Source organism: Brachyhypopomus gauderio, chromosome 17 (genome assembly GCF_052324685.1).
Source record: "Brachyhypopomus gauderio isolate BG-103 chromosome 17, BGAUD_0.2, whole genome shotgun sequence".
Classification (NCBI taxonomy): Eukaryota; Metazoa; Chordata; class Actinopteri; order Gymnotiformes; family Hypopomidae; genus Brachyhypopomus; species Brachyhypopomus gauderio.
In genome coordinates, this window is record NC_135227.1 from 18,840,456 (window position 1) to 18,912,046 (window position 71,591).

General features: G+C 41.5%; 3 protein-coding genes, 1 long non-coding RNA gene and 1 pseudogene across 13 annotated transcripts in view; 2 read left to right on the top strand and 3 right to left on the bottom strand.

Annotated features, from left to right (window-relative positions):
- Window positions 1–12,319: 12,319 nt before the first annotated feature.
- b3gnt2b (UDP-GlcNAc:betaGal beta-1,3-N-acetylglucosaminyltransferase 2b) lies at window positions 12,320–32,990 on the top strand. 9 transcript variants are annotated; one of them, XM_076977581.1, is made up of 4 exons: window positions 18,715–18,889; window positions 20,986–21,059; window positions 25,899–26,020; window positions 29,230–32,990. In XM_076977581.1, the coding sequence occupies exon 4, from the start codon at window positions 29,248–29,250 to the stop codon at window positions 30,448–30,450; it is 1,203 nt and encodes a 400-aa protein (XP_076833696.1). In that variant the 5' UTR covers window positions 18,715–18,889; window positions 20,986–21,059; window positions 25,899–26,020; window positions 29,230–29,247; the 3' UTR covers window positions 30,451–32,990. The 9 variants fall into 9 exon arrangements, with proteins under 9 accessions (XP_076833697.1, XP_076833701.1, XP_076833694.1 ...); XM_076977582.1 differs by lacking the exons at window positions 18,715–18,889; window positions 20,986–21,059 and adding an exon at window positions 12,320–12,442; XM_076977579.1 differs by lacking the exons at window positions 18,715–18,889; window positions 20,986–21,059 and adding an exon at window positions 12,345–12,633.
- An 8,924-nt stretch (window positions 32,991–41,914) lies between these two features.
- LOC143480922 (protein kinase C delta type-like) lies at window positions 41,915–46,039 on the bottom strand. Its single transcript, XM_076978791.1, has 12 exons — window positions 45,814–46,039; window positions 45,317–45,628; window positions 44,502–44,632; window positions 44,074–44,241; window positions 43,757–43,848; window positions 43,559–43,621; window positions 43,312–43,450; window positions 43,015–43,203; window positions 42,728–42,856; window positions 42,411–42,568; window positions 42,185–42,293; window positions 41,915–42,049 (listed from the first exon to the last, which is right to left on the bottom strand). The coding sequence occupies exons 1-11, from the start codon at window positions 46,007–46,009 to the stop codon at window positions 42,290–42,292; spliced, it is 1,581 nt and encodes a 526-aa protein (XP_076834906.1). The 5' UTR covers window positions 46,010–46,039; the 3' UTR covers window positions 41,915–42,049; window positions 42,185–42,289.
- A 4,250-nt stretch (window positions 46,040–50,289) lies between these two features.
- On the bottom strand, window positions 50,290–54,254 carry LOC143481077 (uncharacterized). The gene is made up of 3 exons (XR_013121956.1): window positions 52,750–54,254; window positions 51,895–51,974; window positions 50,290–51,598 (listed from the first exon to the last, which is right to left on the bottom strand). It is a non-coding gene; the product is annotated as an uncharacterized LOC143481077 (long non-coding RNA).
- Window positions 54,255–57,357: 3,103 nt separating this feature from the next.
- Window positions 57,358–59,091, top strand: LOC143481076 (uncharacterized; annotated as a pseudogene). The gene is made up of 5 exons (XR_013121955.1): window positions 57,358–57,487; window positions 57,610–57,703; window positions 57,954–58,276; window positions 58,377–58,551; window positions 58,730–59,091. The product of XR_013121955.1 is annotated as an uncharacterized LOC143481076 (transcript).
- Window positions 59,092–67,356: 8,265 nt separating this feature from the next.
- The window catches only part of LOC143480283 (protein kinase C delta type-like), a 4,822-nt gene continuing 587 nt past the window's right edge, over window positions 67,357–71,591 (bottom strand). Inside the window, exons 2-13 of the mRNA XM_076977870.1 lie at window positions 71,252–71,431; window positions 70,755–71,066; window positions 69,940–70,070; window positions 69,512–69,679; window positions 69,195–69,286; window positions 68,997–69,059; window positions 68,750–68,888; window positions 68,453–68,641; window positions 68,166–68,294; window positions 67,850–68,007; window positions 67,623–67,731; window positions 67,357–67,487 (exon numbers count right to left, since the gene is read on the bottom strand). Coding sequence (XP_076833985.1) covers window positions 67,728–67,731; window positions 67,850–68,007; window positions 68,166–68,294; window positions 68,453–68,641; window positions 68,750–68,888; window positions 68,997–69,059; window positions 69,195–69,286; window positions 69,512–69,679; window positions 69,940–70,070; window positions 70,755–71,066; window positions 71,252–71,431 — 1,565 coding nt within the window. The 3' untranslated portion in view covers window positions 67,357–67,487; window positions 67,623–67,727. The remainder of the gene's footprint in view (window positions 67,488–67,622; window positions 67,732–67,849; window positions 68,008–68,165; window positions 68,295–68,452; window positions 68,642–68,749; window positions 68,889–68,996; window positions 69,060–69,194; window positions 69,287–69,511; window positions 69,680–69,939; window positions 70,071–70,754; window positions 71,067–71,251; window positions 71,432–71,591) is intronic.

A 71,591-nucleotide genomic window follows, 5' to 3' on the forward strand; every position in this document is an offset into this window, starting at 1 on the left:
TTAGTGGGTGGGTGGGTGTTGTGTGTGTGTGTGTGTGTGTGTGTGTGTGTGTGTGTGTGTGTGTGTGTTTGTATGTGAGTGTTTTAGTGGGTGGGTGGGTGTATGTGTGCCCTCTCCTGGTGGAAAAGGCAACTCTAAGGTTTCTTGTTCAGACATGAATACAGTCTGTGTTCTTTGGAGTAAACAGGCATTGCTCTGTCAGCTTCTACTACTGCTGCGAAGTGTGTGTGTGTGTGTGTGTGTGTGTGTGTGTGTGTGTGTGTGTGTGTGTGTGTGTGTGTGTAATCTTGTTAGTGTTACTGTGGTTAAATATATATTTTGTGTGTGTGTTTCTGTGTATGTGTGTGTGTGTGTGTGCTCAGTCATAACATTTTTCTAGGGGGGGTTCAGTGTGGCACATTAATAGGAACTTCTGGGAAGTCAGGAGTTGGGAATATACAGGAAAACCACACCACACATACACACACATGCAGACAGAGCAGGAACAGGAAGTGTGATCTAAGAGCGCACATATTTTCTATTGTGCTAAAGGTCCTATAGTAATGTTGTAGTGTGTTTTCTTCTACGTTAACAGTTTTGAGGTCAGTCAGATTGGCCTGTTGTATTAATAATAGTTTAGCTTTATATGGTCAAAACATTATAGGCACTATGACATTTATGCAAATGAGAACCTGAGCAGAAATGTCATTGTCAGTTTTTACTTAGAAATTTGGAATGCAAATTTTTTTCTTGTGAATTTATTCTTGAATTGAAAAACAAAACAATAACACAACCCTTCTGGTGCCTGGAGGCTTTGTAGAAACCGTCCACGAGTTCAGGCCTTAGTGACCAGAGACCGGAGATATGCTGTCTAACATCATGGCTTAAACTAGAAGAGTGATCTCTTATTTCAGTGCATTGTCTTTGTGTGTCTGTCCAGAACACAGACACATTCTCTTCAGGATCTTAATCAGTGTCCTAAATCTCAATACATCAGAGGACTTTGTACACACGCTCTCTCTCTCTCTCTCTCTCTCTCTCTCTCATTCTCTCACTCTCTCACTCTCTATTATTATTATTATTATTATACTAAAGCACTATCATAAACAACTAATGAAACATTAACAAGATATAATTACATCATATGTAAACATTTAGCAAGGAGTACTGTGTATAGGGGTTAGTATGTGTGTGTGTGTGTGTGTGTGTGTGTGGGGGGGGGGGGGGTTGAGTTGTGGGAGGAAGTGATTATATGTTGCTCTGTATTCTACCGACAGGACTGATGTGTGCTCTGTATTCTACCGACAGGACTGATGTGTGCTCTGTATTCTACCGACAGGACTGATGTGTGCTCTGCTACAAGAACCATTTGTCATTGTTCCTGTTGTCTTATTATTGAAATTTCAGATTAGATTTTGTATTTTTAATTTTAAAATATCTCACTGAATTTAAAGTGTATGGCAATAAAGGAGAAAGTACACGTGAAAATACACGTGCATTTTTAAGAAACTTATATATATATATATATCTCAAGACATACATATATATATATATATATATATATATATATATATATATATATATATATATATATATATATATATATATATATAAACCCTGTGCTTGGTTAGGATCTGTCTCTGTTTTGTATCTCTGACAGTAAGGAGATACTCTGATAATTCTCTCTCTCTCTCTGTCTCTCTCTCTCACTGTTTCTTTCTCTCTCATTTAAGTGATTATAATCTTCTCTTCTCTAATAAAGTACCTGGGGAAGATGGCCCTGGTTATTTCTGTACAGCTGAAAGTGGGAGCTAGCTCTGTTCTCGTCACAATACTGCAGTCAGTCCAGTCCAATCCAGTAGAATCAGCTCACACACACACACACACACACACACACACACACACACACACACACACACACACACACACACACACACACACACACACACACACACAGGCCTGTTGACAGTCTTGCTGGGGCCCGGGACAAGAAAGTTTCATTTATACATATACTCGAAATGATTCGAAATAATTCGCGTTTTTATCACATTATTTAATGGTTGTTTATTTTCCCCAATCTTAACGTCTTCACTTCTCTCATGTTTCGTCCTGGAATTACAAGAGGCTCGTATTTGTTAACGTAATACAAGAGAACTGTTCAGTCAGACAGATATTTGTTGTGAAACCAAGTAGTTACAATTTCAAGCATTTTCAAGTACTTTAGCCTAAATTCCAGCACTTTTCAAACCTGGAACACAATGCAACATTAAAATTCGTCAGGTAAATGTTTTTTCTTTCTTTTCTGCGCTCCAGATTTCTGTATTTACTTTAACTATCCACCACTGTATTTCCCGCTGTTGGGCAGGTACCAGCCGGCTACAGTCGGTGCTGGATCAAACCATTTTTCAGTGGGAGGCGGGGGTGTATGCACTTAATGGAAAATACGCAGATAGGTAAAAAACATATATATTTTAGCCATTGAGCTTATTTTGAGTACAGAATTTTATATTAATGAAACATTTCAAGATTATGTTAAAAATTATAGACTTTAAATAAAAAATAAATTGCTGGGCTCTTTGATGGGCCCCCCTGGCCCTGGGGCCCGGGACAACGGACCTGGTTGTCCCCCCGTCGACGGGGCTGCACACACACACACACACACACACACACACACACACACACGCACACGCACATATATATATACATATACACACCCCACCCCATATATTTATATACACAGCCTTAGAGATGCTGTGTTTAAATAACTCTCTCGAGCCTCTTTATAGTGTTTACATATCTAGGATATTTCTGAAAGGTCAAGTTCCATGTCTTCCTATTCAGAGCAAAGTGTATTCCAGAACTGTGTGTGTGTGTGTGTGTGTGTGTGTGTGAGAGAGAGAGAGAGAGAGAGAGAGAGAGAGACAGACAGACAGAGAGAGAGAGGAAAAGTTCCCAAGAGTTGATTTTGTGTTTATGAGAAAGCTATTCAGATTCTTCTACAAACCCCATTTCTGGAAACGTTAAGATATTTTTTATAGGTGAGGCAGGCTTATTTATACAGGAGCTTTCATACAAAACAAGTCAAAGGCGCTTAACATAAGAATAGAAGAATCATATTACAACTCGAGATCCACCAATTAAGACAAGAATGTGTGAGTTGATCATTCTCTTGTATTTAACAAAGGAACAAAGAAAGGATTTCCAATGTTTCACTGAGCAAATAAAATGTGTATGCAAAGAAAAACAAATATAGCATTTGATGTGTGAAGCACACTCCAGCAACCTGGAACAGAGGCGTGTTTACCACTGGGACAAATCTCCTCTCCCTTATTTTTTATTACATGTTAATCATTTGGGAGATTAAAATACTGATTGTAGCAGTTTTTCAAGTGGGATTATTTGCCATTCCTGCTTCATATACAGCAGCCAATCACTAGTCCATGGTCACTAGTTACCATGCGGTCCATGTCTGATTCTCCTGTCTGATTCCGTCTGCTGTCTGTCTGTCTGTCAGACACATGCACACTATGTCCTACTGAAATAACCACAGATTTCCAAGCAAAAGACGTCCCCTTAATCACCCGTAGTTGAAGGTTTGTGTCTAAGGAATTCACACAGATACGTTCTTGTCTGTTGACAGCACACCGATTATTAAGTGAACTGTCTCATTTATACTCTATATAAATTAACTTGCCTTCTGTGTCTACAACTGTGAGTCTCCACCATGAGTGGAGAGTAAGCAATGTCTTGTTTGGCTGCTTCTCAGTGATGACAGTCATATTGTTGACAATCAGGCAATGGTCTCTGAAATTGTTAGCACTCACAATAATTTCTGTTCAGTTCTAAATGTCTAAAAGACTTCTAAATCTATATAAATGTATATATATTTATAAATCTAAATAAATGTATTTACATTGTCATCATTTGGTACACACTTGTGTCCAGAGGGACTTACATACTGTAAGTGCACTGTGGTTTCTGTCAAACACACCCTCATGCTAGCAATAAAGAGCCCTATCAGGCTAAAGCTCTGGCTTTATGTGTCAGGACCAAAGACGCAAAATGTCAAGTCTCAAGACGGCAGTTCATGACCCGGCATCCATAAAGAAACAACTGCTGGGATGCAAGCAGACAGCAGAGTATCATTGAGTATTCTAAGTGGTGTGAGAAATCTTGTGAAGATACAAGTTCACGAAGAGAGTGGATATAGTGGCAGAACAGAAGAGGACTGAGCTCAGGGCCTTGAGGCACACCAAGGAACACACTGATCCGGTCCGTTTGGATCAGATGGAGGTCACTGTCTAGGCTTCAGTTTAACATTATTTGTACATTTGTGGCAGCTTCACACTACACACAGGAATTAAGCAGGTTTCATGGCCCTAGTAAAGACAGGAGGAGACGTGCTGAGAAAGAGAAGAGCAAGAGAAATCTCACGCATAGGGAGAAAGAGATGAGCAATAGAATCCTCATGAGCAACCAGGTCTTCAGATAGTGTATGTGGGTGGGGCCGTACAGTAAACATCTCCTGTGTATGTTTTCGGGGCTAGTGATCATGTTCTATTGTTCTCTGCTGAGCCAGTACTGAAAACCAGCTCAGGTGTTTGCAGCAAACCCTGTTTGCCATTATTAGCATGAACAAACTCAACATCACCCAGTCAAATGAATACAAGTGCTCACAACTCCAGCTGGCTTTAAGTGTTTGGCCCACCAAACCATAGACAAAAAACAAAATGGAAAGGAGATCCTAGAGTGGTTCCATCAGACGGTTGCACAGTCACAGTCCACCTTGAACAGGACTGAGGCTTATGAAGGACTTAGGACAGATCAGTTTCCCAATCCTGGTTATGGAGTTGTGTTTACGCTGCTCTAACACACCCTGTTTGAACCTGCATAGCACTCACAGAAGAGTTCAGTCATGTCATTGTCCTTCAGTAGACAGATTAGAAGATATAGACTATATTAAACATATCTGCTGGGCAAATTAAGGCGCTCTTTGTGTGATAAGATAACGAATGATCTCTGGGCCTCTTCATTGTTTCTGACTTAAATCTGACTCTTTTAAATCAATTTGTGTAAATATCTGCTCATCAGTGCTACCAGACAAAAAACATACATATGCACATATATATTTTTAGTTTTTGTTCCATAACAGTTCCCCTTGGTAAACTAAAACTTGGATGGCAACCATGACAACACAACAACCTGACGACCACACAGCAACTGCACCAAATCACCACAAAACCAACTACAAAATTGGTGGCCAGAGAATTTTCCTTTTGCAGTGCTACAGGTTGCAATGTTTATTTGGGCAATCATTTGCTACTTCATCATATGATGAAATATAAGTGATTGCTTGCTTGATTAGTTTCAAGAAACCATGCATGCATACCGTAGTAGAACTATGTGCTCTTTTAAAGGAAGTGATCATGGTATATTTTAGAAAGTGATATATTTTTCCGACATATCTCACATGCAACCGGTTCCTGAATCTCTCGCTCATGCTATTTTTATGGTGTTATCACTGAATGGTGTTCACGGTGCCCAACTCTGTTTTATTCTCGTTTGTGTTTATAGCATCACTGACACTATGTTATTGATGGACACGGTCCCTAACGCTTTTCAGAGCTGTTTGTCCCTACATAATGTCCTTCCCCCAGTCCCTGTTTGATTTTAACACCATGACTTCACACATTTGTCCTGTTTTCCCTCCACTTTTTTCTTCTTGAAGATTTGATGAGATTTCAGTTGAAGAGATTTGAGCTGTTTAGATTTGAGCTGATTAGATTTGAGCTGATGAATGCACTACAGCAAAGAAACTAAGAGCTGCATTATATAATTAATTTCTTTTTTATTTTATTTAACTGCTTATTTAATCATCTTTAACTGCTAACCTTAACCCATTTTAGCTTTAGCCATAAAATAACATCTGCCAGTTACTGAACCTGAACAATGTATGAACCTGAACACGTGAGTCTGTTTTCTGTAGTGGATATCTTAATAGACACACTGACCTGCACTCATGAGGAACAACTACAAATCAGGTTCCCTAATCACAAGAAATCTTTAGAACATCTTGTCTTTAACTGATGACAAAAAGTCATACGTAGGCCTCATTAATACACAGATGCTGCCAGCAGTTTTTAAACATTACTACATGGCACAACTGTCCCTGAGCACCGTAACTGTGTCAAGGGCGATGTGGTGTTAGTTCCTCAGCTGCTCTGTCTGAGGAGGTTTCTGTGGCGTGTCCTGTTCAGCAGATCCCTGTGAAGCAGCAGCACTCAAGTTTCAGTTCACTAAGCACTTCCTGTGACACCAGCAGCACAGAAGGTCGTGTCCTTCCCGTGGAAGCACCAGTTTCACAGCAGAGACGCGTCCTTCCTGTGACGCCACCAATCCCACACAGGGCCGCTTCTGGGCTTTCTATGGCACCATGCAGAAGCCAATGCTGAAATAAAGGTTGCCAGTTTTGCAATAATATTTTTACCCTATTACACTATTAATAGTGTTATTGTTATTATTGGGGAATTTTTATACTGGTTATACTGGTTTTATTATACATTGTCTTTTTTAGGTGGAATAAACACCCAACAAACTCATTAACAAAAACATCCCTATATTAGTGATGTAGCAGTATATAATCTGTAGCAGTGGTTTGTCTATAATCTGCTGAATTCAAATGTCTTTCACTTTATTTGGAGCACCAAAGGTTTATGTTTTTAGATGTGCTCAGATGCTGAAGATTTAACAGCATACTCAACTGGATTTGGATTAGGGCCAGGGTACAGGTTAGGATTAGGGCCAGGGTTAGGATAACCTATGCTAGTTACGGCACGAAAAGACAGGATGTCAAGACAAGTTTAACATCTACAAAGTAGCTTTATTAAGGTCAGCAGTGCACAAGTAGCGTTAATGAAAGTCATGCTCTTCATGCTGCCTGAACCTCAGCGTCTGGCTTCCAGTCCAGTAGTGTCTTCAGCTAGTCCAGTTTAAATGGTCTGCCACGGTCACTGGGCTTTGGGTTGTTTCTAGTAATCCTGATAAAATTATGAACATTGAAAAGGAGCAGAATATGTCCCCTTTAAGTCTACTTCACATAAAATAGCAACAATACATCAACTTAATGTGATTATGTGACAGTTCTCCGTAACAATAAACAGACGTTTATTGAATCAAACATGAACAGAAACCAAACACACACACACACCGTGTGCAGCACATAAAGAGGACTTAAATATACACGCCAACAAGGATAACTAAAGACAAGCATAACAAGTTCTTACATTAAACATTATACACTAAATAAACAAAATCGCTTTAATTACAAAAATGGGCCCCACCATCTCCAGTACACAAGAGGGTTTGTACATATACAACTTCACATACCCAGGCTAAGAGGGTGAACAAAGTGTTTGAGGGGTTAATAATCCCACGTGATGAAGATCTGGAGTACCTCTGTGTTTTTAGCCAGCTGAGGTGGTTTGGGTATTTTGTCCAGATTTCCCCTGGAAACCTCCACATGTCCAACTGGGAAGGTGACCCAGGTGAAAACCCAGGGATGGATGGACTCAGCACATAGATTGACCAGTAGATTGAGAGCTTTGCCTTTTGGCTCAGCTCCCTCTTCACCACAAACGGTCCGGTACAGCGTCCGCAACACTGCTGGCTCAAATGTAAGCCAACATCCGTCTCGGTGTCAACGTTTAAAACACATCAGAGGACAGCCGAAATACAGAAAGCATCAGTGAGATTCAGTGCACACAGTTGCTATGCGAAGAGTCATTTGCATTGTATTGCTACATTCAATCACCATGCACAGTTAACAGGAAGCCTCGGCTGGGGTGTCTGCAGGAAGTGGTTCGTGTTCGCGCCTGCTCCGTTTCTGTGGTTTTGTTTACTCCTGCAGTGACGGTCGTGATAAAATCAGACCCTTTGTCATGTCGGTGAAGAAACACTCGGGCACAGGAAAATGAAGAGAAAATGAGAAACTTTACTGCTGCCACACAGTTTAAAAAAAGGAGAACAACTGGCTGGCTCCTTATTATTCCCTTCATCCCCATCCAAACAATTAACATTGGAATTCCTTTTTTTTTTTTTTAAAGGATCTGATTGGTTCCTTGGGGTTCATCCTTTAAATTTTACTGGTTAACCTTCAATCCCCTCCATACACAGGTACATGTATATGTATAATATATATTACGCCCATCACCATATGCAGTGACATATGGGTTGGTTGCTCTTTTCCTAGAAAAACCCAAGACGTATTACCCATCATGCACTGCTACTGCTGCTCCGGTCATGTCCCTCAAAGTGGAGGCCTGAGCAAAATGTGCCTGCACCACGTGTGTCTGGGCCGTGTTAGAGCCAGGCGAAAGGTCTTTTAGGGGTTCCTACAGAATTTCTTCCACACGACCAAGATTAAAATGCCTCCTATCCTCCAGTTTCTATGAATACATACTACTGACTCCTAGATCTGTCAGAAAAGGTGGTGCTCTAGAAGTTCTGGAGTTGTGTTTTTGTGGTATGTGTCTTACAGGTATCTCCTCCCACCTAGACGGTGCTCCTCGGGCCCCACGTCTGTGTTACCAGGTGTAGCTCATCACCTAACAATCATGAATCCCTTTTCTCATTGGCTGCCTCATTTTTTCCTCCACATTTAGGGTCCACTGACATACACAGAAGATGGACGAGCCCCTGGTTCCTCTGTTGATGGTTGCTTGCATGGTTAACATGACGTATAATCACTTCCCAAATCACAATCTCCCACTTTTTCATTTCATCATCATCATCCATTGATTGTATGTCCTCCTCTATGTCCCCAGGTCCTAGTCTCAGACACTGTGTCAGCTTGCCTGCAGTTAGACCTTGAGCCCCGAGTGTCCGTGTATATTCCCCCTTCGTTTCCTGGCTCCTGACACTTTGACCCCACCTCGATCACCCCACGGTGTCTCGGAGTCATTGTTAAAGAACAGGATATAGTGCAACGCAATGCTGAGCTGAGGCTGGCAGGAGGATGCAAATTTGAAAAGTAGAAATCAGTCTCGTCTCCCTTTTCTTTCTCACAAAGAGAAAGAGAAGTAGGTCATGTGCTCTTCGTGTGACACCTTTGTCCTAACAGAGAAGTAACATCTTGTCACGTTCTGATCACGCTTGACTCTCAAGTAGAACCATGTGTTCATGCGTGTTTTGTGTTTCTCGTGATGTGACATCCGTCACATGGTCTCCGCTAACTCCAGGGACACGCTACAGTAACTCAGCATTTTCCATGCAGACAACCTACATCCCCAGATAAAGCTTTTGTTTCTTTAACCCGGGTTTTAAATTTGGCCTACAGGTATTTACAGGAAGTGGATGTGCTATTGCAAATATGCTGCTGTTCTATTCCAGAGGGGGAACAGAACATACTGTTATGTACAGTTTTTTTTCCAGCCTTTTATGTGCGCGTTCCATGATTAAAGAAACCATGAAAAAGATTTCACTCCCCTGTCCTTTGTTGGAACGGACTGTCGTTGTTTGTTTTACTCCTTATCTTCAGCAGCTTGTCCAGAATTTACTCAAGAACATTCCAGCTGGTTTAAACCCAACATCTGAGAGGATAAAATGCAGCCATGATCAGAATGTGTGATCTGCCTTAGTGTGGTAGAATTTTCCACTTTACCAACACAGCACTCTTCACAGAACAACACTAAGTGTTTGAAAAGCGTGTGCACACCATTTAGCCAGCAGGAATGTCCGTTTCTGAGAAGCATAATGACTCTTTAAGCTCACTTTGGCTGGGTTTTGTGATCACATACACATACATTTGAACAGACAAAAACATCAAGGGAAATTAGGCCCAAGTGACACTAAAGAATTAGGGATTGGGAATGGAGAGGGGAATTATGGGAAGTGTAGTCAACATGATGCAGGCTAGAGCCTAAGCTGTGACAATCTCCATACGCTGTGATTCTTCAAATATTTCATTGTACACATCAGATTCAGTAAAATGAGAGTAAACCAGTAGTTACTGGAAAATATATGCTACTGAATGACAGAAAATGGACATATTCAACATGCAAAACAAAGCCAAGAAAATCAGTTCACCCTGTGAAAAATGTGTAATGCATTCTGATATGTTTTGCTTTAAGCTTCAAATTTATTTAAGCTCTTCATGCTTACTGCTTGACAAACAGCCACAACAGTACACAATCAAAACGTGTTAACCAAATGCAACTCTGATGTCTCTGTCTTTTAAAGGCAGGTAGGAATGTTGAAAATAGTTCTGGTTAGCTGCTATAAAGTCTACAAAGTCTGAGGCTCAAATTGCCTCTTCCTCCTGTCAGTTGTGTATTGTACTGTGTGTCTAATCTTGTATTGTTCATGTGTATTATATTGTGTGTCTAATCTTGTATTGTTCATGTGTATTATATTGTGTTCCTGTATTTTATTGTGTGCTACATCATACCTTGTGTGGTCCATGATTAAGTCAAAGGTACTCATCATTACTGACAATGTGCATTCTGTGGTCTAACTCCAGACCAGAACCAGACCCCAGACAGGGACCAGAATGTTCCTAGTTCAGTGCCACCCAATTCTGATGCCACACTTAACTGTTTGCTAATTATCAAGTCATATTGGGTTAAAGTGTGATACAAACTAAAACGGTACTAGTATTTGCACAGATTATACACTGTTAAAAATTAGAAGCTCACACACACACACACACACACACACAAGAAGCTACAGCAAAGCCTCAATCTCATAACAGTCGTCTCAGAGTACAACAAATGAATCTAATCCCTCTAATGAATCTAATCCCTCTAATGAATCTAATCCTTGTAACCCCCCCCCGTCTGTTCTGCTCGCGGTGACATCTGCTGTTGTTTATTAACAATTACATGAACAGAAGAATATTCTTCAGCGTGGTTTACAGGCAAACTCACGTATACATCTGGCCCCTGAATTAGTGTGACAATCGCTATGTTCCAGTGAGTTGGCCTTTTCCAAGTGTGAAAACAAAAACTTTAGGCTATTCCTGCACTCACACATCTAAAATTAAACATTACTCATTATGCACACTGCACTACAAACCTGGGGAAGGTGAGAGTCAGAGGGAGGGAGAGATTTCTGCTGTTATTTGTGTCTCTCCAGCAGCTGTAAGCACAGGACAGATTACGCAGGCTACAGCATTACATCGTCATATTCTATCATGGGTCTCATGTTCTTAGGCTGTTTTTCTCATGATTACTATAATTTTAGGATTATTATTTTAATCTGTTTTTGTATTGTTATGCTTTATACTGGGGTAGTCATGGTCTGGTGTTTACTGACCAGAGGGTCGTGAGTTCGATTCCCAGGCCCTAGGCCATGACTTTTGTGTCATTTAAACACAACTGCTCCCCAGGTGCCGGGCTAGGGTTGTCCACCGCTTTGGGCAAGTGTTCAGCACAGCCCTCTAGTGATCACTAATGTGTGTGTGTGTGTGTGTGTGTGTGTGTGTGTGTGTGTGTGAACCACAGCTTCCTAGTGATCACTAGTGTGTGTGTGTCCCCACTGCACAGATGGGAAAATGTGAAGGACTCATTTCGATTGGGGGAAAAATCACAATTGACAATATGGCAACTTAACTATTTAAGTACTGATCTGTATCTCATTGGGGGTCAGTGTCCATTTTAATAGATGTATAACATCAACGACAACATTAAAAGACAAGCCATGAACAGATTTCATTACAGTAACAAAACTTTCAATAGCAAAACTTTACTCGGGTCATTCTTTAAGCCTGGGCCCACCAGTCTAACTAAAGTAGTGTGGGATTTCCCTCCGATATACCTCTGGCCGAAGGCATTTCACCACACGATCAGATTTCTTGTAATCCGAGTAAGACAAGAAACTGCTTTGTGGCGCTGAATTCTACTGAATGAGTCAAAGCATTGGAGCCTGGTTTACCTTTACGTTATATAAGTTACGTAGGGTACAGGAGTTCAACTTTACGCAAGGTACACGAGTTTCTTCCTAACAAAATCTCACCGTCCATGCGAGTTGTTTGCCTAATACAGTCTAAGAAAACCATGTGTAGAGGCAACAAGATTTCTCCACCGGCGTAAACGAGTTTTACTGCTTACTACCACAACAATAGAAAATAGAAATAAGGCAGAAAGATCGCTGAAAAGTTTTGGGAATCTTGGAAACCCAACAAAAATACACTCATACAATGTATTGTTATTATGATCGTTATTGTAGAAGAAAACTACTTTCTATCATTTTCACGCGAGTTTGAAACTGGAAATGTAACTTTTTGACCTGCTTCTCAGCGTCCATGACACTTTCGGGGAGGTAACTTACGTAGGCGACAAAGTCAGCAGAACCAGTCTACGTTTGTGTTATTAGAAACTTCGGTGTCGATGTGCTACAAGGTGTTTTAGGTTCTTCTCAAAGTCGGGCTACCTGAACACCAACCGGCTCGCCTCTCTCACCCAACACGGTAAGAACTGCCACGGATTCGCTCAGGAATGAAGTTCACCACCTACAGCGCTGTAGTCATGTGGCTGTAACCGCACCGACGTCGGTACCTTCACCGGCTCTCCGGTTCCGTCACCGCCACCAGTCGAGTCCGGAGTTGGCCAAGACGGTACCACAGGATGTGAAGCGTCACCTCAGCTGTCGGACTGGAAGGTAATCAGATGGAAATGTTGGGTTATATGCAAAAGATGGACTCGTAGTAGAAAAGGTCTGAGCTTTTAGTGGACCGAGACCAACGGCACCAGCACCGACGGGGTGTATCCACGTTCTCATGTTTTATCTGCGCTCAGACAGACATTACGTGGAATAGTCAAACATCTGTTCATTTACGGAGATACTGACATTAAACCAACATTACTCAGTTTTGCCGGTTACTGTCGTGCTCCTTAGATTTTATATAGTGAACAAGAGTTTCGTCCACGTTGTAGTTTATCCGGTTCGGTACGTTATTTTTTTTAAAATGTTGTATAAGTTCACAGCCATGAAGTTTCCTACATATCCGACTAACTAATTCGACTGCATTTACGTTTAGTCGGATTAGGTTGGGCAGGTTGGTCCAGGTCTGAGGTAAACTTGTTTTTTCTTTCTCAGTTAAGGCGACGTAGCTGCACATTTTCATGGCGTATGTTGGAAACGAGGTTCGTGTTATAATTCTGGGAGGGGAACGATTCACCTTTTCACTACGTGAGTGAGTTTACCGTTCGGACTACACCTGGACTAAGGTGTACGAGGTGGACACCTGGCCAGTGGACACCGTTTGGTACATAAATAATGCAACTAATATTCCAGAGCAGTTAGTTTCGTTTATTTAATTCATTCTTGGCGTGTAAACGTGTTTATTTAACACGTAACTGATTGGTTAGGTCGTTTAAAGGTGGCTAGTTTGTCTAAAGTCCATGTTCGACGGCTCCTTATTGAGCACGTTCTGCACAGTCTGTACTTTTGAATTTTTGTTCTGATTTATGTGCTTATTTTTACACTAAATGGTATTTTCAGCTTGGTCAGACTTTTGACCTTTAGCCTGTAGCCTGAGGCGTACGGCACTGGGACAGGGAGGGTCGCCCGTTTCAGTTTAATGTTACGCTGCTGACGGGTCATTTATCTTATTACATGTTCGGGTTCAGCCCAGTTTCAAACGCCGCCGAACTCCTAGCTGTGGACAGACCACGTATATTTCACCCACACATTCATGGTGTTATTTCATGGTAAAATAAGCGTTAGGGGTTTTTCTGTTCTATGTTGGTTAGTCTACTAAGTTTCGTTTTAGCCACCATGTTTTTTTGCACTGTATTTCTGCTCAGGTTAACTTTGAACTCTTTCCCCGTAACTTTTAACTCTGGTTTGGCCAAGTAAATAGCAAACCGCACATGTTGTGGTTATATTTGTCACTGGTATGGGTGAGAAGAAAACACACACCTGAAGGGAGGAACAGTACAGGAACTGGGGTTCGATCTCATATGGGGAACATCTCCTTCAGAGGTGGGAGGAGATACCACACCTCGCACGCTGCTTTGTTTCGCTCATATTTTCCAGTAACCTTTATCATGTTTCCTTGTGTAACATTCGTTTATATTACTTTTGTGATATTCCAATTTTTAAATGCAGACAAATTGTGGATTTGACCAAGTTTCACCCTGTATAGATTGTAAATTTGTTTATTTTTGCATAGGCGGGTACAATTTAATGCCCTCTCCATGGATCCTGTTTCATAAGTGGCAATTATAAAGTAATTTGATGTTTAATTTCTGTTTCGCGTCTAAATGGCGCCGCCACCGCAAACCGAGCGCGCCGCGCGTCACCGCGCCACACGTGATCTGCAAGCTCGCGTGGAGGGTCGCGTGTACACAGTAGCACGTTACAGCGTGATGGCAGTGGAGAGACCCGAGAGAAGAAGCGAAGATGAAGGCGATCCTGCCGATCTCCGTGATGAAGAGAGGAAACTTATGATGTTTAGATATCTGATCATAAGTCTGATCGAGCGCAATTAAGCCCAAAACACAAAAATATGCAGTCATGCAGTGCAAACAAAGTCCACAAACACTACTCAATAGTTACACCGTTTGAAAGAACACCACCCATCCAGTGGAGTACACAGAAAATGTAGGAGCTCCTGCAGGTGGGGTTGGTCTGCCGTCACGCAGTAACACTAGTCAGCCATGAAGCAGTTGGCGGTTCTCCTAAGCGACGCTCAATAACAGCAACTTTTACCCCCTACGAGAAGAAAAACCTTAATAGTGTTTTCATGACTCAGGACATGGATAACAATTTAATAGTAGGGACATTGTTGGAAGTCAGGTTTTTATTATTTGGTCATGGTAGTCTAAATATAAATTTTAATTGTGGATTCGAGTTATTTGCATCCTCTGCATGTATGTATTATGTCTGCCTTTTTAAAGGATATTCTTTAATACCTTTGACTGCTTTACACAGTGTTATCGTAATAATCACTGAGGTAGTTTTTGGCCAGTCACCCACTTCTACGTGAAGGTCTTTCATTCTCCCTCAGGTGCTTCTCCCCCACACCTCCCAGTTGACTCAGTGTCTTGGATCAGCAAATGCGTCTTTATTCTTTAATGTTTTGGAGTTTTAATTCATTTAAATTCCATTTTGTATTGGCTTCTTTTGCTATCAAATTATTCCATGGTACAATTTCCCAGATATGTGTTAAGACCCGTGTTGGACTGAATTGTAGTGTAATTTCACTATTGAAAATTCATGTTGAGCTTCATCTGGGCCTGTTGTAGTCTTGTGTAGGAACAGGTTCAGTCCTCACCCGTACGGTCTAGTGGACCCCTGATTTAGGGGTCATGGTTACAACCACCAAATTCAACATGGCACCAGCACCAGGGGCTTTTTTCACTTTGCAGTAGCAAGGGAAATGCCACTGACGTCTATTTTCTCTCTCTCTCTCTCTCTGTGTGTCTGTCTGTCTGTCTGTCTGTCTGTCAGTCTTTCAAGTGTGTGCACGCACACACACCAACACTGGGGAGGACTTTCATGGGGTTGACACATTTCTGTAATGGTAACTGGGCTGAAGTGAGTGTGATCTGTTCTTATCTGTGTCTTAAGTGTGTAGGTTCATAGATTTGTCAAGGCAGAACTTGCCTGTTGCACTGCACACGCCATTTGTGAGGCCGCATGCCGATGGCAAGTCGGTCTTTGTTCAACAGCAATTCCTTTGAGTAGCCTGAGCCCATTTTAGCTGTGCTATTTCAAACTGAGTGCTTGATAATGAAGCGCCGTGAACATTGCTAATCACAGCCTGAACTGCTCTAATTGCCGCTGTTGGCCTACTTGAATGTAGAGCTCAGGAATTCGTCAATGTGCTGATAAATTAGTAGGAGTAAATTGTTTTTGATGATACTTTTCATCCGAAAAAAAAGAAACGGAACGCCTGGGCAGGATGTTCAAGATATGTGCTAGTGACGAATCTCCCCAAATACAAAATGGGTTGTGCACTATAAGGATGAGCTTAATTTATTTACACTTGCCTTTCAGAAAAGTTGAACTAAAGCACAGTCCAAACGTCATTACATTGGGATCTGTTGCATTTGAATATTAGTGAGAAAAATTGAATTGGTTGACTATAAACTCTTGACTCTTAAGTTAAGAGTTAAATTAAGTAAGTTTGAGTTAAATAAGCTCCGTAAACCACTTTTGTTTTAAGTTTAGTTTATAGTTTGCAGATGTTATTGTGTGTTTAAAAAATACCTTTCCGAATAGATTGAGTTGAGATCCTCTCCCCATTTAACATGAACAAAAAACAGTCGAAATGCTAATTTAAAAGCCAAATCCTCAAATGGTGAATTTTGTCTTTGTGAAAGACACAGAGAAGGAGATCGGGTAACTCTTCTGAAGAGGTTAAGTTGAATATTTATCAAGTCAGACACTTGTGGAAGCCTGGTATAGCCTGATATTCATATTTGCCTGAAGGGTTCAAGCATCTTACCGCACTATTTACCTCTAGGTCTTTTTGACATACCGATCATTCTTGGTACCATATCCCAACCCCTTGTTTCTGTACAAATTGGTACAGAAACACCTGTGGCCAGTTCATCAACAACTGGGTGTCTGATCTTGTGGTGGCTGTAGTAAACTTAGATTTTAAGACTTTTATAAGAAAAATTTAATCAAATTTAATCAGTGAAAGATGTACATTGACTGTCCACCAATTTAGTCATGTTCTATAACAGGGGTGCTCATTACGTCGATCGCGATCAACCGGTCGATCGCGATCAACCGGTCGATCGCGATCAACCGGTCGATCGCGATCAACCGGTCGATTGCGAAGGAAGTGTCGGTCGATCGCGAAGGAATGTGCGTAGATCGTGTCACATAAAATAGTAGTAGATGAATCGCACATCTGCACTGACGGTTGTATTTTGATTGACATTCACGGTAGCCAATCTGCAATCCACTCAACAAATTACGTTCGCCACCCCCCCCCCCCCCCCTCCGCTCAACAAATTACGTTCGCCCCCCCCCCCCCCCCCCCCCCCCCCCCCCCCCCCGCTCAACAAATTGCGTTCGCCGCCACCCCGGTAGATCTTTCTGACTTGGTCATCTTATAAGTAGCTCGCAAGCTGAAAACTGTGGGCACCCCTGTTCTATAAGGACAACCACATAGCACAAAGACCTCCAAAAAATCATGACAGGAGTATCCTGTTTGTAGTGCAGTGTCCCAATAAAGATGTCCATTAGTATACTGTCCTCCTATCACCATATAAACTACTTTCTGAGATGCTTTTCTTTCAATATTGGTAAATGTTTCTCCTTCATACATTTCATTGTGGAACTAGCTATTCATACTAAACAGTATGGTTGGGCTTAGCCACTAAACGTGGTGGCTTTCAGCTCTTACCCCTTGCTTTGAGTTCACTGCTTTTGCATTTAATGTCAACTTTGCTACAATGGGGATATTGAGGCCTTGGGGATATTTTTGATTTGCTGAGGGTTTCCCAACTCTGCACCCGATGGAGTGTTAATGATTCCGGTTCTTGCGGTTGTAATTTCAGACTGCAAATAGTGCAGTTCAGTTTCATTATTGTCTTTGGAATTCCCTTCAGTGATTCTAGTGAAAACAGCATTATCCCATATACTGTGGCAGTGCAGTGCTAACATTGTTTCAGCGAAAGTCATTGTTTAATTTCTAAGCTGCTTACAGTGGCCTGTAGCTAAGTAACAACTGATTTCATGGTTTCTATTTCTGAACCTCCTCAGTTCATGGCTAAATTTGACACTTGTTTTCATCCCTTTAATATAATTTTTTTTTTTAAGCGTCCAAGTCGCATGTAGTTCGTTTCCCATGAAAAGCCCGATGAATCACACCTCACTTCAATCGTTTCTGTGCCGCTGTTATCTGAGAGAAGGGTGTTAAGTTTCTTTTTTTCTTTCCTCGATATAAGGCTCGATTGCATTGATAGTGTTGTCTAAAAGTTATTCAAGCTCTGCAACTGATTGGTCAAGAGGACACGTACAGATGTGTGATGTGCAGACCTCCGATGCCCCGAGTGAACTTTGGGCATGTCGGGCGGGCCTTGTGGACATTCTAAAATGTAGTTGGACACTTTACACAGCTTGAGTGAAACGTCGAGTCTAAGGTATTAAAACGCTGTGGAATCGCCAACCCCCCCCAGTGCTTTGAGGCTTACTCGCACCCGTTCACCTGCCATGTGGGGCTGGTTTTCAGTGAGTGCCCGTCTACTGGTTGGTTTCTGATCTAGTTCACTGCTTGGGGGCTCCATTTGAGTATGACTGTGTTGCAGGTGGTTGGTTTTTTGTCTCGGTGCAGTGTTGTGGATGGGTTTGTAATGCTGACTGCACTTCCTGCGGTTCTGGCAGTAAACTGGACTTGCGTGTGTTGTCCGAACCGTTCTGCCTCCACTGGAGCGCTGTGTGCTCATAGCCACGCAGTGTAGCTCACAGCTCTGCAGCTCCTTGCCCGAGGTCGCAGCATAGCTCACATGTCATTCCATATAGAAATTCCTTGCAGTTTTTCGACCGTCGCCACAGGCTCTCGGCGAGTGGGGCGTGTCCGCTCTACCACCCTGCTGCACGTGTGGGTGGGCCAGTTATTTCTGAGTAGAATGAAAAGAGGTTGTGGCTGCCAGCTGTAGTATTTTGTAATCCCAGCGTTGAATGGTCGCGGAGCGTGCTGGTGTGTGCAGGGCTCCTGGGAAGTTGCTCTTCTACTTTTGCGCAAGCTTTGTGGTCAGTGAGAACTAGTTCCCCACCCTACTGAAAATCCTCAGCCGCCTTCGAGTGCAGGGTGTGTGTGATTGTTGGTGCACGGTGACATTGCCGTGTCCTTTTCAGCACGAGGGAGATGTAGTTGGCCTGCAACACGTTTGCTAAAATTGTTTGTTGAATCATGCGAATGCCGTGACCTCCGGAGTTCTCTGTGTTCTCGGTAAGGCCAGTTTAACTTAATTGTTCATTGTAATAGTTTCTACCTAAATGAGGTTTCTTTCTAATTGGTACCCGCGCATCTCGTATCGTCACATATTCTTACTTTAACCTGAATAATGTTATATGCTTATCTTTGGTACCTCGGTGGGCAGACTGGCCAGTATTTGATGTTCAGGTTGTTGTAATTCTGCTCTTTGGCCAGTTTCTGCTCTTTGGCCAGTTTAGGTGTCTCTCTCTCTCGTAAGGTAATTAGCCACTGATGGCAGCAGTGAGAGGGCAGTATCGGTGTGTGAGATCTGTGTTCACGGTGATGTCTGGGTATCTTTAGCTTTTATTCCATGTAGCTTGGCTTTGTCAGAACAATACCAGGATTTGTAGTGAGTTAATAATGTCCTAAAGATTGTTGTTGTTTTTTTGTTTTTTTTTTTTACGTCTTGTTTGTTTCATCAATTCAATTTCATCGTTTTAATGTCATCACATGGCCCCTATATTTTGGCTGTGTATTTAAAACACTAAGCACACAGTAACCAAGCAGCAGACGAATGTGGTGGTTGGTCTCGTGGGTTTCTCATGGCACCAGTAGACCTTATCTGACGGGAAGTGCTATAGTCTCACTGCTTTCAAAAGAAGCCTGTGTGCTGTCTGACCTTTCACCTGGCCTTTCATTACTGCCCTTTTAATTCGTTTTTGTTTTGATCAAAAAAAACCAAAGTTTTCTTTAAGTAAGGAAGAAAATCAATAAAAGAGAATGTGATTTACTCAGGGAATGATTCTCTTTCCTGGCCCTTGTAGTGATAAGATGCCAGAAACAACGTTTCCAGCATCTAATCACCTCTGTGGACTCCGGGGATTATTTATGGCTACAGCGGTCAGACACGTGACTTAAGACAGTTGAAGTCCCCTCCAAAAATAAGGACAAGATGGTGGGATTCCAAATTTGGCAAAAGGAGGAGGGGGGGGGGGGGGGGGGGTGGAAAAAAGATGGCTCCTTAGATGAACCTCCTAAAGGAAACGCGTTGCGTAGATTATTTGTATAAATGCTGTACTGGAGAATTTAAATATTTCACACTCCAGTTGGTGGACGTGATGCGGCCGTGTAGTCAAATCAGCCGTGCTGCACACCAGAGATATTTGTAACACAAAGTAGTCATCACACAAGGTCCTATTAACGACAAAACGTGTGTATAGGCATAACTGAGAATATAGATCAGTAGGAAGGTTGAATGTAACTGCAAAAAAACAAAAACGATGCAAATGGTACCAAATTGCCCCATAGAAAATCGATGTGTGAATATTGTCCTTAGAAACATTCGTTTTTTTTTTTTTTTTTTTTTTTAATTTTTTGCGATAGTATGTAAAGGTGGGGGCGGGGTTGCTATCTTTGTGCATGATACAAAAACCTTGGGTGTACATAGATAAGATATTTTAATTCTATTCAGCTTGGATAATCATGATGATGAACGTTTTCTGTTTTTATTAATTTATATTGTTGCTTTGTCCCTGCATTTGATGCTTTGTACCCATCACAATCAGTTACAAGCTCCAAAAAAGCCTTTTCTGAGAGACACTTGTAAAATCTTCCCGTCGGTGGCCCGGATCTGAATTGTAGTATGTCCCAAACATTATTTTCAGCTTGTGAACAGTATAAATTGAGCAGTCACTCCCATCTAATTTATTTAGTTTGTTTATTATGTCATTATTTCTCATTCTGTGTGAGTCATAACTGTCATCCTTACGTCATGTAGTAAAATTACATTACTCCACCTCCCCATGTTAAACGTATGCCCTCCTAATAGGGCTGTAGCAAACCATTTATGGAGGTCACCATGGAGGACACCATCTCCTTGTGTTCTTAAAGGGAACACAAGGTCTACTGTACCTCTGTAACCTGGAAAAGTGTCACCTTTTCTTGTGGAGATCAGGACGCCAAGCAGCAGTGTGTCTGGTCAACCCTGTACTCAGTTGTCATTCTCACCTGCTCAGCATTATGGTGTCTGTCGGCTGCATTACCCTCCAGAAGGTGCTGCCCGCTAGCAAATTCAGCTCTCTTTTTACCCCACAGTGGCAATTGTAAAATAAATCTTTCACCCTCTTTAGCTCGTAAGAGAGGGGAGTGCATTGGCTGATTTGTTGGGAGATGCAGACTTGGGCGATGAATGGGCAAGACAGCGGTGAGTCTGATCTATTACTGGTTCTTCATTCAGGTGCTGCGTCTCTTGTAGCAGCTGTGAGATGAATTCGGTTCACGTCGTACCTTCTAGTCCCTCCAGAATTCCCAGAGGCAGCTTTTATTCATCTGGATGTAACCTCGAGGTCCTCGCGTTTCACCTTGAGGGTGGTCACCTGAGCGATTGGTTTTAAGACCTCCGTTGTATTGTGGTGATTCCATAAAGGAGGTGAACTCTGAGTTCTCAAGCTCTATTAACCATTAATTCTGAGAGTCTGTAGTCTGTAACCTGAAATATATGGGGGAGAGAAGCTCAAATTTGCAGCCATGAGTTAATCTCATCACGGATATCCACCTTTACTGTGATGTCTGTTTGTGAAGACTCTGATATTCATCTGTAGGCTAGCTGAGGCCTGTAGAGGTTTAGCTTAGTTTGGTGAGTGGCGGACATTTTAAAACTTCATATTATGGAGGAGGTAGTTAGGTTTTCCTTTTTGGATGACTCTTTTGGAGAGAACTTCTCATGTCTCACAGGAATTGACCTCTAGCTTTATAACCTTATATGGCAGATCCTGTTTATAAAAACTAAAATGGTGAGGCAGTGTGACTGCGTATGGTTTGGTCATCCCGTATGTGTGGTGTCTCTTATTTTGTCTGTTCTTTCGCTCTTCTTTTGATCTTGGTGGGCAGTTTTTGTTGCTCAGTTCAACATTTTTATCTTGCATCTTTGATTGGGTTAACTATTAGGAGTTAATGCTTCTAAATAACTTGGCTTTCTCCCTGTTTCTCTGTGATAAAAAAAAAAATCTCTGGCTATGAGGGGTGAGTTGAAGACCCTCAGTCTCTTCTTGGCTTGTTCACCTCGACAGTGCTCGAGTGTGGTGGAGTGTTCTCATAACAGCAGGGGTGGAGCTCAGATCTCTAGACCAGTGTTTCTCAACCTTTTTTCAGTTGTGGCACCCTTTATATGCATGCAAAATTTTAAGGCACCCCAGTTTACAATGCACCCCAGTTTACAATGCGTTAAAAACACAGGCTTTGGGGGGTGGGGGGGGGGGGGGGGGGGGGGGGGTTGGTCAACGTAAAATGGACACAAATTAAGTATTATATCGCAATCTATCGATCTATCGATCGCGGGTGGTTGGCGCCAAAGCGAACTAGTAACTCATTGAATCATAGATATGGATCAGATAAATAAACAAGATTTTTTTTCGGATGTGAGATATCGGAAGTGTGCCGTGAGAGCGTGTGAAAACGGTCAAATGCGTGTGTCTCATGCTCAATGCGTGAGCGTTGGCAACCCTGAAAACATACTCTCTGCAACCATCTCCCGGCCAACATAACACAAAAAAAGTGATTATTAAGACAGAGAGCAGATAAATGTGACTTGCAGTCAGTGGGAAACCTGCGTAATCACGTGCTGACCTTGGTCATATGCAGGTCATATGCACGCTTTGAGCGTGAGACTCATGCATATTTAGCGATTTCACACGCTCTCACGCCACACATGGAATTTCTCACGCTTGAATATTATTATTATTAATTAATTTTTTAAATAATCTAATCGCCGCACACCGCAGCATATTCAGCCAATCCATCGGTTGTATATTATAACAGGTTGAACCAATCAGAATATAGATCGCGCTGTTTCTTGGTAGACTTTAGCCAGCCCGCCAACCCCACACACACACACACACACACACACACACACACACACACACACAGCCGCTACACTAACCATCGCGACAGATTCCAATCCCCCCCGCCTGAAAAAAAGCTCACGCCCACCAAACTTGAGAGATCTGGTCATATGAAATACATTTTAATGATTTTTAAAGCATATAATAACTTCAATTTTTAAAACTATAGTTTTTAATTTCACATCAGAATATTTTGACGGCACCCCCGATGAAGACAGACGGCACCCCGGTTGAGAAACGCTGCTCTAGACCCCTGAAGGTAAATTAATGACGCTGAATTGACGGTCTGTCCACTACTCCCAGCTTCAGCTCCCCCGTGTTTCATGTTGAACCGACACCAGCACAGAATCAAGACCAGCCAAAGAGGCTGTTTGGCATCTCGCACTGCTGGCAAGGTGCTGACAAACAAATCCGTCATTTCCTGTGGATGAATCCCAACAAAACAAATCGATCGAGCGCCACCAACACACCCACCCGCCACAATTTGCTCTCACTTTTTTTTCCCTACAATTACAAGCTTGGTCTCCGTAAACAGCACCCCTCACAGTTGGAGGGTATACTCTTCCGCACGGACTTTAAAGAAGCACCGGGGGTTTCTTTTCTGTATTTATTCCCCATTGCCTGTTGGATCACTTTGAGCTTGTGCAGAACGTCACCTTTATGGCAAACGGACTACCCTCCAGACTTGGGCCCGTGCTCGGTGTGATCCATTGCCCCATGGCGTGGGTGTTGTGAGCACCTTGTGACACCTGCTCTAACACGTTGCGTCTTTTTGCTGCGTTTGGCATGGTCTCCTCCAGAATTATGGGATATTTATGGTGCGGTGGCACTAATGAAGCACTCATTTGTTAGGCAGGGTAGTTTCTTTATTCTAGTGTGTCAGCCTTTGTAGCATTTGTTATTATAAAAGACAGACAGCAATGTAAAAAAAAAAGACAATACATTTTATAAATACACAATATGAACTGGTAACACGATACTGTAAATTACACAGCCGTAAAGCCCATGACGGTAGACTGCACAGTAATTGGTGGGTAATGAGGTGTGGATTGCTACTGTACATTTTATTCATGTATAGGTGATAAAACTTAGCCGTGGGCCCAGCACGGCGTGTCCGTGGGCCCAGCACGGCGTGTCCGTGGCTGGCTCTAGTAAGCAGTGCAGTAGATGAGAGAGAGACCAGGATGATGGTTCATGTGTGTGAGTGTCTGTCTGGAAGATGATTTATTGAGCAGTCTTACTACTTGTGGAAAGAAACTGCTGGCAAGTCCCAACTTGGTCCAGATGGTTGGTGGGTCTACATCTGGATGGAGGGGACGTAAACATTCCGTGTAAGCGTTGTTTCCACTGCTGCACGACGGACGGGCGGAGAGTGCAGTTCTCGTGTCTCTCGGAGGTCCATGCTGGTCTTGTCTTACCAACGTGGTGTTGCACGTGGTCTTCTCAAGACTTCTGCTGCCCTACTGTCCTCCATAAGTGCAGTGACTCTAGTGGCATCAGTAAACTGGTCAACGGTCCTGGGAGGGTTCTGGAGGAGAGATGATCAATCACCCAGTCTGGGGGGGGGGGGGGTGTTCTGGGCTGAGGAGCACAGAGCTTATAACCCACTTAATCCCAGAAACGTCTGGCATTTCAGTCATGCTGTCACTGTAGAAAATTTAGGTCTGTTTACCTGCTCTGTCTCTCTGTGTCTCTCTTTCTCTCTCTCTCTGTGTGTGTGTGTGTGTGTGTGTGTGTGTGTGTGTGTGTGTGTGTGTGTGTGTGTGTGTGTGTGTGTGTGTGTGTTCATGTGCGCTACATTGATTGTAAGGAGTTTTGTGACAAATGCAGATGTTTGGGGGGAGATGTGTGTTTTGGTGCTTGGCATAGGATAAAGTTTCCTAGAGTCTAAATATTTAGATGAAGTTTTGAGCCTTGCTCAAAGAAGAAGTAGAAGTAGAAATCCTCCACGTCCCATCTTGCAGTCTAAAGTAATGGTTAAATAACATGTGAAATTGCACATTTCAGCTGTGTGCAACATAAAAAAAAAAATTAGTGATATGAACACCTGTCTAAATGACTTTTAATAAAGAAATAAACAGAGCAAACATTTATAAACGACGATCTTCCTTTATGTAAAATTGTGTGCGCGCCTGTACATGATCTGTTCTTCCTGTAGGTCTTGGTAACGGTTAACCCCCCCCCCCCCCCCCCCCCCCCCCCAACACACACACTAACATGCACACACAAACATGCACACACACCCTTTCCACGTACTAAAGAGGTTGAGGCTTCCCCTGCTGTACTTTTTGTCGGCCTCAAATCGTGCACAAAAGTGTGTGTGTGTGTGTATGTGTGTATGTGTGTATGTGTGTATGTGTGTATGTGTGTGTGTGTGTGTGTGTGTGTGTGTGTGTGTGTGCAAAGAAATTTGAGGGGGGAAATCTTATACCAACCTGTCTGGTTTTGTTGTTCTCATGACGGTGCTGAAGAGGCCGAGACACTTTCACATATTTAACGATCACTGACCATTCACAAGTTCGTCATCAATAATTAAGTGGAGGATTTTGCACACTGCTGTGGAAAATATGTCAATAGTCAGCAAATGTTCATCATTTGCCACCGTATGTATATGGTTGCTCAAGGACGCCGGACTCTGTCCTCTGTGGGACTCTGTCCTCTGTGGGACTCTGTCCTCTGTGGGACTCTGTCCTCTGTGGGACTCTGTCCTCTGTGGGACTCTGTCCTCTGTGGGACTCTGTGTGGGGTGAAATAAGATCAGCGGTGCAGTAAAGCTTCTGTAGAGATGGCGTGGTGTCCTGTGGGGGCAGGTGTTTTGTGTCCCAGGTTCCCTGAAGCACAGCGCTGACTCTCTTGAACCTTTGGGTGCAGGTGGTGCTGGAATTGCTACGTCAGCCATGAACATGGCGTCAGTCATCCTGCTGTAGCTAGAGGCGTTGGGTAGTCTTGTTGGCTTTGTTCAGAGGGCCCCTCCAGCCTAGTGTCACTGTGTGTGTGTGCGTGTGTGCGCGTGCGTGCGTGATACTGAGCTGACCAGCTTGTGTAGTTAATAATTAGTCACTTGCTCTGATTACTGTGACTTGTTTGCGTCCCTGTAAGAGATCTGCATGTTCATGTGTTCTGGATTTGCCCCTTCTCACCAGATTACTGCCCTAATGACCGCCCCGCTCGCACCCGTTTGAGTGTTAGGATGGGGTAAAGACTGCTGTGGTTACCCGGGCAAACGCACACCTGGACCCTCACCTGCTAGCTCACCTGGGAGCAGGTAAGACGTCCACACCTGGCCGGGCTTTCACAAGTTTTTAACTGATTCTTTTACAAAAGGTTGATCAAGGTGTCGCTGATTACAAAATAGTGCGGTGAGGATAGAGTGCAATGTTCAGGTAATAATCTTCAGGTGATTTCTGATTGGGTAACAAGGTAAGAGCAGAGGGGCGGGACTTGTCATCTTGACAGCTGCCTGTCAGTGTTTGGTGTGCCGTATCTCTGTCTGGTCAATGTTACGGAGTATCGGGGCATTCGCCACTAACGCCCAAATATTTACGGTTGTTAAAAAGTAACTACACGCTCTACTTGTGACGACGATCATTGCGCACTAGTCCAGAGATGGTGCAAGGGCACGGGGGAGGCGGTAGTCATGGCTACGGTTACGCCTCATCTTGGAGAGGATTCTCAGGAGGCCTCCCCCCTCCCGAGACGAACGGCCCACTGGATTATTGGTCCCGACAAAAGCCTTTAGTCTTTTAATGGGCCGCTCAGCCCTTTTTGGTGTTTTCAGCAAATCCTGTGTGTTTCCAGGCAGACAGACTGTGTAATTAGGTCGTTTAAATAGTTCTGAGATGGCGGGACCTGCGTGGCCACCCCTGAACATCCTGGCCTCTCATTGGATCACTTCTCTTCCTCTCATTGGTCGTCTGAGAGTGGCTGGACGCCTTGGCGCTGGTGTGGGCATATGGAGCTGCTTCCATTTCCCTGCTATATCTCTTCAAAACACTTGGATGTTGTGACCAAATATGGGTAGTCTGATAAATATAGGGCGTGTCTGTGTGTGTGTGGGTGTTCGGAGGTTACACTGGCCACTGAGCTCAGGGGTTGCTAGGAGGCAGAGACAGCAAACAAGCACCATGGGAGAGCAAGAGAGGAGAGAGACTGCCTCAGCAGCCGAGGGGGGGGGGGACTCCTTAACCAGCCAAGGGAGGAGGGGGGGGGGGGGGGGTGGGTGGGTATCTTCTCTCAACTGCTTCTCTCAAGTCTCTTCCACCATTGTGAGAACTGTAAAACCTGGTTTGTGTAATCGGATGTTGACCAATATCCTTTTAGTCTGATACGAACAGAACAATAAAACTGTTACAGATCTGAAGTATCTAAATCCAGAATAATTTGACACGTGACAAGCCGCAAAACGACTGACTGATTTTGTGGAAGTCACATGGTTTAGTTAGAAACTCTGCACAGATATTGTGAAATTAGGTGTAGAATTTATGTTCTCTGGATTGAGTCAAAACACAACTTCACTTTATGTTGGCCAGGGGGAAAATGTTAGGCTCTCCATCACCATACAGAATTCATTATGCTTCAAATAATTCTGGGTCTTTTAGGTGCTTTTAATCTGAATTCTGACAACTGAGACAATTCCTAGTTGTGAACCATGCCTGAGTAAACATGATCACCATTACACTACTCTGTCCTCGTATGATGAAGTCCTCCAAGCACACGTCCTCAAATGAACGGCTTTCCTCACATGTCAAACCTTACAGAATTTTTGGAGGAAAGAAATTGTATTTAGTGAGTGATGAATGGTGCAGTTTGAAGGTGCTGAGGAGCGCTGAAGATCACTGATGTCTGCGTGAACACAGCCGAGTTTCTTCGACTGCGTTTCAGTGGCCGTGACTCCTGCTTGTTCTCTGCTGATCGTGAGGCGACGACATTGAAGCTTCTTTGTTGTTGTTTTTTTTTTTTTTTTAATGAGAGATCCTAAACATGCAAATTAAATGTGTTTTGCATCCCTGTCACCTCACAAACACCAACATGAGTCAAATTAAATGAATGAAGTCCTACGAGCCTCATTTCTCGGGGTGCAGATTATTTTAAAAACTGTTCAGTGAACCTTTTAGAAATGGTTATAGACTTTCAGGCCGCCACACAATTTACTCTGCTTGAAGATTTACTGTTTTGGTTTGTGAGAGGTTCTGATTTCACAAGGTGCTCTGGTCTAAACGCTTGATCCAGTCAGCAGGTTGTCCATTAACGTGTAGTTTGTTTAAACACCTGTTCTGTACAAACCAGGGGGCTGGACTGAATTGTCCTGCAGAAACATTTCCTAAGATCTGTTAAAACCTCCCCACTAACTATCTGTCCTAACTAACTAACTACTAACTGTCCCCACAGACCTGCACAGACACGTGTGCACTTCCCCACAGCTCTGTCTATGTATATGTCCCCGTGTCCCTACAGACCTGCCTGTGTCCCCACAGACCTGCCTGTGTCCCCACCCCACAGATCAATCGCCAGTTCAGTTTGTATCTGTCAATTGTCCCTCCACTGCAGTCCCATCAGATAGTGAGTACAGAGCACATGATGTCCATAAATCATGTTTAGTTTTTTCCCTATTAAAGTAGCACAGCCAAGAGGGTCACAAGACAGTGATGTGCTTCAGTGTGGTCCTTAGGCAGTGTGGAGTCCGAGTCTCGCATCTGAGCTATCGAGACATTAAAAAGCACGAGGAGCGTGACACGAGTTGGACAGAGCTGTGAAGGGCGGACACTTTTGACATTACACGGGTTGCTTCTCTGGAGGAGATATGGAGACCTGAGCTCATGGACGAAACTGACTGAACCAGAAACACCAGACCAGAGAAACACCTGAGGCAAGGTGACACAGGAGTGCAGAGGACAGTTCTAGGGAAAGAGGGAGCTACAGACGTAGGGAAGAGCAGGGAAGTGAAGACTACAGTACAGGTAGATTTTTATTTGTTTCTCTCAAAAACGAGGTTTGGCAACTCAAACCTCTCTTAGTTGGAGTGAGCGATCCAGTCAGTCATACACAGTGAGGCCATATCACACTGTCCACTCACTCTGACGTGTGGTTTAACTGTACGATGGTGACATGTTTTGGAAATATGCAGTGTGTTAGGTCATTTTTGAATATTCATATCTATGAGTAATAGTGTTTTTTGGGTAAAGGTTAAGTTTAACTTGTAGAACAATGTTTTTCCTTGTAGAACACACCATGTGTGTTTGGGTGACGTCAGTAAGAGTGTTTGTTGACTTCTCTCTCTCTCTCTCTCTCTCTCTCTCTCTCTCTCTCTCTCTCTCTCTCTCTCTCTCTCTCTCTCTCTCTCTCTCTCTCTATCTATCTATCTATCTCTCTCTCTTTCTTTCTTTCTCTCTATCTTTCTTTCTCTCTATCTTTCTTTCTCTCTCTATCTATCTCTCTATCTATCTATCTATCTATCTCTCTATCTTTGATGGCCAGGTGGTGAACATTGACAAAATGCATGGACCGAGGAGGAAGCTGAAGGTGTTTGTGACGACGGTGATGACGGTCTTCGTCTTCATCGTGGTGGAAATGTCGAGGAACGCTGGCCAAGGCAAGAACAGCAGGAGCAAGGTTCTGATCCCTACAAAGGCCTTCTGGAGTAAACGGGTCCTGCACAACGCCTACTGGAACCGGCACCAGCAGAGACTGGACCACGAGAACAACCCCATCCTGACCGGTCCCAACGTTACGTCTAGTGACTGGCTGCTGCCTGAATGGCTGAACCACACGGTTGCGAGGAACTCTTGTGACCCGGACGTTGGTGTCATGACGCAAGTGAAGGACTTCAACTCGCTCCCAGGTCGTTTCAAAGACTTCCTGCTGTATATGCAGTGCAGGTCCTACCCCATGTTGGTGAACCAGCCAGACATATGCAGAGATCCACCCTTCCTCCTGCTGGCCATTAAATCCTTGGCACCCCACTTCGACCGACGCCAGGCCATACGAGAGTCTTGGGGTCGAGTGGGTCTCGTGGAGAATAAGACCGTGGTTACCATCTTCCTCCTGGGCAATGCCACTGCAGTGGACCACCATCCAGACCTGTCTGAGATGCTCCGTTACGAGAGCTCCATGCATGGGGACATTCTTCAGTGGGACTACAGGGACTCCTTCTTCAACCTGACCATGAAGGAAGTGCTGTTCCTCGAGTGGTTTAACACGCACTGTTCTGGGGCTAACTTTGTGTTCAAGGGCGACGACGATGTTTTTGTCCACACTATAAATATCGTACGATTTCTGAAGAATCTCTCGCACGACAAGGCGCAGGATCTGTTTGTTGGCGATGTCATCACTAACGCCGGACCTCACCGTGACAAGAAGGTGAAGTACTTCATCCCGGAGAGCATGTTCGTGGGGATGTACCCTCCGTACGCAGGTGGGGGAGGGTACCTGTACGCCGGTCCTGTGGCCAGGAGGCTCCATGCAGTCACCAGTCAGGTGGCACTCTATCCCATCGACGACGTCTACACGGGCATGTGTCTGAGGAAGCTGGGCCTCGCTCCAGAGAAACACAAGAGCTTCCGCACCTTCGACATTGAGGAGAAGTTCCGCACCAACCCGTGTGCCTACAAAAGCCTGATGCTGGTCCATCCCAGAACACCACAGGAAATGATCCAGATATGGGCGTGGCTTCAAGATCCAGCCCTAAACTGTAATTAAATTATCCAAATATGGGCGTGGCTTCATGACCCAGCCCAAAACTATCTAAACAGTCATTAAACTCCAGGAGGCCTTTCAACAAACTCAGGATTGGTAATCCACATTTTGGCAGCTTAGATGTGTTGCTGTTGTTTATTATTATTATTACTATTATTATTATTACTACTACTACTCTCTGTAACTTGGTAATTTTGTATATGTTGTGTCCAATTCAAAGATAATGCAAAGATGGTATGAATGTGTATTTCCAAAATGACGCTAAAGTTCTCTGGTAGTATTACAGGTATTAACCAAAAAAAAACAACAACAAACCATACTGCTCTGTCATAGTAACTGCCTTCATGCACCAGTGAAATTTGACAGCCAGCATTGTGGGAATTGTAGTTCAGCTGGTCTGAACTAGACACAGTCAATATAAGGCCAATTTAATATGCCAACCATTGCCCTTCAGTGTAAATTTTTGACGTGTGTGTATATATTGTAGGTTTTCTCGTGTTATTGTTGATTTTATTGCTTGTGCTGTATGTTTATTTCTTTGTCTAAAAGCATATTTAGTACGAGCCAGGCTGATGCATATAGAACTGCAATAGAAACGTGAACGTTTCCCCATGTGCTGTAGAGTGGTGTTCACTGGCCCCTCAGTGTTTTGTAGCAATGGGTACGCTGAAGGTCAAATACTAAAAGCTTTTGTTTGTGTGAGAGTGGATGTTGTGTGTATCATTTTGTTTGGGTGATATTTGATGTTCTTGGTTTGACATCTTGCTACTGTACAAGTTGCTGCTCCTTGTAATTGTTTTTGTTGTGATTTTCTAGTAATTTTTTTTTTTTTTTAATAGAAAAACCTCAGTATACAACCCAACCGTTACACAAAATTGAGTGCATTTCCATCTCTGTGGCTAATCCAACATAGTTAGGGCAGAGTAATAGTTGCCTTGAAATCTCCATTCACGTTGATCAGATGTTATATCTGTCATTGTTTTTGCACAATCAAAGCTCAATTTCTCTGACGTTCTGACATTAACACTGTAGGGATTGTTGCCGCACTAACCACACGTTGTCGTACCACAGATGATGTCACCAAAATGCTCAATGCGTTTTGCTGATTGGCCAGCTTGACAGACGTCCACATTTGATCTCGGGATGGTAACATCAGTAGATGCTTTAGTTCCTGATTCAGTATTCTTCTCGGATCGCCTACAGTGGCTGCTTGGGAAATCTGATGTGACGTGTTTATAGAAAGTTGGAGTAAGGAGTTTGCTCTGTTTCTGGAAGATGGCTGTGGTTTGGAATGGAGAGATTGGATCATCTGATTTGGCTAATGGCTCTGGCGTCCTCCAATGGAGCGTCGACCATTTTGCAAACCCAGACACGGCTCGGTGACTCACCTGATGGCTCTCCCTGTGCACTAATGAGGGGAAGAGTGGAGTTTGTTTAATGAGGCACAGCCAGCCACTCCTCTCTAGAGGGAGAGGGAGAACGCTTCGTCACGTTAGTGACACCTGCTGGTTAGGTGCTGGAAGTGCACCCACCCCTCGCGGTTTGCTAAAACACTGGACTTGGCTGTGGTTTTTAGAGGCTACATGCACAGGTGATGAGACATTAATGCACTGAAGGTCATTTTCATGATTTTACTGTTAATTTCTTCCTGTCGGTGTTTTGAAATACTCTGTTCACTGCTGGACATAAAGGTAAATGTTGCACATTTGTGCCTGTTGTAAAGCTCTTGTCTGTCTGAGGTAATGTTTACATGTCTAGTCAAACACGTGAACAGCTGCATGTATGAGCTGTTTTACACAGTATGAAGAGATGCGTGTCCCCGGCTGGGCAGGGTGAGTGATCAGAGCTTAGATTAGTGGACTCAACTCTGCTGAAGTTCTCTGGAATCAGAACCAGTTAAATTGGATCTCCCTTCGGTTGAGTGTGATTTGAGCTGAATTATGTGTACTAAGGTGTTTCACAGCTTGGTGGTGATGGTGTGCTGGGTGTGTGTAGCTCTTCTCCCCTAAGAATCCACTTATGATGAAAAGAACCTGTTGTACTGAACACTTGTTAATAGGGATGTAAAATCAAACTTTTTGTTTTGAGGTTACTTTAGAAAACATGGTTGTATGTATTAGAGGGGATATAGTGTGTGTGTGTGTGTGTGAGAGAGAGAGAGAGATTGATCTGATTGTCAGAAATGACCCAATACTAAAAGCAAATAATTGTCCTTTGTGCCTTTCAAACAAGCGCCATTAATGAAAGCAACAGTTGTTTTTGTTTTTTGTATTATAGCCCGTGTTGCTTGCATTTGTAAAACATGTTAACTGCTTTTTTTATCAGTCACTCAGGTGTCTGCTCACTGTAGCCGTTGAATTCCACGACTTGCCCGTTAAAATGTGTGCCACAATGCAGATCCACTCTTCTAGTACTAGCAAGAAAGCACACCTTGTTTGTCTGATGCATTTCTGTTGCTAAGCTTATTGACATTATGCACATTCTACGATTCTCGTCAACCCCCCACCCCCGTCTTGATTTAAATAAATTAAAACTTAAATGTTTCTGTTGCTGCTGGAAGCCTCGTTAATGTCATGATGTTGACTGCATGGTCAGTTTTGTACCACATAATCTCTAGAGACTTTTAACAGAAATGTCACCTTTATTAAAAAACCACCTTGCAGATGTAGAGGTCTGATTCAGTAATGGTGCTCTTCTAAAATGCCCTTGCATTTCACTGTGTTAATGTGTGTTAATGCTGTCTCTGCAGTGTTCTGTAGGGGTTCTGAAGGGCGACTCTCCTCTGTCTGCTCTGACCTGCTTATTTTCAAGTAAATTCGATAAAAATGGTGGGAGTATCTAGCTCCTCCAATCACGACCTCACACACACACACACACACACACACACAGTGCTCCTCCAATCACACTCTTGCACATGTTCTCCACCTGTCTCTTCAGCAGCGTTCAGTGAAATTGCACGTCTGCAATCTGCCGTGACGTTTGGTGGTTTGGGGCTCGTCCAGCACCTGAACAGACCTGTGAGCTCGTGATGCTACAAGTTACAAAAGTGTCACGTCAGCAAGTTCAACACTACCAACTTCAGATTCATATAACTCCTTCTCCAGTATTTATGACAGACATAGGCTAAGAATTTTGAAATGCACGTGTTTTAGGAGAGTTTATCTGACGTAATTAATGTTCGTCAATGTTTAGTTGCTATTTCAGCTAGAACAAATAGAAATGTTGCGTATTACATGTATAGTACTTGCATATTGACCTTCATCTTCAGACACTTCATCTACGGACATGTTTGTGCTCCCTCGGGGATCCGTCCCATGACTCTGCTGAGGTATCTTGCTCTAACGTGTGTTGCTGTCTAAGAAAACCTCTTCTAGTCAGGCTAGATCAGTAGGGTCAGATTTGGCGAGGTGAGATTTTGTGTGGGCCAAACATTCTTTTTTTTTTTTTTGGCCCACCTCCACCCCCCCATCTTTGGAGGACAACTTTGTTTTTATGTACAGATTAAATGGCAATTATAACAATTCTGTATAATATATAGTATAGTGATAACAATATATAATATAGTGATAACAATATACAAAGTGATATTGGGGTTAGGTGGACCAAGAAAAGAGGGGGAGAGAAAGAATAAAAAGGGAAAAGACAAAGAGGCAGGAAAAGAAAGAAGAAGAGAAAAAAAATTAATAATAATAATAAAAAATAAAAATAATAATGATAATAATAAAATAAAACACGCAACCAGCTCAAATGACCACTGCAAAGAAGAACAGAAAGTAAACCAAATACATATAGTACAAATGAGTGCGATGTATGGGTGTGTGTGAGTTTATTTATATTATATATTTTTTTTTTGTCAATTGTGATTTTTACACCCCAATCGAAATTTGTCCTCCGCTTTTAACCCATCTGTGCAGTCAGAACACACACACTAGTGATTACTAGGGGGCTGTGGATCACACGTGCCCAGAGCGGTGGGCAGCCCTAGCCCGGCGCCCAGGGAGCAGTTGGGGTTAGGTGCCTTGCTCAAGGGCATCTCAGTCATGGCCTGTCTGGGAATCGAACCCACGACCCTCCGGTCACAAGACCAGTTCCCTAACCGCCAGGCCATGACTGCCCTTTATGTGCAACCTAAAAGTGCAACATAGGATAGATGTATGGAATGTACTTACCAGCCAGGGTGGATAGCTGCGATAACATTCCCCCAGAGGCGGGCAGAGAAAGACCCGGGAATCTTTTTACAATTATGAAGAGTAGAAGTGTGAAGAGTAGCCTATTAATTTTTGTACAAGCTGTCCGCGACCCAAAAGTGACCCATCAGTTGAGAATCATGGGATATTCCAGGTGACCCTGTGATATTGACATCACACAGGATGCCCAGCTCTGGACACATCAAGCTGAGTAAATCCAGGGCAGTTGTGCTGTTGTAGGCATGTTGAATGTGAAATCTACCATTCTAATGCAGTGTCCATCTGTACGTGTTCTGGGGGATGTGAAACACTGTACAGGTCACCGATGCCTTAAACCGCCTCCTCTTAGATCACTCTTCCTCACCTCCGCCACTTCACCCTCCTGTTAGATCACTCTTCCTCACCTCATCCACTTCACCCTCCTGTTAGATCACTCTTCCTCACCTCCGCCACTTCACCCTCCTGTTAGATCACTCTTCCTCACCTCATCCACTTCACCCTCCTGTTAGATCACTCTTCCTCACCTCCTGCTCACACAGACACACACTCAATTTAATTTGGTATTTGCTGGCATGACCATTTTCTTTTGCAATATTGCCAATGCAGCATTAAAAACTAAGCACATTTGGAACAAAGCACTTAGAGGACAACCTTGGGGTCAACGTTCCACAGTGTCCACTATAATCTCCCCATCTTTCAGTCCCTGGGATGTTTCCAACAATATGTTTTATTTTCAATTCAACACTCCATGAGGTCAGGATGCTGTCAACTTTCAGAAGTATTTCCATGTATCAGTTATTTCTACACTGTTCTGTTCACGTGATATTGGCATGTGCACTCTTGGCATGTGCGAGTGTAAATTATTAGGTGTGAAGACAGTCAAATGCGTGTTTTCCACTACACCGGTTTTAAAAGTATTAGCGGCTCGCTAGGCTTGTAAACTAACCGCGCACCACGAAAATGTAGCAGTGTGTCGCCCCGTTTATGCAGGTGAGCCCGCGGACCGGCTGGGGAGCCGCATGAAACCAGGCAAAGAGCCGCATGAAACCAGGCAAAGAGCCGCGGGTTGGCCACCCCTGGGGTAGAGGGTGAGGGAGGAAACAAGTGGAAGACAAAAAGAAAACAGAGAGGGGGAGGGAGAGAAAGAGAGAGTGGTTGAAAAAGATTTGAGCTTCATGAAGAATAGAATACAGGAGGGAAATGATGTAAGCAGATATGTGCATATATAGACAGGAAATGGCAATTCCTCTCTGCCCTGTTATTTAAACACACACACACACACACATATTCACAAGGTCCAGTATGGGCAAGATAGTTTCATTAAGAGAATCACATGCATTGGCTGTCTCCCTAAAGCTCCTCTGAACGATTACTTCAGAATGATCATTATCACCAATAACGAAACCACGAAAAGTATACAATCTCCATGGAAACGCTCTTCCTGTCTCACACTAACTCACTTGTGTTTCTTTTCGGCATCTATTTGTATTAGTACACAGGCCATATAGTTATTAGTGTGTACTTAGTGCTCTTGAAGGTCCACAAGGCAGCGTAACAGACTGGAGCTACAAATACCTGCGGACTCTCCAATGACACAAACCACGGGGCAGAAACAAAAAAAGACAACAACATCTAAGTATCTCCAGAAGGTCAGGCAGGTCCTCAAGGGTCAGTTGAACAGGAACAATAAGATTAAAGCCGTAAACACGCCTGTCCTGCCAGTCCTCACATACCCAGAATGCACAGCAAGCTGCTCAGGAGGTCGAGTGGACGCTGAAGCTGTCAGGACCAGGAAGATCCTCAGACTTCATGGGATCCACCACCCATGATTTGGCGTGTGACGGCTGTAGACTAGCAGGAATGAGGAGGGAAGAGGCCTTCGAAGTGATCCCATGTCCAGAGAGACGCTCAGTAAAACACCCCTGACTGGTATGAGGGAACTCTGAAGATTCGTGATTATATCTGGAGATTGAAAATCCTAAAACCACATCTCCTCTGAATCATCAGGAACCAGGAAACCACTCCAGCACACGTCACAGGGCATCAAAACATCCAACTACAATAACACCACCACCACCAGCAGTTCTCCACCACCACCACCAGCATTACCAGCACTAGCTAAATGACAACAGTATTACCACTAACCAGCAACTCCAACACCACCAGCTACAATAACACGATTACCACTAGCAGCAGCTATAACAACAGCAGCGACAATAAAAAGATTGCTACTCATTTATTTCTCATCAAAAGTGAGATAATCAAATCTGTGAGATTTATCTTGAATATCAGTTGAAAGATTGTGCGTGTCAGGACAGAGAGGACAGCGAGGGCTCTTTAGATGATTTTCACTTTGGATCAATAGCTCATCTTCCTGCCCTCTGAGGGCTTATGTTACAGTAATACAGCAGCAGAAATAAACGTCTGATAAGAAATCAAAGTGACTCATTTGTCTCATGATACTTCGATGAGTAATTCCACACACTTGAGCACAAGTAAAAGTAAATGTTATGACGTCATGGTTCTCACATCTTCTGTAGGCTACTGAAATGACCATGAAAGCATGTTGTTCACTTCCGTTCAATGCCAAGTTCAACAATTTCATTAATGGCTTCCTTTTGCTTTTGGGGATATTTACAGTGCTGAAAACTAGTCTGTGTAGTACATGTTGTGTGTGTGTGTGTGCGTGTGCAGTTATTGTGGTTTTGCCTGCAGTAGTAAGTTTTTGTTGTAGAGGACAAGTCACTGCTTCACCTTATAACAAAATTCTCCTCATATTTTAGTGCTGAATCTGTGTGTTTCTCTGCCACACACACACACCTCCTACACATTATCATCGTTTCAGACCCAGTGCCCTGCAGTCAGGCGTGTCTGCTAAACACACGTTTAATTCTGAAGACCCACCAGTATCCAGCCATGGTCCTTCCCAGACAGTGAAGTGTATTGTGACCATAAAACATCACTCACAGCAAGAAGAAGAAATGTCAAGAAACTGAAACGTGATGATTTTCTCTAACTCTGCTGCTCTGATAGCTTGTAGTCTCTCTCTCTCTCACACACACTATTCAGTGTTATTGTGGGGACATCAATTACACACTGATGCAGCATGAATGTTTCCTCACCACACGTTCACACACAAAAGGTCCTGTCCTTTCTTAGCAGAGTAATGTCACTGTCTCCTTTTCATTCACTTATTCTCAGTCCATACATTCTTCATTTTATGTGAATTCTTACTTTTTATTTATCTATCTATTTTTATAATTTGATCAGTACAGAAATTGCACATCTCTAGCTTCTATTGTTTTTAGCACAGTCCAACACTGCGCGGTGTGTGTGTGTGTGTGTGTGTGTGTGTGATAATGGTGCTGGTTAATCATGTGAGTTTAAATGTCTATTAATGGAAAGCAAAGTGTTGACTTGCAGTAAGTGTGTCTCTGTGACCGACATCACACCAGCCCCACACACACACACACCTCATAACACTTAAGAGTGATAACTAGGGGTGTGACGAGATCTTGTGTCACGAGACCTCGTGAGAAGGGACTCCGTGAGATTTCTCGTTGTGTTAAAAATCTGTTTGTGGCGTGCTTGCAGAAATGGCCTCTTTCGCATCACAACTCCCATACAGCTTCTCCTTGTGCAGAGTGTGCTGTATTGTTGACCGATGCATAGTGACACCGTCTGCAGCAAGATGATGCTGCAGGTCTTTGGAGGTGGTCTGTGGATTGTCCTTGACTGTTCTCACCATTCTTCTTCACTGCCTCGCTGATATTTTTCTTGGCCTGCAACTTCTGGGCTTAACAAGAACTGTCCCTGTGGTCTTCCATTTCCTTACTATGTTCCTCACAGTGGAAACTGACAGGTTAAATCTCTGAGACAACTTTTTGTATCCTTCTCCTAAACAACTATGTTGAACAATCTTCGTTTTCAGATCATTTGTGAGTTGTTTTGATGAGCCCATGATGCCACTCTTCAGAGGAGATTCAAATAGGAGAACAACTTGCAAGTGGCCATCTTAAATACCTTTTTCTCATGATTGGATACACCTGGCTATGAAGTTCAAAGCTCATTGAAGTTACCAAACCAATTTAGTGCTTCAGTACGTCAGTAAAAAGTAGTTGGGAGTATTCAAATCAAGAAAATGATAAGGGTGTCCATACTTTTGCACCTGTCTAATATTGTTTTAATGCATATTGCACATTTTCTGTTAGTACAATAAACCTGAAAATCTTGAAATATTACTGTGTCCATCAGTTATTAGATATATGAAACTGAAATAGCTGTTGCAAAAACCCAAATTTTGATAACTACAAATGATTAAGATGAATAGAGGTGCCCAAACTTTTTCATATGACTGCACCTACAAATGTTTCCCATAAAGCACCGTCTGAGCATGTATCTCTAAATATGAGAATCCAACAAAAAGCAGTGTATTATAAACCATTTGATCATATGCTTGTGTTTAATTGGCAAGTAGTAAAAATAGCTTAAATGCACCAATATTCACACAGTGCACATATATACCACACATAAAGCCTATAGAGCCTATACCAAAAATATATATATCTTTATATATATACACCATACACATATACAGTATAAGACAAAGATTTTACACTTATTTAAATGTTAACCTGTGCAAATCCCCTCTCTAACTGTCACTCCAGTACTGTTCAATGTGCCTGTGTTCTCCTCGTCTGTTTATCCCGCCCTGTTTCTATGCTTTCCCTCTGTCTGTCACACCCCTGTCGTTGTTCTCTCCTGCTGTCAGTCCTGTCCATGTCTTCTGTGTAACCTTGTTTAGATCCGTTCCCCAGTTAGTCCAGTCCGTGTCTTCTGTGTAACCTTGTGTAGATCCGTTCCCCAGTGAGTCCAGTCCGTGTCTTCTGTGTAACCTTGTGTAGATCCGTTCCCCAGTTAGTCCAGTCCGTGTCTTCTGTGTAACCTTGTGTAGATCCATTCCCCAGTTAGTCCAGTCCATGTCTTCTGTGTAACCTTGTTTAGATCCGTTTCCCAGTTAGTCCAGTCCGTGTCTTCTGTGTAACCTTGTGTAGATCCGTTCCCCAGTTAGTCCAGTCCGTGTCTTCTGTGTAACCTTGTTTAGATCCATTCCCCAGTTAGTCCAGTCCGTGTCTTCTGTTGTTCACCTTGTCTTGTCTTTCCCTCCTTCCTAGCTTTCAGCTCAGGTGTTTCTAGTTTGTCTTGATGTGTTTGGTACTTGTACTCCCTGTGTTTCAGTCCCTCTTTGGAAGTCATTGTGATAATCCTTGTTGTGTGTTTATCTGCCTTGTTCTGAGTTCTTGTATTTGTTTTATCCTCTGTCTTTTGTTATCCGAGTTATCCTGTCTGGTTGTTAGTTCTTGATTTGTGATAGTTGTATTTTAATTAGTATGCCTCGTTACCCTCGTATCCTCTATGTTAGCACTCCAGCTATAAAACCCTGCTCTCCTCAGCATTTGTGTCCGCCTCTTAGCTTTTAAAATGCATTGTATTTATTTCCTTTCAAAGCTTTTGTCAGGGTTGGACCCAGACGCCTTCCTCCTGTCGCCACAAGGAGGAGCTCGCGAGCTAGACCTGGGGGCAATCAGACGCGATAGGCTACAGCTGTTTGTAGCCTACTTAGAGTGGGCAACTTCAGCAGCTCATTGCTGAAGTTGTTTGTTGTCTATGCACTCACAGCCCAAGCCATTTTCTCTCGCTCGCTTTGTCGCTGCGTTTCATTCGCCTGTTTTCGTTTTTCTCCCTGAGTGTTCTCTAGTGATGGCAAACCGAAGCTTTGTGAAGCACCGAAGCTTTCCTCCGAAATGAGTTGAAAAAAGGTTCATTACTCGAAGCTTCATGACACAGTGCACAAAACCATGAAGTGCTTCATGTATCTTGTGGTTTGAAGACAAGGAAACTCTTTTTTTTACAGCATAAACTGTTTAAATGCATTAAAATTGACATTTGTTGTTTCAATAAAGGCAACTGATAAAACTACATTGTTTGTTGTACATGTTTTCCAAATCTCACTGTTGTGTTGAGCAGAATGCTGAGAAAAAGGAGTGATGGCTGAATAATAAAATGCATTTCATCACAATGTATCACTGTAAACTTCAAAAATTCTTAGAAAAACCTTTGAGCAGGTCTTTTGATAACTTATTTATATTTATCACTCATGTGGGTTTGCTGTATGAGGTTGTTAACAATTTTATGATGAATGTGGAAGTAGTCAGTGCTTTTTTAGTGGGGCATTTTATTTTTATGGTGGGTGGTCATGATTGTGAACTTGGGTAATGATTGTGCATAACTCTACTGTTTTTCTACTGTGCTGGGCCTAAGTTGGTTTATTTTTTTATCAACATGGTCTTAGCATTGATGAGGTGTTGTTGTTATAAGCCAACTGCTGAGAGCAGACCAGGCACTTCACCTGAAACAGAACATTTTTTTAATTTTACAACCTAAAATTCACACAGTGATTTTAATATTATGAAAGAGAAAATTTTATAATGGTGCACATCTTAGTATCCAAAACAATTAAAAATGTTTTAGTGATTTGATGACTGCTATAATGAAACACTACCCACAGAAATATGATGGATTTGATACATGTAAAATATAATTCATAATTGGTTCGATTCCCAGACCTGAGGCCATGACTGAGGTGCCCTTGAGCAAGGCACCTAACCCCAACTGCTCCCCGGGCGCCGGGCTAGGGCTGCCCACCGCTCTGGGCACGTGTGATCCACAGCCCCCTAGTAATCACTAGTGTGTGTGTGTGTTCTAACTGCACAGATGGGTTAAAAGCAGAGGACAAATTTTGATTGGGGTGTAAAAATCACAATTGACAAAATAAGGCACATTTACATTTTTTTAATTTACACTCTTGCAGAAGATGCTCCATGCGCTGGTTGATAGTGATGGGAAGATGATACCTCAAGGAGTGTATCGACACACTACACAAACTGTGTTGACACTGTATTGACACGGTGTTGGTCACTTAATAGTGACCCCTGCAGTAGTTATAATATCATTGCAAGTAAACAAAATGAAAAGTTGAAAAAGCATCCTGAAAACACATCAACTCGTGAAATATTTATCAACATTCGTTTACTTAAAATATGATCTCATCATTTTATAATTTCATATAGCAAATGTGTCTAATAAAATTCAGCTAAAATGTGCAACTTATGTAAGGATTTTCATTAATGAAAAAGAAAAATAATATAAAACACAAAAAATGACAAGAAATTCATTCATTTATGTATTTTTATTGAGGAACAAAAGTTTTTGAAGTGTGTTGGTTCCAAGGCGATTTCTCCTCTTAGATACAAGTTCTCCTGCCTTAGAAAAGTCTTTCACAGGGTACAGACGAAGATGGTGTGCATAAACATCTTTGTTGATCACAGCCTCATCCACAGCTTGCTTGTTAGGAACTGTAAGGAAATATTTTTTTGCCTTATTAAAGTACTGACAAGTTTGCAAACAATATTACATAGTTACACAAAGCATTTTAAATTAGAACATTTTAATTTTATTTGAGAATTTTAACACTCCTGGGGTACTCTCACCAGTATGTGCTGATTCTTCATTGCCATGCCGAGCTCTATAATGCCTCAGCATTGATGAAGTGCTCTTGTTGATGTAAGAAAGCTCCGTGGAGCAGAGTCGACACTTCACCTACAATAAAATAAAACGTTACTTTATCTGAATACAATTAAAACCCCTTACCAGAAAAGAGTACAAACATATTTAATAAAAAAATTATAAAGCAATATAATAAAGCAATACACGCACCAATACGTGGTTTCACACTTGTGCGCTCGGCACAGTGTTGGCGCACTAGCATCGTTCGTCGACTGGTTGACGAATGAAAAGCCAGCAAAGGGATTCTGGTCACACATGGACAGGCGGTCGTATTCCTGCTCACAGTTGCCACTGTCATTGGATGATGTCTGTGGGTGGAGGAGAATGGAAGCAAATCACATGATGAACAGAGGCTGCTTTTCAGTATGTGTATTTTAGCAATTTAGTAAAAAAAAAAAAAAAAACAGGAATGAGAGATGACTGTAAAGTGACTGTAAACTGGAAAGGGATGGAAAGAAAGCTCATACCACTTCTGTCACGTAAGGGGGTTTGACCTCTCTCCTTTCCAGAGCAGACCAGTCAATGATCTCGAAAAATGACTGATCTCGGATGTTACCCACAACACCCAGTCTATAAGAAGGGTCTCGCTCAAACAGCTTTGTTCATGAAAGAAAACCAAAAGCAAGATTATTATTCATAATAGAAATATCTCAGTGTGTCTATTCATGTCTTGGTTGTGAAGTATTATTATTATTAGTATTATTATTATTACTATTATTAATAGGTCATCAGGTGTGGTTTTGTGCATGCTTACTCGCTCTAGCAGGTCTCTGGTATCCAGTGTGATCCAGTCAGGGAATTCAGGTGTGTCCGTAATGATGGAATCAAACACATCATCTATCTCCTCACCATCGAATGGAGGCTTCCCAATCAGCATCCCATACAGGAGCACACCAAATGCCCACCAATCCACAGAAAAAGAATACCTCTCACCCAGAATGATCTACACACACACACACACACACATTCGCATTCAGGGCATACTGAATTACATTGACATTGCTACAGGTGAGAACATTCAATGTCAAATTCATTTGATGCCATCTCATACCTCAGGGGCCATGTAGAATGGTGTCCCACAGAATGTTTTGGCAAGATTGTTCCCAAAAACATTCTCTTTGCACAAGCCAAAATCCGCTATCTTAATGTGACCTTCTCCATCAAGCATCACATTGTCCAACTTGAGATCCCTAATGCAGGTGAGAAATACAAAAATGTGGCAAAAATGTGGTTAAGTAGACAAGAACAGTAAAGGTGAAAGTACAGAATGTCCATATAGATTTGTTTGAGTGTGTAACCTGTGGATGATGCCCTTTCCATGAAGGAACTGCAGTCCACACACAATTTCGGCTGCGTAGAATCTGGAAGGAAGAAACAAACCAGGAGCCATCAGACCGGACTATAATTACACACACCTACATTTATATTTATATAAGACATACAAAAAAACATCATTGTGTATGTGTGTGTGCGTGTGTGTGTGCGTGTTGCCTCACGTGGCTGTGTAGAGGTCAAAGCATCCTGTCTTCTGCATGCGGAACATCAGGTCACCTCCGTTGAGGTACTCCATGACAAAGAACAAGTGCTCCTAACATGCAGACAATGCCATAAACACTTTGGTATGAGTACAAGCAGAATTACTGACTCAACAATCATCTAAATACCACAGTGATTCCATGAAGTATAAGATACAGTAAACAGTTGTGACAATGCCTGGTGTGGTTAATTACTAGAGTCCTGCTGGACATCCCATTACTGTTGACTGAGAGGTGGAGGAACTGTATAATATAACCTTTCATTTGTTCTTTACTACCTTGGTCTGAAAGGTGGCGTAAAGGTGCGTCAGGTAGGGACAGTCCCAGGCCAGAGTTAGCACCCTCTTCTCCACCATGGTGGACTCTACATTATCATTCATCGCGTCTTTCCTCAAGGCTTTCACAGCAAACAAATCCTCACTCCCCTTTAGTTCAGCCAGAAGAACCTGAGCAGGGACCAAGGGAGAGAAACAGACAAACAGACCAGAGTGAGAGAAAAAAAAACACACATACACACACATCCATGAAATATGAAGGTTTGATGGAATAGTGTTTGTTTGGTCTATTCTTGTGGAGATTTAACAATAGAAGGGCAAAAGGACAGACATGTAAAAATGATAAGTGAATAGTCAGGAGAAGTGAAGAGAGACACAGAGTCAGTGTGTGTGTGGAGGACGCGGGAGCCGCGTGAAGGGGAAGACTCTACCTTGCCATAGCTTCCCTTGCCCAGTACACTGTGGAAGGTGAAGTTCTCCGCAGTGATGTGTGTCTGGTGGCTGATCCGGGACAGGGGGCGAGGACTCGAACCCTCACACAGAGGACCGCATGGAGACGCATCTACAGAGATGTACAGTACATTTTTACACATCCAGACTCACCTGGCTGACTTGGGTGAGTGCCACAGCCAGTAGGTTCTAGCTGATGCCACACAGATTAGCCACTTTAGTTTGGCACTTGTGATGAACATTCAATCAGAAACACAAAGACATACACATATTCTAACCCAACCCATGCACATAATCTCTCTCTCACCCTCACACTTCCATCCCCAAGAAGAAACATTTAAAGTGAAGCTTAAATCAAAATATAATAATAGTTGTAAGTTCAAGTGCATATTTTTTGTTTTCTAATAAATATTTTCCATCATTGGGTGAATTACAAAGCCAGCCCTGCTCTTCCCTACAGGGATGCATGTGACAACATATGCCCTGTGGCAGGAGACTCCAGAAGTAACACAAAGCGTAAGCTCAGAGGGGATAGAGCTTTTTCCATCGCTGCTCCTAGATTATGGAACAACCTACCACTGCATGTTAGACAAGCCCCTTCACTGCCCATTTTTAAAAGTCTTAAAACAAGTCTTAAAACCCACTTTAATTCATTGGCTTTAAACACAGCATGTGTTCTTAAGCCATTAAGCCATTCTTAAAGTGCTCTATAAATAAAGTTGAGTTGTTATATGAAAATAACTATTTAACATGTTGATATCAGCAAATTACAATATGTTATCAACTTGAGATTCACCTAGAAATGGGTTGTAGGAGTACTCAGTCTCATCCAGGAGAACCTGGAGCAGCTCCTTCCAGGCATCATCCAGAGCACTTGTGTTCAAAGAGACCTCAGTCTCGTCCAGGAGAACCTGGAGCAGCTCCTTCCAGGCATCATCCAGAGCACTTGTGTTCAAAGAGACCTCAGTCTCGTCCAGGAGAACCTGGAGCAGCTCCTTCCAGGCATCATCCAGAGCACTTGTGTTCAAAGAGACCTCAGTCTCGTCCAGGAGAACCTGGAGCAGCTCCTCCCAGGCCTCATCCAGAACACTGTTGTTCAAAGATGCTACTGCAAAAATGATTTTTTCAAGAAGCCATAAATAAATATTACATGAAAGTAACAGGTGAATGTTTTTCATCTGAATTGTGTTAATGTGCGCTTGTCTGATATGAATAGCTACTGAACACGTTGATGTCAGCAAATTATGAAATATGTTATCAAATTGATATTCTGTATGAATGTGTCTTAGTCACCTAGATATAGGTTGTAGGAGTCCTCAGTCTCGTCGAGGAGAACGTGGAGCAGCTCCTTCCAGGCATCGTCCAGAGCACTTGTATTCAAAGAGACCTCAATCTCATCAAGGACATCGTTGATGTGCTCCTCCCATGCCTCATCCAGAACACTGGAGGAGTCCTCAGTCTCGTCGAGTGAAACTGGAGAACAGAACATTGTTATTCAAAGGTGCTACTGCAAAAATGATTTTTTCATTTCATTTTTTTTTGTCCTAATTACATATTACAATGTAATAACAGGTCAATGTTTTTTAGCTGAACTGTGTTAATATAAGCATTAGATAAGCAGTAGATATATGCGACATATAGTCCGGTGCGGCTTATACAACATTTTCCATTTAAAAAAACTTGGTAGGTGCGGTTTATATTGAGGTGCGCTCTATAGTCCAGAAAATACGGTATACACAACCCATAAAAAATCCCTTCAAAGACATTTTCTAATCAATAAATATACAAAGCCAAGCAGAAAGACACAAATGTAATTGAATCATTATTATTTGATTTATATTGAGACTATCACTATTTGTGGACCTGGGTTTGTAAAAATAAAAATGAACCTGTCAAATTATCAGATTCTTTTTCTATTTTTCACTTATTGGTTTTACCAATAAACACCAAATTCAGCTGTGTTAAAAGAACAAAATAAGCCCCAAAATATGCCCCAAAATAAGTTGTCACCATTGTACTCATTTACTTACTCAGGCAATGGGTGCTGTCGGTCTCCTGTTTTTGTTTTGTTTTGTTTTTTCTTTTTTATTCTTTCTTTCTTTTGAACTCTTCTGCATTCCTCCTCTATGTCTGTGTCATCCGAATCTTCTTGGGCGCCTCCACAGCACCAGGACCAGAGGCAACACCTTTTGATATCCTTCCACGACATCATCTTTGCACAGACTGATATGGAATTATACTGTACATGCAATTATATATATACCCTCATTTGTTGTGCCGTCGTTATGACGACAGAGCAGGTATTATGACGTCATGTGGAATTATGGGATTATTATATTTATAAAGCCCTATATTGTTATTCCTTTTCTCCAAATTTCTGCAATTAATGCGGCCCGAACCGCTTAACGTACAGACTCCGTTCGAACTGCGTTTCGAAGGTCTCGGCTCTGTGTGGTGTGCTATCCGTTTTTGGAGTCGATTAGAGTTATAGATTTTAATAGAATTGAGTTTAAAATGAAAAATGGCCCTATTTTAAAATGAATGGTGGAATGTTCAGAATTTCAAATCATCACTGCCAGTTAGAGTGTGAGCTGGCATAAAAAATGATCAAAACGTTCTTGGATAAACTGCTGTAAAATCCTTACACCTTGACCTAGAAGCTCCATTTAAATTTTAAATGGGAGAGAAACTTGTCCTTTCTGGCACGCCGAGATATCTAATCATTTGATGAATTAGTTTTAGAGTTATGAGCATTTGTTTGGCACTAGACACAGAAAACTGCCCCATTGGCCCCCATATAAATATATCAGAATCAGAATCAGCTTTGTTGAGATTTTTGTGTGTTTTTAACTTGTCATAAATCAGTCATTTTTGGGTCAAACCACACCAAGGTATATCAAAATCATCAGCAAGGGTTCCTCTCTCACACAATCTCTTCGGTGAAGCGATAGGTTAAATGGGTCCCGAACTACGACCGTTTGATCGGAGGGTGCAAATCACATAAAACAAGGCTTCTCCACTCAGAGTGGCAGAGACAGAGTGTCAGTTATTTTTGAATGTCTCTCCCCCTCCCCCACACACGCACGCGCACACACATGCATCTCTCATACCCACTACACACAGTCACACACATATACACCACACAGACACACACACATACATACATGCAGATGGGGCAGATGGAGCAGAGGGGCAGATGGAACAGAGGGGCAGATGGGGCAAAGGGGCAGATGAGGGTGAGGGGCAAATGGGGCAGATAGAGCAGATGGGGGAGATGGGCAGATGGTGCAAAGGGGGCAGATGGAGCAGAGGGGTAGATGGAGCAGAGGGGCAGATGGGGCAGATGGAGAAGAGGGGCAGATGGAGCAGAGGGGCAAAGGGGCAAATGAGGGTGAGGGGCAAATGGGGCAGATAGAGCAGATGGGGGAGATGGGCAGATGGGGCAAAGGGGCAGATGGAGCAGAGGGGCAGATGGGGCAAAGGGGGCAGATGGAGCAGAGGGGCAGATGGGGCAAAAGGGCAGATAAAGCAGAGGGGCAGATGAGGGAGAGGGGCAAATGGGGCAGACAGAGCAGAGGGGCAGATGGGGCAGATAGAGCAGAGGGGCAGATGAGGGAGAGGGGCAAATGGGGCAGATGGAGCAGAGGGGCTGATGGGGCAGATGGAGTAGAGGGGGCCGATGGAGCAGAGGGTCAAATGGGGCAAATGGAACAGAGGGGCAGATGAGGGAGAGGGGCAAATGGGGCAGATAGAGCAGAGGGGCAGATGGAGCAGAGGGGGTGATGGAGCAGAGGGGCAGATGGAGCAGAGGGGGCACACCTTTTCAAGCCCTATAGTATTTCCTTCAGGAAATGCAAGTCTAGTTTTAAATTACAAAGACATCATCTCGGATATTAAGACTGCAAAATGTAATTGATTTTAAAAATAAAAAGCACATATACCACTGCACTGCTGACAGTGATCCACCACTCATATAATATCTGCTCAGGGGTGGCCTGGGCCAGAGATGAGTGGAGTGAAGACAATCAATCTATGCAGAGAAATTGAATGATCTTTAGTTGTTGAACTACAAAGCTGGCCTGAAAAGAATTGTGCCAACTAAAGTGGCTAATAATTATACCTACTCACCATAACGGAAGTCCTGTTTTGCATAAACAAACTTTAGTATGCATCATTACAGTAACATACGAATGAATATAAAATACCACAGTACAGGTTGAGTTATTCAACCATGCACATTAGCAGTATGAGTATAAATAAATAGTGATCTCTGCAGATATAACTCTGATCATTATGATCCTCTGCTCTGTAAATGTTCCCTGCTCTAACACACCTATGTTAGCCCCAAGAAGGACTGGCTTCTTAGGTGGTTAGCTGAATCTGGTGTGTTAGGAGCAGAGAAAACACTAAAATGTTTAGATCATAGGCTTTCAGTACCAGGGTTGAGAAGCACTTACATTAGATACAGTCATGCCTGAAAGTATTCATACCCCTGGCAAATTATTATTTGATTATTGAGAAGGGTATGAATAATTTTGGACATGCCACTTTTTGTTCAAATGTGAATAAAAGCGGAGAAATATTTTTTCCCACAATGATGCCTCTTGTACATCATCGTATTATCTCCTGGGAGATGCCTCGCTGTTTTTTTCACAGGAGCACATTTTACAAAGCAGTGTGTGGAGATCTGGCAGACCTCCGTGTGTCTGAGGTTTACAGAGATTTTCCTCCTCAAACTGCACCATTGATAACTACGATGGGCATCTCCCAAGACCATCCACTGGTTGAGGGTGCATTTGGAATGGTGCAAGCTGGTAGTCATCTGTCTTACCAGCAGCTAGTGGCTAAAGATTACATCACCCTGCCATGATGCACCTCTGCCTCCAGCTGTTCCTTCTGTTGTTTACAAACTGGCATCTTCAGACTGCATGTTTGTTTGCAGTGAAAAAGAACAGCTCCACCTCAAGTCTCTTACCATGACCTGGGAAATGGCGCACAAAGTTGAGTGCGCAACCAGAAATCAAAGTGAATGTGGAGAATGGCATCAGCTTAGAAAGCCACGTTTAACTTCCTCACGTTTCCGGGAAATTTGTTCCATTAGAGGACAAAGTTCATGGGGGCAACTGGATGACAGGATCCTGAAAGGATCTTATCAAACCTCTGCTATGAGAAGAGGAATTGCTATGGAGCCAGCTGCTCTTCAAGCCAGACCAGAAATGTCAACGTCTACCCTTGTGGATTTGTGGTGCACCCAGATGCACCTTGGATGGGCTCCTCTCCTGATGGTCTTGTGTATGACCACTGAAAACCCACAGTACGTCCTTGTTGAGGTGAAGTGCCCTAATGTTAAAAGTTATGTTGACTGCTCTTACCTAGAAACAAAGCAGGGCACACTGCAGCTGAAGCATCATCATAACTACTACTGACAGATCCAGGGGCAGATGCTCATCACAGGAATGGACTGGTGTGACTTTGTTGTTTTTGCTGAGGAGGACATGTTGGTGCAGCGCATATTGAGAGATGCAGAGGTAATTAACACCATTAAACAAAAGGTGGACCCTTTCTTTTTTTGACATATACATGCCCAGATGTCTATAAACTCAGTTTGTATATATTGTTGTATTTGTTTAAAATGTTCTTATAACCCTGATAAGGATCTGTAGAATAGAAAAACATGAATGTCATTGGCACAGTTCTCATATTAAAAAAAACAACTCAATAGACAAATCACAAGGACTTTGTTTCAAAATAAAATTATTTATTTTCCTTCACTTTGTCATTGTTTTACATTTCCTCAAGCTTAAGTACAAACAAGTGAAACATTTATATTAAATATTAAACATTAAAAGTGAAGCCCATTAGATGTGAAGTAACTATTTACAAAAAGTAAGTGGTCATAGTTCAAACTGCAGGAAGTGTACATGAAAAGTAAACACATGGACAACATGCGTATGCACCCTTAAATATTTATTACAGGTTTCCAACATTGGTCCTGGAGTACCATTGCCCTGCTGTTTTTCCTTATTTAGTAAACCTACTTCAAATCATGAAAGCCTTAATTGCAGCAGGGAAACATCAGGGAAAATTCAGTAACATTTCTAAAATAATAACAAAAAGCCCTGTACATTAATGTAAAAAGTATCCTTGGGAAAGAGCAAATGTTATCCATTCTGTACTCATACAGCTCTTTCCACCATCCGAGGCCCATTTCTTGACAAAAGGACCATTCTGGTAGTTGGAGAGAAGACATGCCACAGTAAAAATTTGATTGATACTTCCTGTGATGGAGAGTGGTATTACAGTGTCAAATAGTTTGTTTTCTTTAATTCGTCTAATCATCCTCTCCACATGTACCCTTAGACGTGCAATATGCTGGGTCTCTCTCACATCATCTTCCAGCATCTGTGTTCTCGTGTGCAGGAAAGCAGGCCTGTGTACTTTACAAGGAACCAGGTCATCAACAAGGAATCCCTTGTCTACCATAATGGCCATGTCAGGTGTCAGTAGAGATGTGATGCCTGACTGCCTGAAGATTTCCTTGTCACTGATAGACCCCTGGTAAAGTGCTGATACAAATGTCACAGTTCCATGTGGTGCCATCCCCAACATACCTTTGAAAGTGCAGTGGGACTTGTATGTTGAAAATACTTCACTGAATTTGGAGGAGGTGACACGAGACTGTCTCAATTTATGCCACTCAACACAGGAACTTTTCAATTTTGTGTGCTGTTTCTAATGATGTTTCCAGGGACATCATGTGGAGCTGCTGATGTTCTGTGCAGACAAAGGAACAGGTAGAGGGTTCCAGCCTATATTCACAAAGTGGTAGTTGGGGGGGGGAGAAGGGGCATCTGTGTGTGGACAAGTTTTTGGCACTCTCTTCATTGGCATATGATAAGATAACACACTTCCCTCTTGCACTTTTCCAAATGCAGAGTCAACCAGAAGTACATTACTTGATATACCCATAGTTGTAATCATTGGAGCCACATCACTAGAAAGGCCACAGTAGACTTCATCCACCCTGAGTGCAGAAACTTCAGGCAGAAGTGAACTCACTCCCTTGTACAAGCTGCTCCTATGAATAAGACAAAGCACAAAAAAAAACATTTTTATTGTTTGCACAAAGTCTGATAAAGTATATGCTCAAATGCAAGACCATGACTAGAGAAAGATTGTCATGTTTAAGTAGCACTGGAAAAATGTGCCTGAAGCTATCTGATTTAGGCTTTCTTGCTTGATCAATTAACAGTATAAATGAATATAACATAGCACTGATAATTATACTAAAAATATAAATACATAAATCAACAACAATTAAAAAATAGAAATAGTATTAATACAAATATCAATAAAACATTTTTTTATAAAAACCTGATGCCTTCTGCTATCCTTCTTTCCCTAGGGCTGGCTGAAAGAATGGTCATCTCACTCACAAGACCAGGTTTAACACCCTGGATGTACACAAAATAATTTTCAATAAACAAACCACACGGCTGCACAAAGCTGTACCTGCAACACAAGTACACTGGCAGCTTTGTAGCCGCACTGGATGAGAATCACTAAGCAAAATCTGTGAAAATACACAAATCTGTTATAATACATACTGGGTTGCAAGTGCAGTTGAACATGAAAACATTAATTTCTAAATATGAACTTTTTTTATACAAGAGAATACATGAGTAAAGTGAGAAGGTCTGTGTTCTGAAAAACATATGGACCATATTACTACAGTTCATTGGCATATGTTAAAAGTTTAAATTGAAGCCAAAACATTGTTAATCTCACTTTACTCATTGAAAATTCACACAGAACGTGTGAAAGTGACAACACAGAAGTCAATCTAGTTTCTGTGAATCTGTGTAAGTTACTGTGTACAGATTTCACACTAATATTACTGATGGAACATAGTACCAATCATGTACTTAACAGTAGCCTTTAACAGTATTAGATTTAAAGCTTTGATGTAATTCACAGAAACCTGATTTGACTAACAGGAACCTGTCTAATGAACCAGCCTGCACTGAACCTGCAGGATAACTTTCCCTTATGCTCAAACTGTGAGGCTTTTTACTTCTCCTCATTGATCTATAGCACTCTGCCCTAATGGTGACCTCTCCTGTCCTTGAGTCCTTGTTTGAAACTCAGACCGACAAAGATTAGGAACATTTTCATACATTAGCAGTATCACCACACTAGCATTGGGTAGTAAACAGTTTAGGATCTTACCTTCATAATTGTGGACGTAGCTTGAAATGTAGAGTTTGAAGCCCTTCTCTTTCATGGTTGATGAGGTCTGACACGATGTGTGAATAATACGCGTAACGTCGTTGACCGTGATCCTGGGCAGATCCTGAAGCGAGCGAGTAAAACGCCATAGCTACACTGTTTACTAGCAAGACCGGAAGTGATGAAGCTGACTAACACGGAATGCGGAAGAGCGCGTGCATATAGCCTATTGCACAACAACGTTTTACGGTCATCAAAACATTTATATATTCACTTCTGCGTGACAAATTTTTCAGCAGAAAACGCTGTGCTTCGAGTTAGAATTTGCGCATGCGCACAGGCTCATATATATGAGCTCATAGGCTCATATATTCGGCGGATATTCGCGTTTAGCCGCGAAAAAAGGAAATTAAAAAACATTAAAGGAGGAAAAAAAGACAGTTTGAGCGCGTGTTTATGAAAATTGCATAAATGTTATGTTAAAACGTGCAGCTTTATATATTTAACCCCGCGTTTTTGCCCGCTCGAGTTTTGACATTGATGTGACGTCATGCTAGTTAGCTAGCTAGCGGTTAGCTATCGTAGGCTGGTTAGCTAGCAGTTAGCTATCGTAGGTTAGCTAGCGGTTAGCTATCGTAGGCTGGTTAGCTAGCGGTTAGCTATCGTAGGTTAGTTAGTGGTTAGCTATCCTAGGCTAATTACCTAGCAGTTAGCTATCGTAGGTTAGCTAGTGGTTAGCTATCGTAGGCTGGTTAGCTAGCAGTTAGCTATCGTAGGTTAGCTAGTGGTTAGCTATCGTAGGCTGATTAGCTAGCGGTTAGCTATCCTAGGCTAATTAGCTAGCAGTTAGCTAAGGTAGGTTAGCTAGCGGAATAACATTTTTTTCTGTGCTTTTCTGGCCATTTGGCTGAAGTTGAGATTTAGTTCATTACCCCTTGCACCTGTAAAAGTTAGGTTTTCTCTGTTGTGTGTAGGTTCTGAGACATGCTGATATGTTGCTGAAGGTGAAGTCCCAAGGTACCAAGAAGTACATCCGATTACTCTTATATTGTACTTATCGTACAATACATAGACATATCCTCAATAATATTTGATAACCGTGACATTGTATATTGTGTTTACTTGTATGTTTGTTCACATAGCCTATATAACTGAACAGTATTTTTGACAGTGGCGCAAAGACGAATGCTTCAATAACTGACTACATACACAGTATGGACTGAAGTAGGTGAAGAAAAATATATATATTACCCAAACTATGATTAATTAAAATTTAGTTTGTTATGCTATTGTATTACCATCATCACTGGCATTTAATTCTCTAAGTCACATTATCACATTAATAATGGCACTGCCAGCATTAGTCACCAGAAGCCAGGGAGCTTCTAGGGGTGTGGTGAGCCATGATATTGGGAGATGAAATTTTAACTTTAGCGAGATGAAATTTTAACTTTAATATATTAATTTCAAAATTGAAATACATGATTGAAAATATTTTATTTGACTAAAACTCACAAAATGCAAAACAGCCGGTGAATTTTGTAACTAATCATCTTGCAATAGATGTCAATAAATGTTTACTCTGATTATAAATTATGTATGGTTCCAATTAACCATATGCAGTAAATACAGAACATTATGCATGTACTGCAGCCGGCTTTACAATAAAATGAACAACTTCTCTCTTTAGACCTTTCCCTAATCTGAATTCTCTTTTTTTCCATTGGAACTTTGGCTTTATATTTAAACTAGTGGTGGGACTTTAACGCGTTAATTTCGATTAATTAATTACAGGAAAATTAACGCACTAAAAAAATTAACGCATTTTAACGATACACTTTTGCATCGTGGAATGTTTTTCAGTGCACGAGTTCCAGGCGTACAGATTATATGGACGCACGATAAGATGAGCATGATGCAGATGACTAAAGAGGCTACGCTGGTGGATGGGAAATTTAAATATAAGAAACTTCCAGATGGAAGTTCAAACAAAAATAGTGTTATTTACACTTTATGTAGGAAGGAGTTCGCTTATCACAGGAGCACTTCCACCCTTCGTTACCACCTCAACGCAAAACATGTTGCAGCTAAAGCTGGGCGTACACTGTACGATATTTTAAATCGTGTACTCAGCTCCAGCTCAAAGTGTACGACTAACTCGTTGCGGAGAGTCGGCTCGTGGAGCTGCTTCAACAGTGCGATACTCTCACGAGGAGCGATTTGAATTTCAAACATGTTTGATATTCTTGCGACGCTGCGATTTCTGATCGGGAGTTGGTCGTGAGGTGTGAATCGCTCCTCGTTTACCTGTGTAAACTATACGATGCACGACACGCGATTGAGCCGAAACGAGTGAAAAATCGGCTGAAAATGGGCCAAAAATCGCACAGTGTACGCCCAGCTTAACGCGCAGGTCAGTAATGATAACTTAGCTGCTAAATGTATTAGTACGATAGGGTGACCTAAACGTCCGCATTTCACATCCTGTCCCGGTCGTCCCGGGTTTTTTTTAAAGTGAGGAAATGTCCTGGTTTTTAAAGTACCTTCATTGGACCATTAAGACTGGATTAAACTTTCGCGAGTGACCGTAGCGCGCGACTCCGCACGCGTTTATAGATGACGCGTCATATTATTTGTGTTGTCCGCTCTCAGTGGTCGAAGATAAAGACTTACAAGAAGCGCTGCACATTGCGTCAACTGATGCAAGTTATGAACTACCGTCCAGGGGTGAGTTTCCCAAAACGTTCTTAGCACCAAGTACTTCTTAACCTCGTACGTAAGAACGAGGGGAAAAAAACAGGTTATTGTGAAAGGGAAGTAAAACAGGTTATTGTGAAGAGCGCCACAAATGTGGCTCTGACTGGGGATCACTGGACCTCTGTTAGCAACAAGAATGATCTTGGTGTGACAGCTCATATTATAGATGATGAATGGAAGATCCAGTCATTTGCTTTGAGCATGCAGAAGACCACTTCTAGGCACTATGGAGATGCCTGTGGCAGAGGCCTGGGAAATTTAAGAAAAGTATACCATCTAAAATGGTATTAAAAAACATCTTCTGATTTACTTCAATTCTTCCAATATCCTGAGCAAAACTCCCAAAATTAAACAACATTTTTGGTCAGAATTTCCAATGTTCTGAACTGTTTTCTGCACTCATATATTGGTCTGTGTAGTAGACTGGTGGAAAAATAAACAAGATGTTGAAGTTTGATTATGTTCATTGATTCATTCATCATTCAAACTTAAATTAATATTTCTCATGTTAAATACTGAAATGCGATTAAAATGCGATTAATTTCGATTAATTAATTACAAAGCTTCCGATTAATTCGATTAATTTTTTTAATCGCGTCCCACCCCTAATTTAAACTTAAAAATGCATAGGATGTGCCATTTTGCGACTGGAGCTTTGTGTTCAAGGTGCCTGGATTTGACTGTATACTAATGTTTAGTTTTGAACCTGGTACAGGCTTGTCATCCTGTGTCTTGTTGCTCTTCCTATAGTCAAAAACAAGTTTGGGATTCCCAGTGTATCTGAACTACATTTTTGATGAAAGTGACTCGGCAGTGGAGGAAGACATCCTTCTTGAACTGATGGAGGCCAATCCTGACTTATGCCTGACAGTACGTGACGGTGAGTCTGATGAAAGTAGGTTTTGTTAGAAATTGCATTGTAGTCAGTGTAATCATGCTACCAGCATAAGTTTGCAAATGTACGTTTGGTTATAAGCATCCCATTCTTGCTATACAAGGCCACAGCTTGCAATGTCAAAGTTGTGTATATTTTTCTGAAAAAATTTAAACAGTTTAGATTATTTTTCTTTCACTCCATGACCCAAAAGTGCATATTTAGTGTACTGTATTTTAACTGTAAATTAGTGTTCATAAAATAATGACCAGTATTATTTTGTCATTTTTTAAAAATCACTTAGGTGTAGAGTGAACATGTGAAATCCTCTCGTTGCAATTTAAGGTGTGTTGGTGTCACTAAATATTAGGTGGATTATTTCAATTTTTTACTTTTATTATGCAATTATATAAACCATAGTGTGACAGATTGATAAATATATATACCACCACACCTTTTTGGATACATTTTGTCTTTCTTTTTTTATATAAGTATCTAAAACAAAAAATCTCCTTTAGATCAATCAGCATTTTCCCTCACGGATGCCCTGTCACCTTCAAGTGACAATGACCTCTTTACTCGACACTCCAGAGACAGACCTGTTCATAACTTCAGAGATGGGAACCCACCTACCACAGTGTCTTCTGAGGCTGCAAAAGAGGTACTTGAGTAATTGATTTATACAATTTGGACTCAACACCATCAGTAAATTTTGAAATTCAAAATGTGAAATTTAGAATTGTGTGGATGTGTGTGGGACTGAACTGGAAGAAGGACAACCATTTTCTAACTGGCCAGCCATAAACAGTAAGTGGTACAGTAAATTGTATTCGATTACTTGATACTGGCAAGAGTACACAAACCAGTCACAGCACATGGAATTTGTCACAAAGTCGCTCATTACAACAAATCCCATGAAAGTAATTTTTGATTCTGAATTGTATAGTGAAAACATTTCTCACGTGTGGATTTAATAGATGGTAGAAAATGCCTTGGTTATGAAACCTGGTGGTCAGGATGTCCTTGAAGTGTACAAGTCAGAGAAATCACTGAATCATAGAGGCAGCTTGTCAACATATTGGCTAGCCATATGACTGAAATGCATGGGTAAGTGCGTCTTAAACTGTTTTAACCGTTAAACTGTTTTTTTTTTACTGAATGAATGGCATTGAATTAGTGCCCTGTAGTAGGACATGTTTATTTTTTTTTATATTGCTTTTGCTTTAAAGGAGGATTCCGTCCCGTAAACAGAAGGAGAAGTATGCCCTGGGGATCATTACACTTTTTCCTTCACTGAAGGATCCTTTTTCTCCAAAGGGCTATGTAAGTTTAAAGTACTTACTTTCAGAAATTATACCAAATTTACATAGAGACAGAACTCTCATTAGGGGAAACATTGTGCTCAGTTTGAATAGAAATGAATGGAAAATTGACTTGTAATGTAACAATAGCTCATTGAGACACCAGGCAGGCTAAGCTAGTTAACATAGCAAGCTTTGTAAAGTTTGTCAGATTTTAATCTGTGATAAAAGATCAATGAATGATGGATTTATGTCATTTTTTAAAATAAAAGGAGCATTTCTATGATGGCGAAAAGGGCACAGGATATTTAGCATGGCGCCTGAAGACGATGTCCAGGAATAAATCTCAACAACCAGTTAAGGCAACCACAGTGTCACAAGCACAAGGACCAAATCACAGAAGATCAGTAGCATCAGTGCCTGAGCAGCTTGATGGAGATGCCCGCCAGGATGCTCTATCATTTCTTGTTCATTGTCATGATGAACCAAAAGTGTTGGAGAAGATGAAGATGACCTTTGAACATCGCCAGAACCTAGTGCATGACTCACAGAGAATGACAGATGTCCTAACGTTTTTTTAGATGTCAACGGACTAGTGAGTTGTGAATTGGTTTTTAAAATCCAGTCTTTCATTTGGTTTGGCTGTTTACAGTGCATTGACCACTGATACATTTGTATGTGTATTTGATCAACAGCTGAATCAAGATGTTGTGCTGCTGTTTGGTGAGGAAACATCCTCCAGGTTGCCTGAGAAGTGGGACACGACCTTCAAGCCAAAGGTTATCAAAGAGTCCAAACACCTGACTGAGTCAACCGAGCTGCACCGACTTCTAAACGCTGCTGAGAAACATGCAGAGGATGATGACACCAGTAAGTAAGATAGTTTTGGTATCTAGTCAGTTGGCTAGTGTTATTTCTTTTGCGTATTCCAAATATATATTAATGATGGCGAGTTATTGTTTGTGTCTCCCAACCCCCACCCACTGCTTATTAGACTGGGACAGTGACATGGCTTCTTTGCTGCTGCTTCTCCATCTCTTGCCACCAGGTCCAGCCCTTCCATTAGGTCAGGAGTGGCCAACCTGCGGCTCAGGAGCCCGATGCGGCTCTTTGCCTGGTTTCATGCGGCTCCCCAGCCGATCCGCACTCTCACCTGCACTAACGGTGTGTGCCGTGGCCCGGTTACCTCATCAACTCTGAGAGCGACAGACTGCTACATCATCGTGGTGCGCGGTTTGTTTACAAGCCTAGCGAGTCGCTAATACTTTTTAAACTGGCGTAGTGGAAAACATGCATTTGACTTCACAGGCTCACACGAGTTACTAATTCGATCGATCGCAATATAATACTTATTTAATAATTTTTGTCCATTACACCGATGTGCCGATACATACAAATGACAACAGACAGACAGACGGTTAAGGACAACATCACCCAAAAATGAAAAAAATGGTTTCCAACGGCCATTCGCTAAGTAGAACTTACTTCCCGTAGAACTTACTTCCCTACCTACCAAACCATTGAGACTGTGTCTGTTAACCGTGGCAGATATAGGAATAACAGGGCGATATGTTTTAAAAATCTAAATAAAATTAAATAATCAACATGAAGTGAGCAGCAATATTAGGCTAAGGCTAGGACTTCTAAACATTAGATCACTTGCATCAAAAGCTGTGATAGTAAACGAAATAATCTCAGATGACAGACTAAATGCACTCTGTTTAACAGAAACATGGGCTAGAGTAGACGAATATGTAAGTTTTAATGAAGCAGCTCCTCCTGGATACATTTATGTTCATCAGCCCCGTATCACAGGGCGTGGAGGTGGAGTAGCCACAATATATGACACAGATATAGGTTTTACTGTAATTAATTATATAATATGTGGAGTAATCTTCCTGCCTTTATTCGGGACTCAGACACAGTCTCAATGTTTAAAACTCGAAGACTTATCTGTTTAGTTTGGCCTTTGAATAATATGTTACATATTTACCACATCACATATCTTTCTTCTCCGAGGTTCACCTGGGGAGTAACACTGCAGTCGGAGCCTACATTACAAGTGTCATCGCTCCGACACGGAATGAAAACCTGGCGTTCATCACAAGACATTTACATTGACAATATCAACACCCAGAACGTTCATTCTACACTGTAAAAAAAAAGTTCAGCAAACTAAAAAAAAATTGTCAACTTATTACAAGTGATTTTTTGAGTAAATTGAACTTTTCACTCAAAAGTCTGCCCAACTCAAAATATAAAATTATGAGTTCACTTAACTTAAAATATTTTGTCCATATAATTAATTACAGGACAAAGCAGCATTAAAATGTACATAAAAGCAGCATCTATTAACATTTACGGCATTTAGCAGACGCTCTTATACAGAGCGACTTACAAAAGCGCTTTGCATCCGATCACAGAATTCATCCTAGGTAATAGTACGGATAGGACAGAATTCAAGATACAATTGAGTCAGACTACTACTAACTACAGGAGTCAGTGTCATTACCAAGTGTTTTTCCAAGTTAGATGTTTGCCAAGAAGCACAAATAACCATAGACAGACATACAATATTAAAAATATCAATGACTGCTTAAATATTTACATATTACAGTGTCACGGAAACGTTCATATTGAAATACACAGCAGGACACTAAAGCCTAAAGTGAAGAACATTCACTCAGAATTCATTATATGTGTTAATTTAAGCGGTGCGGGAGGCCTCTTTTCCACTGCCGGTAGTTGCTAGCTAGCCTGCTAGCTAAAGTCGCAAATGTGAGGACCCGTTAGACCGTCTACGGTTTATTTCTCTATTTGCTTTGTTGCTACATCAGAATTAGGACGTTTACAACATCTCGAAATGATTGTTTGACAATAATGTCCTTTACTTATATACTACCAGGCTAATGTAAGAACGTCTGCATACATTTAGAACAATGCTAACACTGCTACACCTTAACTGCATTGGCCTTTAGAGAAAACGAGACAATTAACACATTAAAACTTTGTTGAAAGTGACTTATTTGAAAATAACATTTTCTATACCTGTTTATACAAGACAGCTGGGCATATAGTCATCATATATAAGTGTTATTTGGCTTATTATATTGAAACATTTGATTTTAACCTCAAGAATTACTTTGACCCTTTAAGTATACATTCTTGACAAATGTGAAAATAAAGTAAATTTATCTGCAACATGATAAATGAAAACGTACTCCATTCCTCGTGCGGTTGCGATAGCTAAAGGACTTGCAAACGTGCATAAGCTCCTGCACAGCCAGGAAACCCCGTAGCAAACGCTACTAACTTGAAATGCGCATGTGATCATTAAACAAGTTAGTTCAGTGGACAAGAAATGTAAAATAGTAAGTTACATCAACAAAGGAAAATAAGTTAGGAATACGTTGGAGCTGAATTTGTTGAAATTACTTAAGATGATATGTGAACCTCACCAACTTTTTTTTAAGTTCAAATTACATTCTTACTTTAGTTTCGAGAACTAAACAAAAGTTGGATTTTTTACAGTGTAGTTACCTTATACTTAGCCTGATTGCGTGATTTATTTGTGACTTGTGTATTCATCTGTATTTGTTTTTTTTTTTTTTTTTGTAATTTGTGTGTTAACGGTTGCTCATTGCAGGGATTTGGACCCATAGTATTGTTAACTTTGTAAATCCTGTAAAGCGCTTTGTGACAACATGTGTTGTGAAAAGCGCTATACAAATATATTTGATTTGATTTGACTCTTTGTCATTATGGCTTTTTCCCCTCTGTACAACCGCCACTCCATAACCAATCATTGAGCTCCAACTGCAGACCCCGCCCACAGATCTTTTTAATGAATGCGCCAAATTTTTCAAAGTACAGATTTGGCACGTTGCGTCACGTCACATGGTTAATATACTGCCACAGTTTTACTATACTGTCATCATACTGCCCAATCGGGTGCTATTATTAGCTTAATTCAGCAAGTTTTTAATATATATTAAATATATAAATAATATATATTAAAACACACCTATACTCCTCTGTTCCTTTCAGATGCACTGTAAAAAAAAATAAAAATACGTAAAAAAACAGTAACATGTCCGGCAGCAAAAGTTGCCAAACAGTTACCGTAAAATTACAGTAAAATACCACACGTAATTCAACAATGAATTACTGTAAAATTACAGATTTTCCCTGTATTTATTCTTTGTAATTTCACAGCCAAATTTGAGTAAAATTACAGATTTTTGTTGTAAGAAAACACAGCTAGAGTGTTAAAATAACAGCATAAGTAGGTTACTTCATGGTATTATTTAAACAATCTACAAATGAACTTGTCAAAGTACGGATCTTTTAAAGTAAAATAACAAAAATATATATTCAAATTAACTCAATTTACTGTCATTTAAATCTTATTAAAATGTGTCAACAGAGGTAATCTGTGAAGATATGTTCATATCCTATAAACTTACAGTGGATAACTGTTAAATGTTGGTTGATCAACCCAAAAACTCTTACAATGTACTGTTTATCAATGAGATTTCAACATTAAAATAATTGGATTTTGCTTTTTAAATACACAAAATAATGTAAAATTATATATTTTTAACCCTATATAAAAGTCTGGTTAGTGTGTTCAAAGATCTATGCTTTCATTTCATGTGATAATATTCACAGACAACAACTATATACCATGATAAAAAAACAATATGTTAAGATAAACCAAGTTTTGTAGTTTCAAAAGTTGTGTGTTTAATTTAATATCCAATGGTCCAATAAATATGCAATAAATGTGCTATTAACATCTTAAGGTTCTGTTAAAACTACCAATATTACAATACATTTCTGTAAACATAAATATTTTTGTGGTTATTTTGGTCTTTAAATTCCAGCTTACATGAACATTTTACAGTTACCTTTTATTTCAGCAGATAAAAGAATGGTGTACTTACATAAATTAACAAACAACATTTAAAACAATGTAAAAACATTAACCAAAACAATAAAAGCAATAATAAAAGCTCAGCCATAACACATACTTTCAATCTCTTTATTTTGACAGTTGAACTTCAACAATCATGACAACTGAACTGACTCTAAAAAAATATAAAAAAACACAAAAAGATGGTTACTATGCATTTTTACAATGTTCTCGAAGTTGAAAATGTTTATATTAAATGGGGTTCTAAAATATAAACAATAATGTGAACTAACAGCACATCCTATATCATTCTCAGTTTATTGTGTTATATGGACTGTAGCAGCATGTGCCAATTAAAAGATTCAGATTAGGATTGCTTGGGAAAAATGTTTCTTTGTTTCATTTACACACCCAGTAGAAAATCAACAACTTGAAAAATTTAGCTACACTGAATATGCTTCTACAACGAGAACTTTTAAGTGGCTAATACAAAGCACAAGGGCCAATCACAGAATCTAATACTGCAATAATCATTACAGATCATAAAAGGGCTTACACACAGTTGTTTAAAACATTTTCAACAGTAACAGTAAGATGGTAAGGGTGCTGAAATTATTTTAAGAATTGCGCCTAGCTATATGAAACGATCACGTCAAATATCATAGAACAGGTATCACCAAATGGCGGAGCGCGGTCCGGATCCGGACCCGAACGCCGTCCTGTGCGGACCCAATCACATTCCTGATTAACTGGATACGGACCCAAATGCCAAAAAAATTTTAACGGGAGACTATATTTTAAACCGGAGAATTTATTTTCAGACGAGTGTTACGTTCACCACCCATTTGAGTGTTATGTTCGCCCCACACAAGCCTATCTACTCTACCCTATGGCTCTGTGCGCAGGTCTCTGCCCGACACATTTTCCTCCTGTTCTATATAGTGTGGCCTGGGCAGGGGCGAGGCTAGGGTATTTTTAGTGGTGCTAGAGCACCACCGTGAAGTTGCTTAGCACCCCCTGGCTCAACACATTTTTTAAACATTATATTATGCAAAAAACTTGCTCTGCACCTGCGCAATAGGGGCTGGGCACCCCTAAAGACCAGATCCTAAAATCGCCCCTGGGCCTGGGTATAAGCCCCCCCGTTTCTTTTGGACTTTCCCTAACCTAGCCTGTTAGACAAAGGCTGATTGTCTAAGACATTCACAATCCGCTGAGCTCATCTTGTTTTTTCCCTAAATCTTACAATGACTTTTGCCAATTATGATTTTCACAGACTTAATAGTGGTTCCATACATAGGAGTTGCACGTAGATCACATACGTTAAACATACAGATGTTTCCTTACTAAGAGTGGGAGAGAGGCCTTCGCTTCCTGGTCCTGTCAAACTGATATACATTCTTGTTCTTCTTCTTAAGCATCCTGTTCTTTTAGAAAACGACAGGCACTTGGAATATGGGACAGAGCATACAGGCCTTTTCTCAGACACACTTGATAATTAGCTATTTGATTAATACTATACTGTAAGCAAAACATAAAGTGATTAATATTAGAAGTTTGATTAATACTTTAAGACTGGTCAAATTATATATGGATTATGATAAGCTGCTTGATCAATACTGTAATGTAAACAATATATGAAGGGATTAAAATGTAAATCTCAACAGATCGTACCTAACTGGGCGTGATTACTATGTAGCATTAGGGAACTCTTCCTCCACACGTCAAAAAATAACTTTGTGGCGTCCCCCAAGGATCAATTCTTGGGCCGTTACTATTCAACCTATATATGCTTCCGTTACCACACATCATTAATAAACATGGTATTAGTTATCATCAATATGCAGATGACACTCAACTTTATATTTCGCTAGAACCTAAAGCCCTAAAATCAAATTTGCTCACTGTTAGATGATATACAGACATGGATGTCTGGCAATTTTCTGCAGTTAAATAAACAGAAGACAGAGGTTCTTGTTCTTGGCAGTGATTCACAAAGGAATGATGTCCAGACTTATTTAAATCAAATGAATCTGAATGCCAGACAATGTGTTAAGAACCTGGGCGTCACCTTTGATAATGAGCTCAGCTTCAAATCACACATCATGACTACATGCAAGACAGCTTACTTTCACCTTCGAAACATCGCTAACGTCCGAGATATGCTCTCTCCTGCTGACAGTGAAAAACTTGTCCATGCATTTATCACATCAAGGCTAGATTATTGTAACGCTGTTCTATCTGCTCTTCCAAAGAGCTATATTTCTCACCTACAGCGAGTTCAGAATGCGGCTGCAAGGGTTCTGACCCGCAGGAGAAAGAGAGATCATATTACACCTGCACTCCACTCACTGCACTGGTTACCTGTCAGCTTTAGAATAGATTTTAAGGTTCTAGTCATGGTTTTTAAATGTCTTCATGGTCTTGCCCCTCTTTACCTCAGTGAAATGATGGTTAGATATGTTCCAGTCAGGTCTCTCAGGTCTTCAAACAGTAATCTACTGGTAATTCCTAAAAGCTGATTAAAGATTGGCGAGGGTGCTTTTAGCCACTATGGCCCAAAGCTCTGGAATTCTCTTCCTGAAGAGCTTAGAGGCATTTCATCCCTGCAATTTTAAGAACAGTCTCAAAACATTCCTGTTTAGATCTGCTTTTAGTTAAGAAACTCTCAATCTTATTTACTTTGTTGTCTATTATTTTCTAAATCTAATTATCTTAATAGTTTTATCATATTTACTTTACTTTTTTATTATCTTATTTACTGTACTTTTTTACTTTTTATGTTATTTTAATATTTTTATCTTTAATTTCTATTAACATTTTCTTTGTGTCTTATCTCCTTTAATGTTTCTTTTTATTTATACTGTAAAGCACTTTGAGTTGCATGTATGTATGAAAGGTGCTATACAAATAAAGATTATTATTATTATTATTTTGTCAGGGTTGGACCCAGACGCGTTCCTCCTGTCGCCACAAGGAGGAGCTCGCGAGCTAGACCTGGGGGCAATCAGACGCGATAGGCTACAGCTGTTTGTAGCCTACTTAGAGTGGGCAACTTCAGCAGCTCGCTGAAGTTGTTTGTTGTCTATGCACTCACAGCTCAAGCCATTTTCTCTCGCTCGCTTTGTCGCTGCGTTTCATTCGCCTGTTTTCCTTTTTCTCCCTGAGTGTTCTCAGTCTTTTTCTCTCTCTCAGTTTTGTTTTACCAGTTTTTCCCGTTTCCCTCTGTTTTCTATGTTGGTTTGTCTGCCAGTGTTCTGGTTGACAGACCGACGGGTTACCCCGGTAGAAGTTCAAGGTCTTGTACCTGAACTTCACTTCTCCTCCTCCTCCCTCGTCTCTTGTTTGCCCTACGACACGTTGAGCTGTACTCCGTGTGTTTTACGTTCTCCCCGTTGTTTTCTCTGCTACGACGCGTTGATTATAATCCGTGTATTTTTCGTTTACTTACCTGGTTATCACTGCACGTTGAGATTCCTCTGTATCGTTGACTTGTTTTCCCTTTGGGGTTTTGGTTTTAGTTTTCCCGCTATCGTGGAGGTTTCAGTTTGCTGTTTTTTGACATTTATTATTTTTGGGTTTGCTCTCGAGTCCTACACACCGCAAAACCAGCGCGACACCGCCGTGTTCGGGGGTGACGCGTTACAGTTTTATGCACACAAAAATGAAACCTCACAATACATGCAAACTCACAATACAAAGCAAGAGAGTATAACATGCATGTTCTGACTTCAACTGTACATAATCTATATCTTTTTATCTATACTTTCAGTAACTCTTTTACAGACTGGGTTATTAACCTTTACTCTGCCGTTCCACATACTCTAAAGGTGTTATCAGTGGTGTTCATGGACACAATCAATGAGGGATTATCTAATGTTTTTGAATTACAACAATGAATGGTTACTGGAACAAAACATCTACATGTATTTGGCAAGGGTGTATCAAATATTGCCTAAAATGGAATACATAACCAGTTATGGCCAGTTGACACCTCTGTGAATCACCCCCAGACCATGCCCAAAATACAGGTTTTATTTTGAGAAGGGAGAGGTTGTCCATCACTTGTCCAGGGCAGTCATGGTCCTGTGGTAGGGAACTGGTCTTGTGACCGGAGGGTCGTTGTTTCGATTCCCAGACCCGAGGCCATGACTGAGGTGCCCTTGAGCAAGGCACCTAACCCCAACTGCTCCCCGGGCGCCGGGCTAGGGCTGCCCACCGCTCTGGGCACGTGTGATCCACAGCCCCCTAGTAATCACTAGTGTGTGTGTGTGTGAGATCTAACTGCACAGATGGGTTAAAAGCGGAGGACAAATTTCGATTGGGGTGTAAAAATCACAATTGACAAAATATGGCACATTTACATTTTTTAAATTTACACTCTTGCAGGAGATGCTCCATGAGCTGGTTGATAGTGATGGGGAGATGATACCTCAAGGAGTGTATCAACACACTACACAAACTGTGTTGACACGGTGTTGGTCACTTAATAGTGACCCCTGCAGTAGTTATAATATCATTGCAAGTAAACAAAATGAAAAGTTGAAAAAGCATCCTGAAAACACATCAACTCATGAAATATTTATCAACATTCGTTTACTTAAAATATGATCTCATCATTTTATAATTTCATATAGCAAATGTGTCTAATAAAATTCAGCTAAAATGTGCAACTTATATAAGGATTTTCATTAATGAAAAAGAAAAATAACACAAAAAATGACAAGAAATTCATTCATTTATGTATTTTTATTGAGGAACAAAAGTTTTTGGAGTGTGTTGGTTCCAAGGCGATTCTTTCAAGGCGAGTCTTTCACAGGGTACAGACGAAGATGGTGTGCATAAATATCTTTGTTGATCACAGCCTCATCCACAGCTTGCTTGTTAGGAACTGTAAAGAAATATTTTTTTGCCTTATTAAAGTACTGACAAGTTTGCAAACAATATTACATAGTTACACAAAGCATTTTAAATGAAAACATTTTAATTTTATTTGAGAATTTTAACACTCCTGGGGTACTCTCACCAGTATGTGCTGATTCTTCATTGCCATGCCGAGCTCTATAATGCCTCAGCATTGATGAAGTGCTCTTGTTGATGTAAGAAAGCTCCGTGGAGCAGAGTCGACACTTCACCTACAATAAAATAAAACGTTACTTTATCTGAATACAATTAAAACCCCTTACCAGAAAAGAGTACAAACATATTTAATAAAAAAAATTATAAAGCAATATAATAAAGCAATACACGCACCAATACGTGGTTTCACACTTGTGCGCTCGGCACAGTGTTGACGCACTAGTATCGTTCGTCGACTGGTTGACGAATGAAAAGCCAGCAAAGGGATTCTGGTCACACATGGACAGGCGGTCGTATTCCTGCTCACAGTTGCCACTGTCATTGGATGATGTCTGTGGGTGGAGGAGAATGGAAGCAAATCACATGATGAACAGAGGCTGCTTTTCAGTATGTGTATTTTAGCAATTTAGTAAAAAAAAACAAAAAACAGGAATGAGAGATGACTGTAAAGTGACTGTAAACTGGAAAGGGATGGAAAGAAAGCTCATACCACTTCTGTCACGTAAGGGGGTTTGACCTCTCTCCTTTCCAGAGCAGACCAGTCAATGATCTCGAAAAATGACTGATCTCGGATGTTACCCACAACACCCAGTCTATAAGAAGGGTCTCGCTCAAACAGCTTTGTTCATGAAAGAAAACCAAAAGCAAGATTATTATTCATAATAGAAATATCTCAGTGTGTCTATTCATGTCTTGGTTGTGAAGTATTATTATTATTAGTATTATTATTATTACTATTATTAATAGGTCATCAGGTGTGGTTTTGTGCATGCTTACTCGCTCTAGCAGGTCTCTGGTATCCAGTGTGATCCAGTCAGGGAATTCAGGTGTGTCCGTAATGATGGAATCAAACACATCATCTATCTCCTCACCATCGAATGGAGGCTTCCCAATCAGCATCCCATACAGGAGCACACCAAATGCCCACCAATCCACAGAAAAAGAATACCTCTCACCCAGAATGATCTACACACACACACACACACACATTCGCATTCAGGGCATACTGAATTACATTGACATTGCTACAGGTGAGAACATTCAATGTCAAATTCATTTGATGCCATCTCATACCTCAGGGGCCATGTAGAATGGTGTCCCACAGAATGTTTTGGCAAGATTGTCCCCAAAAACATTCTCTTTGCACAAGCCAAAATCCGCTATCTTAATGTGACCTTCTCCATCAAGCATCACATTGTCCAACTTGAGATCCCTAATGCAGGTGAGAAATACAAAAATGTGGCAAAAATGTGGTTAAGTAGACAAGAACAGTAAAGGTGAAAGTACAGAATGTCCATATAGATTTGTTTGAGTGTGTAACCTGTGGATGATGCCCTTTCCATGAAGGAACTGCAGTCCACACACAATTTCGGCTGCGTAGAATCTGGAAGGAAGAAACAAACCAGGAGCTATCAGACCGGACTATAATTACACACACCTACATTTATATTTATATAAGACATACAAAAAAACATAATTGTGTATGTGTGTGTGCGTGTGTGTGTGCGTGTTGCCTCACGTGGCTGTGTAGAGGTCAAAGCATCCTGTCTTCTGCATGCGGAACATCAGGTCACCTCCGTTGAGGTACTCCATGACAAAGAACAAGTGCTCCTAACATGCAGACAATGCCATAAACACTTTGGTATGAGTACAAGCAGAATTACTGACTCAACAATCATCTAAATACCACAGTGATTCCATGAAGTATAAGATACAGTAAACAGTTGTGACAATGCCTGGTGTGGTTAATTACTAGAGTCCTGCTGGACATCCCATTACTGTTGACTGAGAGGTGGAGGAACTGTATAATATAACCTTTCATTTGTTCTTTACTACCTTGGTCTGAAAGGTGGCGTAAAGGTGCGTCAGGTAGGGACAGTCCCAGGCCAGAGTTAGCACCCTCTTCTCCACCATGGTGGACTCTACATTATCATTCATCGCGTCTTTCCTCAAGGCTTTCACAGCAAACAAATCCTCACTCCCCTTTAGTTCAGCCAGAAGAACCTGAGCAGGGACCAAGGGAGAGAAACAGACAAACAGACCAGAGTGAGAGAAAAAAAAACACACATACACACACATCCATGAAATATGAAGGTTTGATGGAATAGTGTTTGTTTGGTATATTCTTGTGGAGATTTAACAATAGAAGGGCAAAAGGACAGACATGTAAAAATGATAAGTGAATAGTCAGGAGAAGTGAAGAGAGACACAGAGTCAGTGTGTGTGTGGAGGACGCGGGAGCCGCGTGAAGGGGAAGACTCTACCTTGCCATAGCTTCCCTTGCCCAGTACACTGTGGAAGGTGAAGTTCTCCGCAGTGATGTGTGTCTGGTGGCTGATCCGGGACAGGGGGCGAGGACTCGAACCCTCACACAGAGGACCGCATGGAGACGCATCTACAGAGATGTACAGTACATTTTTACACATCCAGACTCACCTGGCTGACTTGGGTGAGTGCCACAGCCAGTAGGTTCTAGCTGATGCCACACAGATTAGCCACTTTAGTTTGGCACTTGTGATGAACATTCAATCAGAAACACAAAGACATACACATATTCTAACCCAACCCATGCACATAATCTCTCTCTCACCCTCACACTTCCATCCCCAAGAAGAAACATTTAAAGTGAAGCTTAAATCAAAATATAATAATAGTTGTAAGTTCAAGTGCATATTTTTTGTTTTCTAATAAATATTTTCCATCATTGGGTGAATTACAAAGCCAGCCCTGCTCTTCCCTACAGGGATGCATGTGACAACATATGCCCTGTGGCAGGAGACTCCAGAAGTAACACAAAGCGTAAGCTCAGAGGGGATAGAGCTTTTTCCATCGCTGCTCCTAGATTATGGAACAACCTACCACTGCATGTTAGACAAGCCCCTTCACTGCCCATTTTTAAAAGTCTTAAAACAAGTCTTAAAACCCACTTTAATTCATTGGCTTTAAACACAGCATGTGTTCTTAAGCCATTAAGCCATTCTTAAAGTGCTCTATAAATAAAGTTGAGTTGTTATATGAAAATAACTATTTAACATGTTGATATCAGCAAATTACAATATGTTATCAACTTGAGATTCACCTAGAAATGGGTTGTAGGAGTACTCAGTCTCATCCAGGAGAACCTGGAGCAGCTCCTTCCAGGCATCATCCAGAGCACTTGTGTTCAAAGAGACCTCAGTCTCGTCCAGGAGAACCTGGAGCAGCTCCTTCCAGGCATCATCCAGAGCACTTGTGTTCAAAGAGACCTCAGTCTCGTCCAGGAGAACCTGGAGCAGCTCCTTCCAGGCATCATCCAGAGCACTTGTGTTCAAAGAGACCTCAGTCTCGTCCAGGAGAACCTGGAGCAGCTCCTCCCAGGCCTCATCCAGAACACTGTTGTTCAAAGATGCTACTGCAAAAATGATTTTTTCAAGAAGCCATAAATAAATATTACATGAAAGTAACAGGTGAATGTTTTTCATCTGAATTGTGTTAATGTGCGCTTGTCTGATATGAATAGCTACTGAACACGTTGATGTCAGCAAATTATGAAATATGTTATCAAATTGATATTCTGTATGAATGTGTCTTAGTCACCTAGATATAGGTTGTAGGAGTCCTCAGTCTCGTCGAGGAGAACGTGGAGCAGCTCCTTCCAGGCATCGTCCAGAGCACTTGTATTCAAAGAGACCTCAATCTCATCAAGGACATCGTTGATGTGCTCCTCCCATGCCTCATCCAGAACACTGGAGGAGTCCTCAGTCTCGTCGAGTGAAACTGGAGAACAGAACATTGTTATTCAAAGGTGCTACTGCAAAAATGATTTTTTCATTTCATTTTTTTTTGTCCTAATTACATATTACAATGTAATAACAGGTCAATGTTTTTTAGCTGAACTGTGTTAATATAAGCATTAGATAAGCAGTAGATATATGCG

Bases quoted from the DNA above. Each gene is read 5' to 3' on its own strand.
- b3gnt2b (XM_076977582.1), top strand. From the start codon at position 29,248: ATGCATGGACCGAGGAGGAAGCTGAAGGTGTTTGTGACGACGGTGATG.
- LOC143480922 (XM_076978791.1), bottom strand. From the start codon at position 46,009: ATGTTCTGTTCTCCAGTTTCACTCGACGAGACTGAGGACTCCTCCAGT. The intron at 43,849-44,073 runs GTAGTAAAGAAC...TCTGCATGTTAG, and splicing joins ACGCCACCTTTCAGACCAAG to GAGCACTTGTTCTTTGTCAT. The intron at 43,204-43,311 runs GTATGAGATGGC...GTGTGTGTGTAG, and splicing joins CATTCTACATGGCCCCTGAG to ATCATTCTGGGTGAGAGGTA.